Genomic DNA, 72089 nt, shown 5'->3' on the forward strand with positions numbered 1-72089 from the left:
TTACTGATTGTACTGTACAGTACAGTAGTAGTTTTATATTATTATATATAACAGTAATGCATGTAAGAGGTATGTAAATAAAAGCAAAGTCATTCAGTGGGAGTTTCCTTTGACTATTTCTTTGTTGTGAATATTATAATAATGTACATACTATATGCAGTCCCTCATTTAGCAACCAATTCATTTAGTGACCTAGTCAAAGGAATGAAACTTGATTGTTCAATGAGAATGTTTGTAGTAACTTTTTTTTTGGTTTTTATTTTTTTCAGTACTGGGGAAGGAATCAAGGCCCTCATGCATGCTAGCCATGTGTTTTACACTGGATTATATTCCCAGTCCTTTTTATTTTGAAACAGGGACTTCTAAAATTGTCCAAATTGGTTTCATATTTGTGAGCTTCCTGCCTTAGCCTCCTGAGTAGATGTTACAGGACATACTACCATATCCAATAGGATTACGAGTTTCTAAGATACTCAATTTATTCCCAGTAGACAATATGCCCTGTGCAATATAAAAAGGAAAGGGAAACTATTTTAGGATAAGAAAGTTCATATAACATGTATATATACATACATATATATATATGTATATATGTATATATATATATATATATACATATATACATATATATATATATAATTTAAAAAAAAAAATTTTAAAATAGGATCTCACTAAGCTACCCAGGGCACTGAAATTCCAATCCCCCTGCCTCATTCTTCTGAGCAGCTGGGATTAAAAACTTGTACCACCACTTCCAGCTCCATAGAGCACATTTTAACACAGGCAGTCTCAAGTGTTTTTAAAACAACAACAACAATAATAATGAAAAGCCCCCAAAAAATAGAAATGAAAAATTTGTTCATAGCTTATCATTTAGTATCTGAATTTAATAAACATAATAAAACATTTTTACTGAATTCAGGTGTGAAAATGTCCCATGGACATGAAGCTATGCACTGAACTCTGCATCTGGAGATAAATCATGTTGACCAAGAGTGAGGACTCAGATTCCATCTTGAGACTCCCCAGCTCCCAGAAAGACTTCAACTACAGAAAATTCATTTAAGAAGTACCTAAATACAGAGGTCAGATGTAGCAGTGTAAACATTTTTTCCTTTTCAACTATTTTCTAAACTTTGCCAAACTAGGCATTTGACACAAAACCCCTGCCAAACAGCCAGGCATGGTAGCCCACACTTGTAATCCCAGCATTCTGGCAGGCTGAGGCAGGAGGGCTGAAAATTCAAGCCCAGGCTGGACAATTCAGCAACTCAGCAAGACCTTATCTCAAAATGAGAAGTGAAAAATGAGGTGGGGGTGGGTCCTGCCATTGACTGGAAGCTGCTGCAACTTGTAAGAAAGGGTTTGGAAACGGGCTTCTGTTCTCGCCATTGACCAAAATAAATCCACACTTGACATATAATAATCAAGATCCCAGAAATCCAGCATGAAAACAGAATATTAAAGTGTGTTAAAGAAAAGAAACAGATCACCTATAAAGGAAATCTAACAGAATCATGGCTGGCTTTTCAACACAAATGCTCAAGTCAAGAAGAACTTGGAATGAAATATTTCAAGCCCTGAAAGAAAACAATTTCCAACACAGATTGATGTACCCTGAAAAAATATCTTTCAAAATTAATGGAAAAATAAGATACTTCTGTAACAAAGAACAACTGAGTAAATTCACGACTAGCTAATTAATCCTACAAAGAGTACTGAGAGATATTCTAGATAGACACAAACATGACCACAATTTCAAGAACATCATCAAAAAGAAACCATGGCAGGGTAAGCAATTAAACAGAGGGGAAAACCAGGGAACCAACAAAAGGAAAATAGCATGCAAAGATAAATCAGTACATATCAGTTATAGCCATCAACGTAAATAGCCTCAATTCACCAATGAAAAGAAACACATTGGCAGGATGGATTAAGAAACAAGATCCAATAATGTGCTAAATACAAGAAACATATTTAACTTAAAAAGAAACTAACACACTAAAAGTCAAAGTATGGCAAATAATATTCCATGCAACAGATTCTGAAAAAAAACAAGGGGTAGCGGTCCTCTTTGCAGACAATGTGAACTTCAAAACAAAAATGATCAAAAGAGATAAAGAAGGTCACTATATACTTGTTAGGGGAAAAATTCAAGAGGAAGAGATAACAGTCATAAATATATATGCATCAAATATGGGAGCACCCAACTATATAAAACATAATAGACATGAAAAAATCAAATAAGCAATAACACAATTGTACTGGGAGACTTTAATATCTGATTATTACAAAGAGATAGATTAACTAGACAAAAATCAACAAAGAAATAACAGAACTGAATCAAATATATGAACAAATGAACTTAGTAGATTGTTTACAGAGTATTCCAACCAATAATATCAGAATACACATTCTTTTCAGTTGCACAAAGATGTTCTCTCCATTTACTAGCCCACAGAACATCCTTAAGTAAATGTAAAGAAACAAATTATTTCATGCATATTAGCACACCACAGTGCAATGAAATTGAAATTAACGTCAAAAGAAACTGCAAAAACTCCACAAACACATGGGAATTAAATGACACCATCCTGAACAACCAATGGATCACAGATGAATTTAAAGATGAAATTAATACCTACAATCAAATAAAAATTTAAATACAACATACCAAAACCTGTGGGATGCAATGAAAGCAGTCCTACGAGAGCAACTTAAAGCAGTGAACTCTCACATCAGGAAAACAGAATGAGCACAAAATAAACAATGTAATGCTACACTCAAGTTTCTAGAAAAAGAAGAGCAAGTTAGGCCCAAAGCCCATAGAAGGGAAATTATAAAAAGCATAGCAAAAATTAATGTAGTTGAGACTAAGAATACAAAGAATTGTATAAACAATATAATGAATTGAAGAGTTGCTTCCTTGAAAGAATAAACAAAATTGATAACCCCTAACGAACCTTAGGAAAAAAAAAAAGAAACAAAGAAAAAACTCAAATTCTTGCATTGAAAAAAGAAATCACTACAGGTCCTGTGAAAACTCAAAAGATCATCAATACCTAGTTCAAAAATGTTTACTGGGACAGGATGGAAAATGCAGAAATGGATTCTTAAAAAAGTATGAAATATCAAAGCTGAATCAAGAAGATATAAATATTCAGAATAACCCAATATCAGTTAATGAAATTAAATGTGTCATTAAAAATTTACCAACAAAGAAAATTCCAGTCCTGATGGATTAACGACGGAATTCTACAAGATTGAATTCAGGTAAGACCTCACGATACTTCTCAAACTCTTTAAGGAAATTGAAAAGGAAGCAATTCTCCCTAACTCATTCCTAGAGGCAAGTATTACCCTGATACCAAAATCAGAAAAAGACTCAAGCAAAAAAGAGAACTACAGGCCAATCTCTCTAATGAACATAGATGCAAAAATCTTCAATAAAATACTGGCAAAAAGAATGCAGCAAATCATCAAAGGAATGCAGGGATGGGTCAGCATACACAAATCAATAAATGTAATACACCATGCTACGAGAGTCAAAGACAAAAATCACACGATCATCTCAATAGATGCAGAAAAAGCTTTTAATGAAGTCCAACACTCATTCATAATAAAAATCCTACAGAAAATCAGAATAGATGGTCTTTACCTCAATCTGATAAAAGCCATTGATGACAAACCAACAGCCAACATTATATTAAATGGACAAAAACTGAAAGCTTTTGATCTAAAATCAGGAACAAGACAAGGATGTCCACTATCATCACTCCTATTCACTAACTTCTGGAAATGTTAGCCAGAGCAATTAGACAAACAAGAAATAAAAGGAATAAGGATAAGAAAGGAAGAAGTTAAATTATTATTTGCAGATTGCATGATACTCTAGATACAAGATCTCAAAAATTCTACCCTAAGACTATGAAAGTTAATAAGCAAATTCAGCAACATAGCTGGATACAAAGTCAACACTCAAAAATCAATAGCATTCTTATACACAAACAACAGACTCACTGAGAGAGAAATTGGGGATCAACACTTTTCACAATAGTGTCCAAAAAATGAAATACTTAGGATTCAACCTAAGTATTAAGTATTAAGAAAGTAAAAATCGATACTGAAAATTAGTTCTTTGAAAAAGGAGATTGAAGAGGATCTCAGAAAATGGAAAGAGATCCTCTCTTCATGATAGGAAGAACAATATTGTGAAAATGGCCATACTCCCAAAACTGTTATACAGATTTAATGAATCCCAATCAAAATACCATTAGCATACCTTACAGATCTAGAGAAAACATTCCAAAAATTCATCTAGAAATGGAAGAGATAGCAAAGGCAATAGCAAAGGCAATCCTGGGCAACAAAGGCAAGACAGGAGGCATCAGAATCCTTGCCTTGAAATTATACTACAAAGCTACTCTAATAAAATCAGCATGGAACTGGCAAAAAACAAACTACCCCCCCCAAAAAAAAACAGACCCGAGGATAAATGGAACAGAATAGAAGATGCAGATAAAACTACAAACACATTCAACCACTTCCTCTTTGACAAAGGGGCCAAACATGTTCACTGGAAGAAAGAATCTTTAATAAATGGTGTTGGAAAAACTGGCTTTCCACATGTGGAAGACTTAAGATTTGACCCAGGAATATCATCATGTAGTAAATTAAAGTCAAAATGGACCAAAGTGCTAAATATAAAAACAGAAACACTAAACCTACTGGAAGACAAAGTAGGTAGAAATCTTGAATACAAAGGAATAGGCTTAAGAGTTTGTGAACAAAAACCAAACTGCACAGGGAAGTACTTCAAAGAATCAACATTTGTTAAAAAGTTTTTGTACCTCAGAAGAAATTAACAACAGTGAAAAAAACACCCACAGATTTGGAAAACAATTTTGCCAACTGTTCCTCAGACAAAGGACTTCTATCTAGAACGTACAAAGAATTGAAAAAACTAGGCCCACCAAATTCAAATAGTCATTCCAAAAATGGGCAGCTGAATATACAATTCTCAGATGTATCTGGCAATCTGAGCAACTGTTCTCAAGATAATAATATACAATGTAACAACCATTGTTAAATTCTTACCATCTTGTCTTGAAATTCTGTATTGCTATCATTTGGGAGTTTTTGTTGTTGTTGTTGGTTTCTTTTTTCTTTAAAATAAAAGAATAGGGGAGAGGCCTGGGGATGTGGGAGAGTGCAAAGGCTCAAGTGTCATAGTACACATAAACAAATCCTTGCCAGACAGCAGCAATTGGACAGGACATCTGTGTGCTGCACAGTAAGGACTCTAACCACCCCTTGTTGTAGCAAGTGGGTGTCTAAAGAGGCTATTTCCTCCTCCTCCAAATCAATCCAAGGGTTAGAATTAAAGTAAAAGCTGTTAATGCAAAATATTCCCAGAATCCCATTAATTTCCTCTCTGACAACTGCTAAATTTAATTTTCAAGTTTGATTTTATTTTTTAGAGAAAATCTCACTGTGTAACCAGGTTGGCCTCAAACTTCCAATCCTCTCGTCTCAGTCTCCCAAGTGCTGGGATTATAAGCATTTATCACCAGGCCTGGCTGAAGCAGATACTTTAATAGCAAGTTTGCTATTAACATGTTCCTGCTGGCTTGAACCACTGGTGGTATATGGATAACTGTCCCACCGAGCAGCTTGAACTACTGGTGGTTAGCAATATAATACTAGACAATGGAATGCCAATCGGAAGTGAGACATACAAATCACAGCTCTTTTGGGAGCATGTTAATACAATTAAGTAAAATGCCTGAGCAATGATATTTTCCTTCATTATTAAGAGAAATCACAGAGGCCATTTTTTTTTTTTGTCATTGGGGATTGAACTCACGACCTTCCACTTGCCAGACAGGCGCTTCAGCCACTGAGCTAAATCCCTGGCCTACAGAGGCCACAATTTTAAGATTCACTCCATAATAAATTAATAGTAACTCAGATGAAGATGCTGGGAAACTACAGGGCTATGCTGAGTGCAGTACTTCCTGGGCAGGGACAGCTCTCCCCATGGCAGCATGGCACCACAGGGTTGCCCAAGCCTCCAGGGGCTGGAAAACCTCATGCTTGAGTCACTCTTCTTCCAAAAGGTCAGCTAAAGCAGCAACAAATGATTTTAAAAATGTTCTAGTGGCCACTACTGACATAAACCCTTAAAAAGTACTATGGCCATGTATTTGCTTTAAAAATGTAACTGACAGGCTTCAGGTAAAAACTTGAAGGCTTTGTTTTTCATTTACATATAACCAATACATCTAATCTGCATACACAAGACTGAATTTTTATTCAACTTTCTTCATACAATGTCTCTTTTCCATGGTAGGAAAGTGTTAGATGCTTTTTATAGAAAGACTAAATTCTCCTCCTATTCACAGAGAGCCTGGGGGTGAAAGCTAGTTCCCCACTGAGCAGTGGATGCATTAAATCCTAGTGAATAACAGAAAGACCGTGTATGACCCAGTGTCGACAGCCTGGCTGCGGGCATGCCACACCAGTTACCCAGTGCCAGCTTCCTTGCCTGCACACACTATAGCAGGTGGGAGACAGCAGCACAAGTGTGCCTGCAGATCGGGGAAGACAGCCCTGGTCAGAAAGACATTAGCCACTGCTTATTGTTTCTACAATGTAATGTTCTCATATTGGGTTCACGTCTTTAAAAAAAACACTGATTTTTCTGATAATATTTAACTTTAAAAAGGTATTCTAGTTCTTTAACCCTCAGCAAACTGGTATTTTTTAGCAACTAACCAAAAAAATCAGAAGTATGTATCTTCGCCTAAAGCTCCAGAGGGTTAAAGGGTAGAAAATATTTGTAAGTTGTGTTATATAAGGCACCCTATTCCACTTTTTTCTTGAAGGAAACTTTTTCTTTGGTTTCTTGCAATTTTTCCGTGAGTCTGTCCTTGGTTTCCTCCATCTTCTCTGTGATGAGCTCCTTGGTCTCCTCCATCCTGTCCTGCAGATACTCCTTGACTGGTGGTGGAGTTGACATGTAGCCACGACCACGTAGATATTTCACCATGAAGGATGTTCCTCCCAAGGTCACCGTGTATCGGGCAGGCGTTGCAATCTTTAAAAGAAAGCAACCAGGCAGGTCAACATGTGATTATGACTAAAATTAAGTTGGGGTTTAGTACTAAGCAATAACCAGTCGGTGTAAATTCTTCATTGTCTCACAAGAGCAGCTTTCTTCTGTACATATTCTGTGAATGTCTGTACTCATACGACCTAGCCCAGATGCATCCTTGGTCACATGCGAGTGAGCTTTGGGATAGGATGACCTGATGCCCCACCAGCCCCAGGACCCTCCTTCTTCCACCTCACCTCTGCCAAACCCTGAACAGGCTTTGCAGGAGGCAGCAGGAGATGCGGTTGCTTGTCAGAACATGGGTTCCTCGAAGTACGCAGGACAGCCCACACATCTATAGATGGATACTAGTGTGCCAGCATGCCTCCACGCACAGCCTCACACCACCCCCCAGACCTGGTGCAAACACATGGGAGGAAGGTAGGATCCTCAATTTCCAGGGGCTGCATGTAACCAAAAAACCCCCGTCAAGTTTCAAGACCTGGTCTTGACAGGGCTGGGCATGACAAGGCCTGGGCATGACAGGGTTGAATTGTGGATCACAGAAAGGTAGGCACAGTCAGTTACATTACTATTAGGCAGTTGGATTAGCAAGTTTAAGCATGCTCTCTATAACTAGGAACTTGATAATTTATTAATTCAACACATTTTAACGCTTAACACTTTAGCCTTCTAGACAAAAGTACAACCAAAGAGAGAATATCCTAGCATTCCAGAGGATTCTAATAGGGATGGCAGAATAGAATAATGCTACTTTTGAGTAACACTATAAACTGCAATTCTAGAAGCTTTTATACAACAGAAGTAAAATCAAATAACATCTAGGGACAAAGCATTTTCTACTTGTTTTCCTTCTTAAATAGAAGCATCATAGACTCTTATGAGATTGTTGTCTGTTGTGAAGAATGGCATTAAAGTGGCTAAATTACACAGTTTATAATGAGTCTTTCCTTCTAAAATAAAGACTCATAGGTGTAGAAACTTTATAATGTCTGAATCTAGAAGACAGTCATGCTATGAATGTCTGAAAGCACAGCTAACTCCTGGGCTTAAGGGCCATCACAGAAAATAATTTGTGTTTTATTAAACTTACGACTTTACTAAGAAAAGATGAACTACTAGAAACAGTAAAATAAATGTTAAATGTCACTAAGAAGTTGGGTGGCATGAAGCTATGATTAAACAAAACAAAACATTAACAGGGGAAACATCACGAGTGTGACTGTCATCTTGGTCACATAAGCCAGGTGCTGGGGAGGATGAAGCCTGTGTACAAGGCACCTCCTCCTGAAGCCTCATTGTATTAACATTTGAAAACATTATGTGAAGGGTGAAATACAATATTTTAAGCTTAAAAATAAGCACTGTGAGCTCACAAAAGTTCTTTGTGGAATGAGCTGGTAGCACCCACCTTGAACATGGCATAGGCCGTCAGGGCATTTCCACTCTGGGAATTTTTCAGGATGTTCACAACACTGTCAGGTAACCCGATGAGTTCTAGAAAAGGAACAACATTCACTCCTCTAGGAAAGAAAGAAAGTTTCAAGTAAATAAGATTTTAAGGATAAATATCTTCAAGAGATTATTACTGTATTTTGTGCTAGTTATATTTTGTTTATAGTTAAGTTGATTCTGCATTACTGAACACTTTAATTTCACCCTAAGAATATCTTATTTGAAGTACAATAGTATGCCCAGAGGCATCAATGTTCAGTTGTATCTTACAATCTGCATGAGATATTAGTGTACTTAGATAGTAAGGCAGAGGTAGGAGAATCACAAGTTGAAGAACAGCCTAGAAAACTTAATGAGACGATGTGTCTTAAAATAAAATAACATAACATAAAATACATATTTATTTTATAACATAAAATATCGTAAAATGAAAATAATGTAACATGCTGGTGCAGTTGTGCAAGGTCATAGGTTTAATGCCTAGTACTAGTGTGTGTCCTGTGTGGAGGGAGCAGAAACACTAGAGCAAAATTAATAACCTTAAACTAAGAAAACAGGGTCAGAATAATTTACCCGACTTTTGTCCCCTCACTCAATACAACTTCCTCAGAATGCTCCAATTCACATTCAAGACTTCAGATTTTTCCTCCTGCCTTTAACATTCACAACAGGGTAGACCATTTCTGTAAAGCAGGGATACTTAAGTACAGTAAGTCCCCGACTTACAAATGAGTTCCATTCTAGGAGAGTGTTTATAAACTGGATTTGTTCATAAGTCCAACAAAGTGACATACTTGGTGACCTACCTTTGACACTAATATACAATGTACATTGTTTTTAAAATTAAAACTAGACCTGTATCTTTCATCATGCACTAAACTAAAATCTAAATGCATCAAAGATTATATGTTAGAACAGAAAGACCAAATCTCCTGGGTGATGGTATAGGTAGAACACTTGGAGGCACTGGTGTAGGCAAAGACTTTATAAACAAAACTCCAATCACATGGGAACTATCACAAAGAATCAACACCTGGTATCTCATATTAAAAAGCTTTTTGCACAGCAAAAGAAATAGCCAACAGAATGAAGAGACAACCAACAGTGTGGGGAAAAATTTTTACCAGCTGCTCCTCAGACAAAGGACTACTATCTAGAACATATAAAGAATTAAAAAAAAAAAGGACCAGACCCCCAAATTTAAAGACCTAATCCAAAAATGAACATCTGAAAAGAATAGACACTTCACAGATGAAGAATGACAAAGGGCAAGCAAATATATTAAAAAATGTTGAAAATCACTGGTCATTTGAGAAATGAAAATTAAAACAATGCCGAGATTTCATTTCACCACAGAAAGAACGGTTACTATCAAGAAATCAACCAGTAACAAATGCTGGCAGGGCTATGGAGAAAAAGGAACTCTTCTTGATGGGAATATAGTCTGGTACAACCACTGTGGAAATCAGTGTGGAGATTCGTCAAAAGACTAGGACTAGAGGTTCCATTTGATCTAGCTATTCCCTTTCTTAGTGTCTTCCCAGAAGAATTAAAAGTATCATACCACAGCAATATATGCACACCCATGCTTATAGTGGTCAAGTTTGTAATAGCTAAATCTTAAAAACAGCCCAAATGCTCTTTTACCACTGAATGGATAAAGACAATATACTTTTTAATATAATGAAGTACTACTCTACTATAAAGAAGGACAAACTTCAGACATTTCTAACAGATGGATGCACCTTGAGACCATATTCTTAAGTGAAATAAATAGGACATACATGTGTAAATACCATGCTGTTTCTCTGGTGTGAGAAACTGAAAGTGTAAATAAGGACTAAAATGTACAACAGATATTGTTAAATACAAAGAAAATGTTCAAATGGAAAGGGCAACTAGGGAGGGGTGAGGGAGAAAAGGAGGAAAAAGAAAAAATGAAAAAAGGAGGAAAAAATGGAAACAAAGCTTTTGTAAATAAGGAGAAGTGGGGTAATAGGGAGGGTAGGGGAATGGGAAGAAAAAGAAGCACGTTGTACAAGCACAAATTCCCTATGAGAATGTGATCTTTTCGTATACTTAAAATCTACCAATAAACTTAAATAATTAAAAAAAACTAAGGGCAATTCAAAAGACTTTTATAAATATCAAATATACTCTAAAGTGATTCTATGACATCCACCCTGAATCTTCCACAAAGAGAGGCACAGTTCCTAAAGATGAAACACAGCAAATGGTACAGTGAGCAGCGCAGCAGAACAGAGGGATGGACAGAAGCAATCGCCAGGTCAGACAGTGCTGGGAGCCTGTGCTTCCCAAGGACCATCCTGGGAAGTGAAAAACTTCTGTGTGGGTAAGTCACTGACAACTGCTCTGTCCATCAATGCCTTCACCTCAGGCATTCAGTATCATCACTGAATAGCAGTGCATTCTGGAAAGTATGGCGACAGTGGACACAGAGGAAGAGCTGACACAGGAGCTGAGTACAGCTTGGGCAGAGCACCAGTATCCCTGCTCCTAAGCAACATGGCATGTATTACTTGGGAGGAAGGTACCATATTTAAAAATGATGCATTTAAAATGTTATATTCCACAGCACTGGAGATCAAGCCACCAGGTACTTTGGAAGGCCTGACTTTGAAGTCATGAAGTAAGCAGTATCAAGGCATGTTTGAGACCTGCTCATATTTTGTTTTCCTGATAGAAGCCAGGCTCTGCCAAGAGGTACTTCATGAATTTCCCTCTCTAGTCGGTCATAAAGCAAAAGAGCTATTTGCTTACATTTATAAACACTCTAAGAAATATGTAAGTACAGAATTTGTGGTGCTGGCGAGTTTCTAAGATCAGTACTCATCTCCATGGTCCTTGTACCTGTGGAAGAGCTAACAAACAGGGTTTTCAGCCCAATCCCACCACCCCTCCCCTGCCCCGAGTTCTTCCTACTTCAGCTGGCCTAGACTGTCTCCTCACTCATTAGGTGGGAAAGACTATACCACCTGCTTCTTATGGTTACTGAGGGTTAAACAAGACGAGCCACAGGGAACCGTTTAGCACAATTCCCTTTCACAGCAAGCATTAGCTGTTCACGTTCTTAAAACATGAAAAATAGCTTCAGAGAGTAGTTGCTCTCTATCAAAGAAAGATATAAAAGCATTTTAAAAAAACTTAAGGGTTTCAATCAGCAGAACAACAAAGGAAATTAACACTGATAAACAAAGGTGGCCAAAGAAGCAAAAACTTACTTTATAGCTGCATAATAAAAAGTTCCAAACCAAACACCAGAAGTTATTAGATGCACAGGAATCAAAACCTTCCCATACTGTCTAAATGTCTTCTTAAATCGCTGATAAAGACCAATAGATTTGTCTTGCAAAGGATCAGGCTCCTCCTTTTTATCTGAAGGCGTTGCCTGAGTGGTGCTGGATGATAAGCCCCTGGTAGATGAAACATCCCACAACTGTTGTTCATGGCAAAGGACCCCGGGCCGAGGAGGCTGTGTTGCCAGTGGCTTTCTTTCCTCTGCCCGGCAATGGGGTACAGATGAGTGCAGCAACTGCTCCTGGGGGCTTTGTGCCCAGACCACTCTGGACTTGGCATGGTGTAAAAGTAATGGTCCCTTCACATGCTGATGGTGTCCAAAAAGCCCAGCTGTCTGTGACTCCAAGCACATCCTGGGTGCCAGCCAAGACACAGTCCGTAGTACATTCCACTGCATTTTGAAGGATTGGGATGGGCTGCAGCTTCTACAGACACTAGGTTTGGAAAAGAAAAAGTATGTTATAATAGGTTTTCATTGTAAACTGATCCACTTAAATATTAACCAACTACTGGCTCATAAAAAGACAATACTGCTACCTAATGTATAAGAAACTGTTAAGGTACAGTTTTTAAGCACTATAACTTTTAAATTTCATCAACATATATCCTTTAAATAGGACACAGTAAACTGTCCTGCAGTCATTATGAAAGCTGGTGTTTACAGGCTCACCTGGAAGCAGTATAGCACAAGACCTGGGCTGGGTGTTAAGGCCACATAATTCTGCCTGATTGCCTTTCAGACTCTACCCCAGGTCTACTGCACAATGAGGACTTTGTCTCAGGGCTGTCACAGGAATCAAATGAATCTGCTGATGTATCAGAGCTCCTGCAAATCAATCAACATCACACAAGTCCAGGTGTGATGCGCAGTTATAGCAATATGACCTAGTCTAGGATGCCTTGAGAATAAGTGACATAAAAGCTATAAGTTATACTTTACCAGAGCTTGAGATGAGACAGCCTGAGGTTTATCTTTTTTCCCTTTATATCATGAGTGAAGAAAAAAAAGCATATACCATTGTTTTATTATTTGATTCAACATCCCCATGGATTTAAGAATTATAAGATACATTAAAGAATAATTTTTCCCAAGGAATGCAGTAAAATGTAATTGTAAAAGACCATGGTCTTTGGAATTAGACACACTCAACTGAGCCAACAGCTTTGCAAAGGACTCAGCTTCTCTAGGCGGGCCTCCCCATGGCAGATTCCTAAACACACTTCATCCCTGGCCTCCAACCTGTGCCCTACCAGCCACCTTACTACAGTACTTCTAACGCATTGAGAATAGATGATTTTCTTTTCAAATTGAGTCAGATTTGAATTAGCACCCCAATAAAGAGATACTTTATTTTACCAAGACTCATTTTCTGGGGAACAGAGTTGACAAGAAAAGTGAAAACTATTGTAGACTGCTATGATAAGAGCTAAGGTCAGTAAAGAATCAGACCAGTTGTGGAAAATGGGATATGGGTTTTTTGGATGGCATAAGGAAACAGAGGTGCACTCTGGCAAGGTAGAGAAAGGTTTTATTTGGTTGGCCTGGCTCAGAGAGGCTCGTACCTCATAACCTCTGAGTCCTGAAGATGGTGTCACAAAGGTCTTTATTAAACTGGTGGCAGAAACACAAGTCCAAAACAAAGGCAGTTATTAAAAACGGCAGGTGTATAACTCTAGCCATTCAGCCAGTCTCAGGTAGAGAATCTAACTTAAAATGAAAGAGGCTTTGGCCCCACACTAGTGTATCAAAGCGTTGGCCTAGGCTGGTAGAGGGGGTCAAGAGTATGCTCAGCCAGGACAGAAACTAGTGGGGTCCTGGGAGACAGGATCATCCTTTAAAATACACCATCCTCTTCTTCATTATAGCCATGTAGGAAAGCTGTAGGGATCATGTAAAAAGAATGAATAAAATTTGAAAGAGCTGAGAAAGTCACAGAGGGAAAATGATTCAGCCTTTTATTAGTGTTACAAAACTGAGCCTTGCTAATATTACTGTGTACAAGGGAAACGTGGGCAAAGGCTGCCTGTTTTCCTATCTGTATTCCTGCATCTATGCATATTTTGAGCCTATGCCAATGGGGAGTACATCAGTTATTGCAGTTGGGATTATTTCCTAAAATTTGTGAAATGTAAAGTTTAGTTTGATTTTTTCACAATAAAATTCCTTTCCAGGGCTGGGGATTTAGCTCAGTGGCATAACTGCCTGCCTAGCAAGCGTGTGGACATGAGTTTGATCCCTGGTACCAATAAAAAAAAAAATTCCTTTCCAACATTTCGCTGAATTTTGGTCCCTGGCAGCATTTATTTTAAAAGTCTCCTCTAGCCACACTATCTCCATGGGGTCCTGGACCTGACTTTAGCACAAGTGTTTGCTGAACCTTCTCTTAAGCCTTTTTCTTTTACAGGATAGTATTCCAGTTGTGGAAGTTCCAGGAGTCTCTCAGGTACCTAGATTATCAGGTGTTTATATGTCTGAATAAAATAAAGAAAAAAGATTTTTAAAAAAGTATTTTTCTAAGCTTCCAGTTTACACTTTCTCCTTGATCCCCCAACTATCCTTTCCTAATTTTGAATAAATATTTTGGTCTTCTCCATTTTTTATTGCCTATTTTTAAAACACCTTTAAGGCTACCCTTCTTTTTTTTTTAAATTTTATTTAAGGAGAAAAAAGAAAAAAAAAACAGAAAAAGGGTAGAAGTTACACAGAATTTCAGAAAAAATAAACAGTAGGAAATCACTAGTTAATTGCATATTGTCATCTTAGAAATAGTTGTTGAAGTTACAAAATTAAAGCATATAGAGGGGACTTTCAAACAGTGAGACTGCAAACAGTTTTGTTCAATAATCCAACAAAACTCAGTAATATGGTTATCTATCTTATACACTTAAATAAATATGCAGTTATATCTTTTAGAAAACTTTCTTTTCCTTTCTTTTGTACAATGACAATTACACATTTTGGGGTTTATTACTCCCACAATTCTTATTACTTTTTTTTTGAAGAAAGTAAAACCAAATGTGACATACCAGGACAGAGTCAGTCAAATCAAAAGGATGGACATAATACATAATGTAAAAACAAAATACAAGGTGATCAACAATGGTTACCATAATGCCTCGTTATCTTAAAAAGAATTGCCTATATCATCAGTTATAATAAAATTGAACAAAACAGTAAAGAATAAGGCCAATAAAACCAAAACATTGGAGACATTAGAGGACTTCAAAAGAAGATAATAGTCAACCAGAATGGGCGTCACAATGGATCTTATTGTCTTCATAGTTGTTGCCTAGACTTTCAAACTTGGTACTACCTAGCATAACAGAATAGAGGAAAATCAGTCAAAGCAAGATGGTGAGAGCAATACAGAATTTCAAATCAAGTTAATAGGAAATCAAAGTGGGTTACTAAAATATATCCTGCTATTTTTTATTTATTTTTCCCTTAATTAAAAGGATAAAAATGAAAAAGTAGATAATGAAAAGGAGATTGAGATAAAAAAGAGGGCATAACAACAAAGCAGTGCAGGTCAAAACATAGCCATTTAAGCAAAATAGTGTTTCACCACAAGATAATCTCGACATAATAGTAGTTACCATAGTGTCTCTTCCATTAAAATCTTTGGATATAATCTCGTATACTGTAGCATCAAACATATCAAGACAATGTAAAACCATTCAAGAGAATGAGAGTATTACAGGGTATTTAGAATCAACTAACAGAAAATGAACAATGGTTTCTGTATAATCTCCTGGTCTATAAAAGTTTTTGTTTATATTATCACATAGGCTACCCTTTTAAGGTATGGAAACCAGAGAGTTTGGTCCAGTCATAGCTGTACCATCACCATGATGGAAGTTTAGGACATTTCCGTCATCAAAAGAAGAAACCCCTCGTTCATTAGTAGCACTCCTACCCTCCACTCCCAGCCCCAAAAACTATTCAACTATTCCATTTGTCTCCCTGTGTATTCTCGGCACCTCCTGATAGGCACAGCATAACTTGGTCTCTGAGGCTGTCTTCTTTCTTTGACAACCAATTAAGGGTCATCCCTCCTATCTCAATACCTCTGTTCTTTTAGAAACCTCCCGCCCAGTGGCCTCCAAATTAAGCATCAGAATCATGGGAAGAGAAGTCTAGGGAATGTGGAGTAGCTTAAAAATACAGATTCCTGGACATTATCCAGTGTAATTAGTCAATCTCTAGTGTCTGGAAGTCATTGTTCTAGTTGGCCAGAGTCAGAAGTGACAATGTCATGTATCGTAAGGACCTGCACCACACATGAAGTTCACAGTGTTATCTGAAGGTGTACATAAAATGCACACTGGAGTGAATGTAGTATCTACCCTTGGCAATGAAAAGGATTAAAACTCTTACCAAAGGAAATTTAACTTCAGTTAAAGACATTTCCTATAAATAGTCCTAAGCAATAAACCTTTGTTTTATTATTTTTTTGGGGGGGGATACAGATTTGTAGTATATCATGATTGCATTTATTGGGGGGCAGTCTTTACAACAAATCTTTTGAATTACGATCCATTCATTCTCTCAAAGACATGTATAAGCCTCTTTATCTCTTTATCTGAAGCTAAAGACCTTATTGTAGCTACAACTGGACAGATAATTTCACATTCAATAGGTTCTTCTTTAAGGTTTGTAAAGTGCTTGGATCATTATCCAAGAAAAAGAAATTCACCAGCCTGGCCCACCCCATTAGCCCTCCTATACTATAGGCCTTATCAAAAGATTGATGAAGAGATAAAATCAAGCTGCTTCCCCCTCTACAGTAGCTTGTAGTGGGGACTGGAGAGTGGTTCCTGCACCAAACAGTCCTGTGGATTCTTCACCTGGTGTTTCCCAGTTCTGATGTTACCTACCTGAAGACAAAGTCAAACTCCACCCCCAGCTTACAGAACTCAGGGAACATGTGCTAGCTTATAAGAAGAACATTACAGAGAATACAGAGGTCTGACTAGATGGGAGGAGGCACAGAGAAATAATGCAGATCTTTATATTTGCTGTATCACTTCTAGTTATTTTCATCTTCAGCTCATTCTGCTTTCTTGTGAAAAACAAGGCTCAATAGCTTCTGAGAGCTGGCATCTGCATATTCTGTCACTTCTTTTGGACTAAAGAAAAGGGGATAAATAGGAATTGCTATGTCCTCAGCAAAAAAAAAAAAAAAAATTTAAGAGTTCCATTTTATAGCATCAATTACAGCCCTCTCGAGGCTAGGGTGGGGGCTCATCGTGAGTAACTGCAACAGCATAAACTCAGGAGTTATCAAAAAGGCTTAATATTAATATCAAAATATGTCCTACACTTAAGAAATTCCAGGCATTTTAGGAGCTCATTAACAGGAACAAGGGGAAAAAACATATTTCCTGTTCTATCTGAAGAGTGAAGTTTTGGGAAACTAAGATATTGGGGTGTGTGGGTAGGAAGAACATTGTGAAAATGGCCATTCTCCCAAAACTCTTATACAGACTCAATGCAATCCCAATAAAAATACCATCAACATACCTTATAGATCTAGAGAAATCACTCCTAAATTTCATCTGGAACCAGAAGAGACCTAGAATCGCAAAGGCAATTCTAAGCAGCAAAGACAAAGCAGGAGGCATCACAATCCCTGACTTGAAGTTATACTACAAAGCAACAGTAGTAAAATCAACATGGTATTGGAATCAAAACAGAACCGAAGATCAATGGACTAGATTAGAAGATACAACCACAACTACGAACACACTCAACCACCTTATCTTTGATAAAGGAGCCAAGCAGGTTCACTGGAAGAACGACAGTCTCTTTAATAAATGGTGCTGGAAAAACTGGCTCTCCATTTGCCGAAAACTAAAGCTAGACCCATGTCTATCACCATGTACTAAGTTAAAATCTAAATGGGTCAAAGATCTGAATATTAAAACAGAAACACTAAATCTATTGGAAGACAAATTGGGTAGAAACCTTGGAGACATAGGAGTAGGTAGAGAATTCATGAACAGGACTCAAACCACACGGGAAATACTTCCCAGAATCAATAACTGGGACCACTTCTTATTAAAAAGTTTCTGTATGTCAAAAGAAATCTCCAGCATAGTGAAAAGAAAACCCACAAACTGGGAAAAGATTTTAGTGAACTCTCTCTCAGACAAGGGACTCTTGTCTAAAACATAAAGAATTAAAAGAACTCAGACCCCCAAAATTCAAAGATCCAATCCAAAAATGGGCATCTGAGATGAATACGCACTTCTCAGATGAAGAAATGCAAATGGCAAATAAATACATGAAAAAATGCTCATCATCATTGGTCATTAGAGAAATGCAAATTAAAACCACACTGAGATACCATCTCACTCCTGAAAGAATGGCCAGGATCAAGAAAACACAACAAATGCTGGAGAGGCTGTGGGGAAAAAGGAACTCTCCTACACTATTGGTGGGAGTATAGACTGGTTGCAGCCTTTGTGGAGGTCAGTCTGGAGATTTCTCAAAACGTTGGGATTGGAAGTCCCATTTATTCCAGCTATTCCACTTGTAGGCATATTCCCAGAAGAATTGAAAGCATCATACCACAGTGATAAATGTGCACCTATGTTTATAGCAGCACAATTTGTAATCGCAAGATCTTGGAAACAACCCAAGTGTCCATCAACTGAGGAATGGATAAAAAAGTTGTGGTATTTCTATATAATGGAGTATTATTCAGCTATAAAGAAGAATCACATTGAGATATTTATCAATAAATGGGTGCAGCTTGGGGCTGGGGATTTAGCTCAGCGGCATAAGCACCTGCCTTGCAAGCAGGCAGTCGTGAGTTCGATCCCTGGTACCGGTAAAAACGAAAAAGACAAAAAAAAAAAAAAAATGGGTGCAGCTTGAGACCATACTCATAAGTGAAATAAATCAATCTCGCATGTGTGAATACTGAATAGTTTCCCTAATGTAAGTAATGATTCAAATATATAAAAATATGTGGTAATCATGATTCCCCATTATGTGGCCTTGAAGCCTTATAAAGTTTTCACTTATTAATTGGAAAGGCTTTATTCTGGGCTTCTTGATATGGAAATATTTGAAGCTATAGTATATGAAGTTTTATTCAAATATTTCAAGGAAAAAGACAGACACTATGGTAACTACTATTAAGTCGGGTTATTTGATGGTGAAGCACTAGGTTGCTGAAACAGTCATGCTTTGACCTGTATTGTTATATTGTTATGTCCTGTTTTATCTCAATCTCCACCTTATTCATTAAAAAAATTATTTAGTTATTTCTTATGTTTTTTTTAATTAAGGGGAAAAATTAAAAAAATTAGCAGGATATATAATAGTAACTTTTTTTTGATTTCCTATTAAATTGTTTTGAAATCCTGTAACACTCCCACTATCTTGTTTTGACTTATTAGACTCTGTTCCATTCTGTATGATAGTATCAAGTTTGAGGGTATAGGCAACTACTTTGAAGGCAGTAAGATTCAGTAAGATGCCCATTCTGGTTTGACTATTGTCTCCTTTGGAAGTCCTGTAATGTTTACAATGCTTAAGTTTTATTGGTCTTGTTCTCTACTGTTTTGTTCAACTTTATAATATCTAATGAGATAGACAATTCTTTTTAAGGAAACAAGAGACATTGTTGATAACCATTGTTGATAACCTTGTGCTATGTCTATCCTTGGTTTTGACTGACAGCTTTGTTTTGCCATATTTGACTTTATTCTCTCCCCCCCAAAAAAGTAATAAGAACTAAGGAGTAATAAAACCCAAAATGTGTAAATTTTGTTGTAAAAAAGACAGGGGAAAAAAAGAGCTCTATAGTATACAACAGCAAGTGTGTTTAGGGGTGTTAAATAGCTGACCATATTAACGTTTTTGGTTGGATCATTGAACACAACTGTTTGCAGTCTCACTGTTTGAATGTCCACTTTGTATGCTTTGATACTGTGATTTGAGCAACTATCTCTGAGATGATAATATGTAATCTATTAACTGGTGATTTCTTACTTTTTTTTTTTTTGTAGTTCTGTATTACTTGTACCCTTACACTGCTTTGTTTTGTTTTGTTTTTTCTCTTTTTCTTTTTAAATAAAATTAAAAAAAAAAGATATTGGGGTGTGTGTGTGTGTGGCATGGGGAGTTCTTTTTTTTTGTGTTACTGATTTCTAGTCTGAGGACAGTTTACATAATTTCCATTCTTTTAAATTTGATAAGGCTTATTTTATGGCCCAGAATATGTTCTTTTTGAATACTCCAAGTAAACTTCTATAAATGACAATTAGATCAAGTTAATCAAGGTACTGTTTAGTTCAAATATCTCCTTATTGACTGACCAGAGTAGAAATTGCTGATAATTTGTCTTTTTTCTCTTTGGTCTAACAGTTTTCACATCATTGGTTTGGATTCTATTAGGTAAGTATGTATTTATAAGAATCTTTTTAAAAAAATCTTTTTGTTATTGTCAAAAGAAAAAATGAAAGTAAACCTTAGTTTTTAAAATGAGACTGGTACACTGAGTAAATGAAGCTGGTTTTAAGACAGAAAAGGGGCGAGAAAAGCAGGAACAGAACAAAGGCAGACTGGTTGATTAACAGTGACATACCGGTAAGGTAAGTTGGAGGGACTTTATCATGTGGGCTAAAACTGGATTGTTTAGGAATGTGGCTATGTAGAAAAGTGTTAAATTTACTGTTTTCTCCCTGAAGATTTGATAATTTTAATCTTTAAATAAATCAACAATAGACAGATTAACAGGGAAAAATCATAACAAATTTTCTAATGTGCCTAAATATGGGAGTCATAGATAAAAGTAAGAGAGTCAAAGGAAGGAAATATATGAAAATGTAACTTCCCAAAACCAAGCCAAGTTCTTTGGAAAAAAAATAAACAATTGATAGCACTCTATCCAGAATAAGAAAAAAATTGCAAACATTAAAAAGGAATAGCCTAACTATTGCTTCCACAGATAGTAAAACAAATACTATGTCTGATGCCGGGCACTAAGTAGCTGGGGAATAGGTGTGACTTGTTAATTACAAGATCCTGGAACACAGGGCTCAGAGCAGTTCCCAAAGCCCTGCAAGTAGATTTCTCACAAGAAGCCTGAAATTCTGGATAAGAAACACTCCACCATTTTGAAAATAAACCAATAAACCACAAATCATTTACTTGTTCTCTTGTTCTTATAAACTTAAGATTGTTTGAATTTTAATATACTACAAACAACACCCTCACATATAAAAACTTTCCACATCTTTAAGTCCTCAAAAAATTCCTTTAAGCATAAATCATGGGTTATTGAATATATTCTTAAGGTGCTTCATACAAAATTACTTAGTTCTAATTCTGATTGAATGGATATGAAAGTATGAAGACACAGGATATGTCGAGCATAATCTATGACTGTACACATTCACCTATATCCCCTCAGAAATTCAGTACCCTCTCCTGGATGACAAACTGGGCTGTCACTTCATGCTAGGGTCAGGCTCCTTATCATGGCTGATTTACCTTTAGGAAAAGGTCTTCATATTATATCTCCCATAATCTGAATGAAAATGTCAAACATCAAAATTGCAGAGAATCAATGGATAATGAAAGTATTTTATAAGGAACATGCCATATTTTTTCCTTAATGTGACATCTATAGCTATCAGGCAATACTGGATCCTTGTAGCAAACTCTTCTTATTTTAACAAATGACCCCAATTACTATGCAGCCTACTTAGAAGCTCAAGCTACTGAAAAAAACGTTAGCACTGTAAATGGTACAGAAGAGCTACTATAAACCACATTTATGTTAAAAACCAAATACCATATTTTACCCAGTTTATCTGGCTCAATAAGTTACAAAGGCAAGTTAGAAGAATGTTTTAACTTGTTCTAACTTTGTTCTAAGTTTTAAGGCTCTCTTCAAAATAAGTGTTCCTTATAAATAAAACCTTCCATATGTTCCAGCTATATCCCTTCTAAGGATCTTCCACAAACAGCTAAAAACATCACACTATAGTGACACATACATACCAATGTTTATAGCAGCACAATTTATAATACCTAACTGTGGGTCTGGGATATAGCTTAGTGGCACAGTGTCTGCCTGGCAAGTGCAAGGTCATGAGTTTGATTTCTGGTACAAAAAAAAAAAAAAAAAAAAAAAAAAAAAGCTAATTGCTGGAAAGCCTTGAATTACCACCAACATTTTAGTGTTGAGTTATGAATGCTGGCTGCTTGTGTGGCTATAACTAATGACTTTTGTGAAGCCAGAAAAGCGTAAGTAAGTGTGTTAGTCTGAGCCCAGATGCACATTTGTGGATGTGATTTTGGTCAGTGCACTGTATAATCACTAAGATTACTGCTATTAATGGCCCCTATAAAGCTACAAAAGAACCTAAGGAAGAAAGGGAAGGGAAAGAAACACAATCGAAAAGAAGGAAATTGTCGAGAAGTATGACAGGGGTGTTCCTATGACTGATCATGTATATGTAGAACAAGTCGAAATCCACCATCTTGACACTCTTACAGAGGAAAGATTTGTATAAAGAAGCTAGTGTAGAGGTTGAGCCTTCAGTTGTTCCTATCGTTGATGACACTGTCACCACAGCAGAGTTCACAGGCTTGCAGGTAAACAGTGGTGATGCTGAGGAACTAGTAAGGGAATACTCAGAGAAAATGTCTACAGAGGAACTTCAGCAACTTCTGGCTGAGCCACAGACAATGACATCTGAGGAGTTTTCTAAGAGGTGTGGGGGTATCAACAATCAGTGCAGGAAAGTTCTTCTGAAACAAAGGAGATCCTGAAAAAAATGTTCACTACAAACAGCTGTAGTGAAGATTCATCTATACAGAAAATGCCAATCATTACATTCGCTTGCTTAATGACAATGTCAAGTCATATACTACGGAACAGTGTTAAAGAAAAGACAGAAACAGACAACCTTAAATCAGTTTTTAGTTTTGAAAAGGGATGAGATCCAGTGAGCCAGACACAGGTCCTGGTGGGCTAGAGTCTCCCATGGAGAGAAAGGCTACCAGAAAGCCAGATTCCTGATGTTCTCATGGAAAGGAACTCTCTCCTTCCAAGCAATAACTGCCTTCCACTTAATCTTCCCCTCCTGCAATCCAAAGATGTCAACTTGAATGGTGAGTACAATATGAAGTTTTTTCTAGTAAACTAGGCACATTTTATAATTTTTGGTGAATACACTAGAAAAATTATTCACGTTTCTGTTAAATTACCTACATTATACAATTCTTTTTTACTATGAAATGCTTAGTTAAGAGGTGCTTTGGGAGCTTCAGAATGCATTATGGTATTTCTATTATTTCTTATGGGAAAAATAGTTTTTGTGGAGGACCTCCTGGATGACTCCTTGAAAGAAGAGCAATTATACTCATTTTGGCTAAACCTGACCCTATTTCCGTGTGTTGATAAGTACAGATCTGGCAAGGACACCCCTCTCTCTCGGGTTTAAGCAATATGAATCAGTCTAGCCAAGGTGCTGTCAATCTTTAGAGCAATGCAGCCGATCAGTGTTGCCCCCCTCTGTAGCTCCCAAGAAGCATGTGTAAATTGGGTGGGAGGAAAAGCCATGTTCCACACTGCTGGCTGGGATTGAGTCTTAAGAAAGAGGTCGTAACATCTCAGGGCATAAAAAATTACGTGAGAGCTAAAGCAGCAACCCCAAAACATTAGATATTGCCTAGTTATGCAGATTACTCTTTCTGCGGCGCTCTCTCTGCATATTGCAGGGGTGAGTCCAGGCCTCCTACCTAGCCCAGCTCACAATGCTCACGTACTTCCCACCAAAACTATAGTTACTCAATTCTGAGCCACTCCCTCTTGATGAATCAAACCTGGGTCTGGCCCTAGGTGGGGGCCTTTGTTCCAGTTAGCCATCATTCTAGCTGGACTTAAGACCCCTCGGCTTCCCACAACCACAAATATGACTTAGTGTCTCTATTCTTGCCATGCATTGTATTGGTGGTGGTGGGTTGGAATTAACTTGATAGGATTCCAATAATGAACTCGCTTCTCAGTCATACCTTATATGATAAACCTACCCTTAATTGTGCATTATTCCTAACCGTTTACATCCTTTCCTCTATAGTGCATGAAGGCAGCTCTTGGCAGCTGGACTTCATGTGCCTTAAGGTCACATTATGGTTCAAGCTTTGGCCAACAACCAAACAGCTAGGGGCCCTTCTAACTCCTCTCCCCAGCTCCATGTTATAACACTGAATTCAGAAGTTCTGGGACAAATCCAGCCTGTAAATCCAGCTTGATCCAACTTCATGTTCTTTCCATCATTATCCTATGCTCTTTTATCTATGTCCACATATATTCTCAAGATTTCTTTCTGTATAAATTTAAAAAAATCATGCAGTGTTTTAGGAATGTAGCATACCTCCTTATGGGTCACATTTTGCAGCTCATTCTTCATGATCTGCAGGACTTGACTCCACTATAGATCTAGAAACGAGGGGTGTTGGGGGTAGGTCCTGTGAGAACCAGCAGTATCCTGCAAGGAAACTACCTAAAGGAAGGCCACTCCATTTTTCTCATACAAAGTAGGATTAATCTTGCCTCACAGAAGGTAAAGGACTGCTTCAACTTGCAAAAAAGACTGAGCAGAGGTTAGGGCTTAACATCTCCAACTTCATCACGATCTTTCCGTTATGTCCTCATTCTAAATTTGGGGACCCCATCCTTCCCAATCAATGTCATACCAACAGCAAACACCCTGTGAAGGTGGAAATGCAACTTGCATTATATATAATTCAGCCATTTATACGATAAGACTCTGGTTTTTTTTTTTTTTTTTTTTTTTAGCAACTTCAGAGCTGAAGCTATAGGAGACAAGTGTTTTTTCTAGGATAAACACAGAAATTTTCAGGCCATTTATGTGACTCTTTGAACTGAGAATTTGAAGTCCTGAGCTCATCCTTTTCTTTTCTACTTTATCAGGCACAGTAAAAAATATGCCGACCTCATTGTGCTCACTAGTTGTTATGGATTAAGAACTGGTGGTCAACTTAATGCCAACTGGATTACATCAGCATGGCACTTAGTGAAGATGCTCTACCTGAGGAAAGTTGCCAGCATAAATAGGTGGAGTCAGAGAAAGGCATTAGGGTGTCAATGTGTTATTGCATTGAGGAATTGTGGGTTCTCCTATGAGTTGCTGTTTGAACTATTGGTTCTCCTGGAGAAGCTCTGGCCCTCACATCGAGCATTGCTTCCTGGTTCCAGAGGGGAAGACATGTGCCACTTGGTCTCCAGGATGAACTCATCACACTGGCTTTCTGGCATGTACTCAACTGTGTTTGTCATCAGAGGAGCTCAGGACCTCCGTGTATCTGAGGATGGCTGTGGTGCTTTTCGGGACAGCCCTGGTCTTCGTTGTAAGTGTGACTTCTCGGCTCCAGCGTACAACCCTTATCTCACCGGCACAGCTCCTTCACCCTGCTGGCATGGACTTTCTGGCTCCCACCTTTGGGCCTTCCCAGCACGGATCCATAAAGAGACTGGCGTGAGTCCTTCTTGTGGGCTCTGGACCTCCAGTTGGACTCGTGGGAAGCATTGTCATGAGCTCTGGGTTTTTATCTGGACTCATTTGGGACACTGCTGTGGGATTTAGGCCCTTGACTATTCTATGTCTTTGGTGTTGCAGATAGATTTCCTGCATTTTCTTGTGTTAACTCCCAGTGGCCATCATAAAACAATATTACAAATTCCATGTCCCAATTGTTCTCTGCACAACCCCTAGCTACAACACTAGTTTTGACAAAAAACATTCTAAATTATCAAATACATGATCACTCAGACCTTTACTTTCTATGAGCATTTCAGTTGGAGTATCCAGTGGGGATATTTTCCATATCTCTACGGCCATATCATGCCAAGAACTATCAATGTCCTCTTTATTACTAGAAATAGTCATTGGAGCCTTTAAATGTACTTGGATTAGAGAACTAATCTCAGATATCATAGGACCAATCAGAAAATTCATTCTTATGATTTTTTAGAACAACTCTCAGTGCAAAAGTGATGGTCCAGGAATGCAAAACCAGATACAGATGGCAATGCAGATATACAGATAGGGAGATATAGGCATAAACGTAAGTATAACTAAATCTAGGCAGACATACAGATTGTTATTGAGAGTAAATTCCTTAAGTCAATTGAGTGTTGTCAGGCATGGTGGCACATACCTGTAATCCCAGCACTCAGGGGGCTAAGGCAGGATTACTACAGGTTCAAGACTACCGTGGACTATCTACTGAGTTCAAGGCCAGCCTGGGCTACTTACTGAGTTCAAGGCCAGCATGAACTACATAGACAGTCAAACAAGTATAGATATTAGCTACATCTTCAAAGTACCATTACAGTAACACCTTGTCATGGTTTATGTCGGTGGCCCCTGGGCCTCATGAGTTTGAATTGTACATTTGTGATTGGTTCATTGTCTAGTGCTTGGATGGTGTCAGTGCCACACCCACATAGGGATGGAGCCAGGAGGTAACCGTAATGGCAGGAAGAAGGTTGGAGCAAACTGAGTATGGACTGAAACCTCCAAAAATTGTAAGAAATAAACCTTTCCTTTTCCAACTTGGTGCATCAGGTATTTTGTCTCAGCGATGAGTAAAAAGTAACTAAGACACACCTCAATTAATATTTGATTAAATAATTATGTAGCATAGTCTGGCCAACTTGACATATAAAATTAATTATGATACATTGTAAACTTGCAAATTTCTCAACCAAATATGATTTTTAACTCTAGGAAACACTTTTTAAAGAATTTTTTCCAGGGCTGGGGATCAAACCCAGGGATTTGCATATACTACCACTCTACTGCTGAGCTGTACTATTTCCAGCTCTGAACAGAGACAATTTTGGTATGGAAAAATCTTAAATGAATAAAAGGAAGACTCCTTCTTTCAGGCCTCTTTGAGGAACAAACATGACACAGACACCTCTTTACTGCCTCCACAGAACTTCATCATTCTTAGGCAGTTCCTACCATTTAAAACTTCATCATTCGGGGCCACGGATTTAGTTCAGTGGTATAAGTGCCTGCCTAGCAAGAGCGAGATTGTGAGTTCAATTGCTGATACCAAAACAACAACAAATCTCATCATTCTTAGGAAGTTTCTGCCATTTAAAGAACAAATTTATGTTTCAAAAATATGATCTTCAATTCTACAACTGAAATTATACTTTAAAACTTCACCTCTGAGAGAAATGCTGTTTATCAATGTCTTAAAATAAATTCCATCTGTCATTTTTTAAAAAAATCCATGATTTTAAAATCTTTCTTAGAGATTCATTCACGCAGTAAGTGCCAGGAGTATTCAAGCACCTAAGTTAAATCACTAAACAAAATGATGACCCTCTCTTGGCAGAGCTCATATTTTGGCAAGATAACATCCTTACATCCTTATCCAGTTATTTTTTCCTCTGACCATAATAATTAAGAAGTAACAAGCTAGGCATGGTGGCACCTGCCTGTGATACTAGCAAATGGGAGCTTGAGCAAGAGAACTGAGGATCAAAGCCTGCCTGATACTTTCGCATACAACAAGTTCAAGGCCAGCCTGCACTGCATAGCAAGACTCTCAAAAAGACAAGAACAAGGGGCTGGGGATTTAGCTCAGTGGCATAAGCACCTGCCTTGCAAGCAGGCAGTCGTGAGTTCGATCCCTGTTACCGATAAAAACGAAAAAGACAAAAAAAAAAAGACAAGAACAAAACAAAACAAAATAGTGTAGCATCAAAACATATCTTTGAGTATGTATGTCCCAGGCAACTTCTAGATCTGAAGACAGTCTTCTAACAGGGACTGTTTCATTATTAGCAGATTTTTGGTCTCTGCAGCTTGAGTCCAAATCCCCATCCCACTACTCATCAATTGCATGACCTTGGCCAAGTTATTTACTCTTCATCTGTAAAACAAATAAGCAAGCCAAACAAACAAACCTCACTGGATTACACAAGAACTAAATGAGCACAAATGTGCAAAGCACTTGGCTTTGCACATTGACAGTATTACATTGTTACTGTTATTATTTTAATTCAATTTCTAGAAAATCAGATTTTTTACAAGACTCCTAGTTAAATTCTACAAAAGCTATAAAATGTGATTTCTATATAACCCATATGCAACATTAATTCATCATAAAGTTTGTATAAACACAATTAACAGGCTTATAATCTGAGAAAAAGTTTTAAGGTCAAAATTAGATCCATTTTCTCTAAAATTATAGCAATTATTTCAAGAAACTTGAGCAACAGAACAAGCAAATACGGACAATGTTTGCCGCCCGGTTCTAGTGATTCTAGTGATTCCAGTAGTTCTAGTGATTCTGACCATGTGATTAGTACCTTTAGTCTAGCACCTACATATATCTTTGCAGTTGTCACTCACGAACTGAATTCTCAGCTTAGCTAATCACGTGTTATAAAAAGTACAAATTCAATTATCTGAAATTGATGGCTTTTCCTTATTTGTTAAAGGTAGTCTCTTGTACTGGTACAAAGTCATTACAAAGGGCCCACAACCTCAGTCTGATCGCAATTTAGAAGTGATCAGACTGTGAAGTTTATGCTTCAAATGTCACCTTCCCCAAAGACAAGTCTGTAACCGTGCCTTAAAAAAAAAAAAAAAAAAAACCGAGCATATAAAACACATTTTTCAAAGATTCTTTTAAAGGATCAATTTTGGTACAAAGTTAATTCCAAAATGAACTATAAATCTGTCATGGTTTTACACTGAAGGTGGGGAGGTGTTGAGGCACAACGATGATCACACACACGCATGCATCATAAACCTAAATTCACAGGTAGTTTGACCCAATGGAGGGGAGACAGCCCAGAACCAGGGAGCTTTAGAGTTTCGGTACAGCAAATGCCTCCGACTTTCCAGTGGAAATCTGTGGTGATGGACAAACAGAATGTGCACTGCTCCCTCCAGCCACTGCGTGACAAAGTTCAGCCACACAGACAACGCGAGGTGTTTGCCGCGAACAGGTGCAGGCTGCCCTTTTCCCAAAACCTGGCAGAGAGCACAGCCTTCTGGGAAGAAGGCATGGTAGGGCTTCCGAACACAGCGCAGTCCCCTCAGCCAGCTCCCAAGGAGGTTCCGGAGTTGACAGCTGTCCTAAGCAGGGGCCCAGTCCGCCCGCATAATGACCTCCGCAGACAGTGTGCGCCACAGCTGAAGGTGCCCTATGGCTTTCCCGCGCCCACGCAGGTCGCGGCCCCTCTACCTCTCCAATGTCCGGCTGCCGCGCAACACGAAGGGCAACCCTCCCGCAGCGACACCCTCTACCCACTCGCGGCCCAGCCACGCTCTCACCGTAGCGGCTCGCCAGCCGCGCCCACCAGCAACGTGCTCCCGCGCCCTGCTGCCCGCGCGAGGCACCACGGGACTCGTAGTTCCGGCGCGCGGGATGTGACGTCTACGTCGGGGTAGCAGCACGTGAGCGCGTCCCGGAAGTGACACAACAAGACGCGAGGGTGGCGGTCCGGCTTTTCCCCAACCAGTCGCGGCGGCCTAGTTGGTGAGTTGGGCTGTCTCGCTCAGAAGCCTCGGGTCGCGCGCCCACCAAGCTGAATGGACGCTGTTCGGAGGTGGCTAGGCCTAGGTCCGCGGAGGGTTTGAGCGGCTCCTCGAAGCCTGAGCAGAGCTCCAGGAGTCGGCCCGCGCGGGAGACGTGGGCCTGAGGGTCTCAGCGAGGGAACCAGAGACGCAGAGACCTGCTGGCGTCCAAGGCGGGCGTGGAAAACCTGCCTCAGTGTCCAAGTGGTCAATGACTGTGGGTCTGTTTGCATAGTAGCCAGCCTCAGACCTCGAGGATTTTCGGGAGACCGCTCTTCCATTTGGAGTATTTTAATTACTCGTTTTTTTTTTTTTTTTTTTTTTTTTTTTTTTTTTTTTTTGGGCGGTGCTGGAGGGCCAAGCCTGGGCCTTGCTGGTGGCAGGCAAGCGCTCTCGCAGTCAGCTGTTGCACATTCAGTTTTAAACATTCTCCCTCACTGCAGTCATCAGGACTACCATGTGATTTATTCTGATCGCTCAGTTTTTGTAGTGTTATATATCGTGGAATAGTAGCCTGTATAAATAAAATTCAGTTAAGTGCCAGAGATAATTACAGCTGAAGATAATATTGTTACATTGTTTTATTTGAAGTAAAATGTTTTTCTTTTTAGGAACTAAATGACAAAGGAAGAGAAACAGATATTTGATAACTCGGTGGCCAGTTTTCCTAATAATTGAGTTGTTCTGAGAGTTACTTTTCTAGTCCCCCCCCCCCCCTCAAGATTCATTTCTTCCTATTTGGACCTCTTATTTTGTTGCCTCCAGCGGTGGTTATTGAAGGCCACTATCTCTTCAAATATTGTCCGGTTTTGGTGGATTGTTTTTAACTCTTAGGCAGCTTACCTTTATACACAAAGGCTTTTAAACAAAACTCTTCATAGCTTTCAGTTCTGAATTTACTGAAGCTCGCAGATGTGTATGTGTGTCTGTATTTTGCTTTTCCTTCTCCACTTTAATAATACAGCATAACATTTTAATAGTCTATAGGATGTAAGCCTCTTGAAGGCATAATTCACTTTGAGCTCTTTTGTAGTATGAGCCCGGTCATTTTATTGAATGACTTACTAGGTAGACTCCGGTAATAATTCCTGTCCGATAGGTAGTTCAGTTATTTGTCTCCCATTTTACATACAGGCCCACGGACATATTAGAGAAAGGATTAAGAGTCATTCACAGGCTGAGTCTTAGAACTTGTTTAAAGCCATTTCTACTGCCTTCACTTTCTACCTAATTGGAACACCTATTATGAAGTAAAGATTTCAGAAGTTTTTGTTGTAGATTTTCTTTTTCCTTTCTTGATTCATTTAGCCCTTTAGAGCAAAAGAAATACATGTTTCCTTTATGATGAAGTATTTTAGTATTAATATTTTTGTCCTAGCAATTTTGTATCTGTATAAAAAATCAAAACACAAAAATTAGAGAAAATAGTAATGTTTTTGCTTAATTCTTTTTTAAATTTTTATTTTTATTTTTTGTGATGTCAAACTCCCAATCTCACGCTTACCAGGCAGGCACTTATGCCACTTAGCTAAATCTGCCCTTGTTTAATTCTTGAGTAAGCATCATTGTTTACTAATGGATTGTGTACATCTGTTGCGCATTCCAAAGAATGTTGGATTTGGGGATTAGGAATGCTCAACCTGTATGTGTGTATCCACTTCATTTATCAGTTTTAATGCCTCCTAGTGACTTTTGTGAATAAGATTATAGAAGTGGTGAGAAGTTATAATTAGCACTACTACATATTCAGAAATTCACATTATCCACATTAATAATGTACTCTTTACAGTGAAATTTTTTAAAACTCCCAGTTGATCACTGAAATTAAATACATAATTTCTAGTTAAATTTGGTTTTAAGTCTTTGGATTAGTGTTTATAAGTAATGTAAAAATTTTTGCTGTTCCAGGGTTTATGAAGTTTTACCACCAGTTCAAGTAATCAGAAATGGAAAATTCTACAAAATCAGAGGAATGTGAAAAGTTGTCTTTTGAAGAGGTGAAAGCATCAGTAGATTGTGAAACAAAGTCTTCACTCAATATTAATGAAACGTCAACAGCTTCTGGGACTGGGCTTTCAGAAAAGACTCCTGTCTGTGAGCAAGTGGACATAGCAAGAAAGAAGAAAAAGTTTGAGGATAGTCATGTAGAGGAAAGTTCCAGTTGTGGAGAAGATCCTCCGTCTAAGAAAAGAAATCTTGGTATTGAAATTGTCCCAGAGGAAAAAGGTTCAGGTGATGCTGATAGCTTTTCAAAGAAAAGAAAAATGGAAACTGATGGTGTTCCTTCTATTGGAGATAGCACTCAGAAAAAGAGAAAACTAGAACTTGATGATGTTCCTGAAAAGCAGAAAGTATGTTGAATGTATTTTACTTGTAATATACTATATCAGCTAGAAATGTAGAAGAGCTGTGGAATTACTAGGTTTTTATATTATTTAACTGGGTAGAATGTTTTGTTTTTAACACATATGGCTATAAGATACAGTAGGCTTTTACTCTTAGATTTTAATTCTTATTAAGGTAAAAACTTGTGCTAATGAGATAAATATTTTATTTCACAACTCTTCTTTGACCAGAAACATGAAAATCAGTTTTTATAATTTGTTTTTTCTTTATGTTAAAAAAAAAAAACAGGAATATGAGGTACAAATGCTTTACCCTTTTTTAAATTGTTCATCTCTTTTTTTTCTGAAGTACTTATGATCACTTGAGCAGATAAATTTCAAAATCATACCCAGCTTTGTGGGTTAATTGAATTAAACTATCATTGTTTCTACCTTACTAGTATAGTTAACATAGTTTTAGATAAGTGGACGTCAACGCCTGATATTTAGCAGGGAAATTATGAAACAAGGATAGCAAATCATGTACCACAATGGAAATGTTTCTGAGGCAAAATCTGGAGTTGGTGTAACAGACTAAGTAAAATTTTGCCATGAACTCTGAAGAAGAAAGTGGCAGGTAGGCCAGGCTTTTGTCATTGTTGTCCTCATAGCAAAGGGGAGCTTTGAAATATAGTTTTAAAAATTTAAAGTCTTACTCTTAAACCTGAACTGTGCAATGCAGAAAAGATAAGACACTTTGATTGAAAAGGGAAGTGGGGGGTGGGGGCTATGTACCATGGACTTTTTATAGAATACCTAGAGTTGTACAGAATGAAGATTGAAAATTGTTGGGTTAAATAAATAGCCTATAATAGAAGTCACTGACATAGAGCACAGACTACTAAAATCTAATTCCTTTATATGTATTGTTATTTTTTTGACAGTACTGGGAAGTAACTCAGTGACTGCTGAACTGCATCCTCAGCTTTGTGTGTTCATTCATTCACTTTTATTAGAGAGTCTTAAGTTGGCCTCAAATTTTTGACCCTTCTGCTTTAACTTCTGCTCCCAAGTAGCAAGGATTACAGGTGTGCGTCACCATACCTGGTTTGTTTTACTTAATCCTCATAGCAGGTTTTTTTTTTTTTTGTACTGGGAATCGAACTCAGGACCTTGGGTTTGCCAGGCAGGCGCTTGTGCCACTTGAGCTATTATCTCGGGCCCTGCAGTTCTATAATAATAAATGTGGTAACATATTTGTGTTTTCTTCCTTTATAAGAAGTCCCTTTACTGATTATCATTTATTAAATGGAACAAATCAGAACTCTGGGAGAGTAGTTTTATTAAGTAAGACAGACTAAAATTATACAGATGAAAGATTAATATATAAATTTTAAATCTGGACTGTTTTTAATGGGGAATATTAGGAAACAGATCTTTGGTTTGGTAATTATAGGATCTCTGGGAATGCTGTTTACTTCAGTAGTGTATTATGCTTTTGTAGGTCATATTCTCTGGGACTTTTTTTTTTTTTTTTTTCCTTGATCCTTAGTTCTCTTTTTATTTCCAGAAACTGGAAGAAGGACATAGTTCTGCAGTGGCTGCCCACTACAATGAACTTCAGGAAGTTGGTTTGGAGAAGCGTAGTCAAAGTCGTATTTTTTACCTAAGAAACTTCAATAATTGGATTAAAAGTGTGCTTATTGGTATGATTAGTTTTTATCTTCTATGGAGTTTTAAAATTTATTTGATCAGTTACTTTGTGTGTGTAGTGCTGAGGGTTACACCTAGGGCCTTGTCAATGGTAGACAAGCACTCTGCCACTGATCTATATCCTTAGACCTTAGCTTTCATTTATTCATTTTTTTCCTCCTCAATATTAACCATATATCAAGTTATTATATCTATTAATTCTTACTGATTTGGTGATTAAGTCTTGACTTTATAAAATGAACCAAAATTAGGCCTTTTACTGCTTGCTTTGGTTGACTTATAGGATGTTAATGAGTGTGTAATTGATACTAGTGAGACTTTCAAAGGTGGTATGCTTCTTTTGAGTTAGAATTAAGGTTATTTAGAGCTGTTAAGTAATTATTTCACTGTTTCTGCACAATAGCATTTTGTTGGATCCAACATTCAAGTTTGATTTAGTCAAGAAAATGGGCAGTGTCATGATTTTATCTCTAGGCTTTTAGTGATTTAGCATTAATGGTCCACTGAGCTTGCTCTTCTCACGTGGTTTCTTGAGAGAAATAGCGTTTACTTTGAGGATTGATGAAGACATTCAGCTTTTTGGAGTGGACATCCCCTTTGATGTTAAAAGGAAGTGAGTGGAGAAAATAGGACTTAGAATATAATTATTGCTTTGTATATCTAGTGCATTAAGTAAATATGCTTAATTATATGTACTAGAAAGAATAAAGTGCTAACTTTTAGTATTAGTTTTGATGACAATTTAGTGATTTTCAAAAAAAAATGATGCATTCTGAGAAGTATTAGAAGAACTAAATTCAAACACATTTTGTGTTTTCTTTCTCACTTTTGTTTTAGCATTCATGTTAAAACATGATTTGTGAGATTCTGCCAGTTGTTACCTGGAGATTTAGCTCAGTGGTGTAAGCACCTGTCTTGCAAGCAGGCTGTCGTGAGTTTGATCCCCAGTACCGATAAAAAAAGAAAAAAAAAAAAAGAAAATTAAAAAGTAAATGAGTAGCTGCCTTTTTTTTTTTTAAAGATTAATACTAGTATTATGCAGTTTTCAACCTCTACTCTTAAGGTTTTCTGTGCATCCTAGCCCTAATTTCTTTTCCACTTTTCTCTGTTTTCCTTACTATTCTCATTTGAAGCAGATCATTGGAGTTTTCATAATTATCATTTATTTCTGTTTTTAAGTTGAGGGTTTTTTTTTTTTTTTTTTTTTTCAGATTTTTTTTTTAATTTTGGATTTTCCTTCGACTTGATCGAAGAATTTTTTTTTTTTTTCTTTTTCGTTTTTATCGGTACCAGGGATTGAACTCACGACTGCCTGCTTGCAAGGCAGGCGATTATGCCGCTGAGCTAAATCCCCAGCCCCAAGTTGAGGGTTTTTTAGTCCATTTCACATGTTATTTTTGTAATTAGGAAAATTGGTTTTCAAGATGACATTTGGCAGAATTCTCTCCGTCATTTGATACTGTCTTCTTCAGTGTTCCATAACTCAGTGAATGCTTTGTTACCTGCCTTTCTGGTCCCAGTGCTGTCAGTGTGTTCTATGCCATGCTCCTCCGTTTGTCTTTTCCTCTCTCTCCTCAGCAAATTCCTTGTCTTTCATTTTCTTTCATCTTGGTGCTCACAGCTTAGTAGTAACTGAGAATATTTCATCTAAGTGTGATGACATTTTTTTTTGAAAATAATGCTTCATGATGATTTTTTCCTTGTTTAGTCATACTTTATAGAAATATTTTATTAGTATTTTTCACAGTTTTAGTTTTTATGCTATTAAAATTTTTGACAAAAAGTTAAATGTGGAACTTCTGTTGGAGTTACTTCAGATCTTAACCGACATTGAAGGCAGAATTTGTACAAAGTATTTTAACCATCAAAATTTATACACATGAACGAATAACTGTTAAACTTAGAGTGATATAGTCAAGGAGTGTAGATCTAGGATTCTTTACTCTATAAATACATAGTTTTAGACTTGCTAAATTATCTTTGTCTTAGAATGTTAAGTCTTTAACTGATATTTGAACTATTTGGCTGCTGCTATCTGGAGACCTGTGATTTTATCTGTTGAATATTGATGTGATTTGGTAGATTAGAATGTTTTAAGAATTTTGATGATGGTGAAAATAAAAGATAGCTGTGGACTTGTGTATGTGTTTGGGAGTAAGCCTAACCAAGCACTGTTAACATTCCAAAACTGCTTCAGTTTACTTAGATATATAAGAAATTAAATGTCTAGCTATGTAAAGAGTAAGTTAACAAAAACAATTGTTTTTCACTTTTTTTATCAGAAGCATTAGTCTATATTTTAATTAGAATTTGAAACATCTTCAATTCTTAATTCTGGAAGTAACCTTCAAAAAGCTGTCTTAACTTTATAATACACCATATACTCTTCTATCTTTTAACACATTCACAATGGAACTATAATTCATATATCTTGCTGCCAGGCTGATTGAACCACTGGTGGTACATTTATGACTGTACCATCAAATGGTTTATACCACTGGTTGTAGAAGTTGTGCGGTCATACCTATACTATCAGTGACTTAAGTCTGTGGAAACATGTTAATGATACATGATGAACTTATTTATATAGTATTTTGAAACAGCAAGTTTCAAAATATATAAACATAATAATTTATGTTATATGTGGAGGTTAGAAAGTTGTTAAAGGTAGCCATTTGTGCTTTACTAAAGATGAACAATAGTTAATTGATTGTGATTGATTTTTCTCTTTTAGGGGAATTTTTAGAAAAGGTACGACAGAAAAAAACCCGTGATATCACTGTTTTGGACCTGGGATGTGGTAAAGGTGGAGATTTGCTGAAGTGGAGAAAAGGAAGAATTAGCAAGCTAGTTTGTACTGGTAAGATAAATACCGGTATTGGAAAGAATAATTTGTGACCAATTATGTGAATAGGAAATAAGGGTTTCTTTACCATCACAATGCTGGAATATCTTATAGCAAGTCTTCTGGGGGCTGAGCATGACACACTTCTCCCATTTTCAGATATCGCCGACATTTCTGTCAAGCAGTGTCAGCAGCGGTATGAGGACATGAAAAATCGTCGTGATAATGAGTATCTTTTTCATGCAGAATTTATAACTGCTGACTCTTCAAAGGTACAGGAATTTTTTAAAAAAATCAACTATTTGTTAAAATGTGCTTTGAAACATTAAAAAGCTTCGGACATGCATTTTCAGTTTCAACTGGAAATTCTTTTATCATAGGTCTCCGTCAGCAACCCAGTGCATACTTCTGGGAATTTGCTTTTAATAATTTGAGTGGTTCAAATCACTTTGTTGCTTTTTGGTTTGAATAAGATTTATTTTCTAGCATAGTCGTCCTTCAGAATTTGCAGGGATTGACTCCAGATCCCCACGGATACCAAACTCCAAAGGAGCTCAAGTCCCTCATATAAATGATATAATACAATGTTTATAGGTAACAGGTACACACTCTCCAGTGTGCAGTGTGCATACTTACTTACAGTACTGCTATAGTGTTGGTGCCATGTTGACTGTATTCTTTGTGGAGTAATGACAAGGAAAATGTCTGTGCTGACATTGTCTCTTTTTCCTTATATTTTCAACATGCAATTGTTTGAACTCATTGATGCAGTGCCTGAGGCTACTAATGACTGACTGTGTTTTGAAATAGAACAACTTAATAATGTTTTGTTTACCATGTAGATAATAATATTAATAAAATTAATAAAATTTCCAACATTGAAATCCTTTTGCTTTTTCCACCTTCAGTCTGTTTCTGAACTGTGTGGGTGAGGATGCACACGAGCACACATGTGTCTGAGGATCAGACCTGGGCCTTTGTACATGTTAGGCAGGCATTAGCTTGTTGAGCGACAATCCATTTTTGAATTTAACTGGAATTGAAGGACTACTTGAATGCGATGGTGAACTTGATGAGCATTGTCTGATCTGCTAGCTTACTTAAAATTGTAGATACTTTTAGTCAATTGTACACATTTTGCTTGCTGTTTTGAAAATGAAAAAGAAATGTAAAATATTGTTAGAAAGTTGAAAACATAGCCAGGTGTAGTGGCACAGGCCTATAATCTCAGCACTTAGGAGGCTGAGACAGGAGAATTGCTGTGAGTTTGAGGCCAGCCTGAGTTACAAAGTGAATTCAAGGCTAGCTTGAACTGCATAGTGAAATCTTGTCTTAAAAAAACAAAAAACAAAAAACAAAAAAAAAAAAAAAGAAAAGAAAGATATGAAAACCTTTAAACATTTTTATTTCTTTAAGAGTCCAGTGTCAAATGGATCAATGTTAAATGTTATATCTGATGGTTGTTTGTTAGACATTGATTTCAAAATCCCTGGATCTGTAAGGTACCATGCAAATAGGAATCAAATATTTTTTGAGCTAGAGTAAAAATTATTTCATTGCACTGCTCATACATAGCAAAGGAAAGGAGAGCTGAAGACTGTCATGTTAAGGACTGGTTGATGGCATGGCTTATCTACTTTTAAGAATTATAAATTCTAGGAATTCATGTACCAAAAAGCTTTTCATCTGTGTTATAATTGCTTCAGAATATTAATCCATTTTAATTTGTTTCAGGAACTTTTAGTTGATAAATTTTGTGACCCAGAAATGTGTTTTGACATCTGCAGTTGTCAGTTTGTCTGTCATTACTCCTTTGAGTCTGCTGAGCAGGCTGACATGATGCTCAGAAATGCTTGTGAGAGACTCAGCCCTGGAGGCTACTTTATCGGTACCACTCCCAATAGTTTTGAACTGATGTAAGTACTTTTAAATGTATGTGGTTTACCAAATATACAGTACTGAGTAACAAATGTTTGTCACAAAAGTTCATAAAACACACTAGTCTTTCTTGAGCACTTAATGTACTGTATTTGAGTATATGCTCAAAGATCTAAGATCACTTTTTAAAATCTTACATGTAATTTGGAGATTGAAGTTATGCTGAACCAGAGGTAATTATAGTAGACAAATTACCAATCATTATTGAGGACCAGAGACTTTAACCAGTCTAACTTTTTGGTAAGATCATTAGTGATATTTTAGTATATTTCTGCTGAAAAGTAGCTTGAATACAATTAAAAAACTAATAAAAGTGTATTTCATAAATTGTATCATGTACATTTTCAACATGCATAATCTCATCAAGTTGAGTACTTTAATCACTTTAATCTTTCTTATTTTGGTCGGGGGCTACCCTTATAGAAGACGTCTTGAAGCTTCAGAAACAGAATCATTTGGAAACGAAATATATACTGTGAAATTTCATAAGAAAGGAGATTACCCTTTATTCGGCTGCAAATATGACTTCAACTTGGAAGGTGTTGTGGATGTCCCTGAATTCTTGGTCTATTTTCCATTGCTAACTCAGTAAGAATGTCATTAATCTGTTACTGTTTTTTCTTTTTCGTTTTGTAAGAAAAGGGAAAAGGCGAATCATTATTTCTACTCATTCATATTTTAAATGGCACTGTAAGAAATCTAAATGTGTAAGAAAATATTGTAGCCTCAGGACCACCATTGGTGCCATGAGTCTCTGAGAATCTTGCTTAGTTTTCTTTCATTTCTGGAAATTATTTCATCCTATAGATAAGAAACAAGCCAGTTGCCTTTCCTTTGTGGGAGGAAATACTAAACCTTACATACAGCAAAAGCTTTTGTTTAAGTGACTGTTACAACTTTGGTAGTGTGAAGTGAGTCTTTATAAATCAAAGGTCCTCCTTTTATGATAGAGGTAGGTGTCAAAAGTTTCCTTTTCAGTTGTAACTTTGAATGGTCTGTCAAGCAGTGTTGATTTTTAAAAAAGTATGGTTCAGGACTGTATTCCCCCCTACTTCTGAATTCCTAGGACTCCTGGAAAAGTAGACACAGGAAGAGTTGTGGTACTGGGCTTTATATTTATCCCATAATGCTGCAAGGCCTTATAATATTTCCTCGCCTTGGGGTTTCCCTACTTACTTGGAAGAAAACTAGAGTCAGCTTTAATGGAGGCCTCATCAGAGCTGATCATGCATAACTTGCTACTTTTTAAAAACAAAAATCTTACTTTGAATATTGAATGAGAAGAACCAAAACTTTATTATGGTTTAGTTTTGATTGGTGATGGTTTGAATTAGGACTCTGCTTATAAAATTATGGATGTAGAATTTTTAGTTTCATACTAATTGTAAAAATTTCAAATGGTAATATAAGAAAGGTAGGTAACATTGTGACTGGACATAAGAAAAGTAATGCATAATGTTATAAGTGTATGCTATTATAAATTAAATATATTTTAATTTTATTAAAATTCACAAGTTAGAAAAATGTTACTACTTTTCAGCTGTATAAAAGCAGAAATTAAATGTTTTTCATATATTTCATGTTAGCATTTTTGTTTTTGATTTATGTAGTTGGTTTTAGAAAATCCAAAGAAATTAGATATTTTTAAAATGCTAAGCAGGTGGGGCTAGGGATTTAGCTCAGTGGCATAAGCGCCTCCCTTGCAAGCAGGTGGTCGCAAGTTCAATCCCTGATACCCGTAAAAAAAAAAAAAAAATGCTAAGAAGGCTTAGGAATCTTTTTACATCATCTCATGATAAATTTATAAAGATACAAGTCGACATTAATGTCTGATTTAAAAAAATATGTTTTGAGGAAAATTATTCATGAAAGTGAATATTTGGTGAGAGAATCAGAAAGTGTATAAAGGCTCTTTTGCCTTTTCATTAAGACTGAACAAAAATTTAATTAGGTATTATTGTAGAATCTATCCTGATAGTTCAGCTTGGGTTTCTTGTAATTGCAATATTTTTACATTATCAAACTTAGTTTTAAATCTGAAGGCTGTTTTGGAGCTATCCGGAGTAGAGGGACTGAGCTTTGCTCTTACTGTCCTTCATGGAGGACTGGGTAAGGTGGCAGCCCTGCCTTTCTTTTGTTCTTTGTTCTTTGCACACCAGCCACACAACTCACATGTGCCTTATACACAAGCCCTCCCTTGCCTTGTGAAGATCGTTCTCTTCCTCTGCCACACCCTTTCCCTGCTTCCTGAAATCATTTCCTGGCTTTCTAATTGTGGTCAGCAGACCATAATTATTCATTTGGCAAATGCAGTGGGGAAAGTCAACCTTAAGGTAATGGGAGAGCTACTGCAGTGAGAGTTTTAAGGAAGAAAGGTGGTGGAGAAATGTGATATATCAGTCAGGATGTACAAAAGATGGACAGTGGTAATGGGTGGTGTGTGAAGCCCCATAGTGGGAAGGCTTGTGGGTGCGTATTAGGGAACCAGGAACCAGGCAGCACAAGCGGCAGCAGAATCCCTTGCAAATGCTACATTCAGAGTTTTTGAATCATGTCCTAGGTTTGTTGGAGCCCGATGAAGGGTATTCAGGGTGGGTTGTCACATTGACTGCATCTGCATTTTTGGAAGCTTAATCCCACTGCAATTGGGATATTTTTTGAGGGACGTAAATACTGGAAGGCAGGGGACAAACGAAGAGGTTCCTGGAGGCACAGCTAGCCAGATGGTGGTGGTCATTGGAATAGAGTGGTAACAGAGTTGGAAGTGAATCTCTTTTAGAGAACTTGGTGTGATGTGGGCTTGTGAGCATGAGACAGGTAGGTTTACTGCAGTAATGAACAGTGGCAGAAAGAGTCTTGTGAGGTTCAGTCTTAGACATGAGAAGGTAAAGAATGTCTGGAACACACACAAAGGAGAGGTCTGATAAGTAGTGGAGTAAATGGAAGCGACAAGAGAGCAGACCTCCCAGGCAAGGTTGATAAAGACTACTCCAGACCCACCTCTTCAAACCCTGAGATTTAGAAGTTAATAAAACAAAAGCCTGCAGAGAAGGAGCCCAAGATGTAATAAAAATTAAGAGACTATAAAAGATAAAAGTGAACCTTCTAAGAAGGAAGTTGGCAGCTGTTTTGTTGCAGCTGTGGGGGCTACAGTAGAATAGCATGGAATCAGTCTGAAAATACTCCCTCAACCTTACTCCATCTTACATTCCCCCAGGTTGGCTCTCATTATACTTTCCATCTGTGTGGTACATGGAGCGAGCTATTCATAGCAATGCTTAATCACACAGGTGTAAAATACCCAACCCATGTGTTTGTTACTGATCAGAATCGGGTAAAGAATTATACGCCTCAGGTTAGCATCACATTTCAGAGTGTTTGTTTGATTTAGAGTGTTCTCATCAGTACTTTAAGCATACCCTGCCCCTGAGATTTAGAATGCATGTGTCTTTATAAATGTAGTTACTCTTAATTTTGCATTTCTTTGTGGTCAGTTTATGAAGGAAATGGTGGCTTTCTTAGTTAAGTCCAGAAGATGTCACTGTTTTTACAGCAAAGTAAGCTATTGAGGCATTACAGCTGTTTTGGTAGTCATTTCACTGTGTAATTTTTTTGGACAGAATGGTGAAGAAGTATAATATGAAACTAATCTACAGAAAAACATTTATGGAATTCTTTGAAGAAAAGATTAAGAACAATGAAAATAAAATGTTGTTAAAACGAATGCAGGCCCTAGAGGTAAGTACTTAGAAAACTTATAAAAATTCCAAGTCACAGTGAACTTATTTAACTGTTATTGAGGTCCTTCCAAGGCTGTTTACTTATAAGTATATTACATAGTATGGTAACTACTGTGTACTCTTCGGCTCCTAAAAAGAGCCAGACAGAAATTTCCATGGCTTGTGCTTGGTAAATACCTGTTGGATGAGTGATGCAGTAATCCAGTTCTGTTTTCTGAGTTGAGTTGCTTTAGAATAGATTTTCCCTGTCACTGACTATAGGGCTGGGAAGATGCAGCTCTATTGTTTCTGGCCTTGCACCATCCCATGCCTCAATTGTGACAGCCATGGGTACATGTCTGCTGCTGAATCAGTCACCCCTAGTTAAGAACACCCCTAGTTAAGAACAACTTACCTACCAAGTACATCTGTAGGTTAGAACCTTTCTGACCAGTGTCCACACCAAGGTCAACCACGTGTAACTATTCCTTGATGATGGCCCAGACTTTAGTCCTCTGGAGTATAGTACTGAGACCTGCTCTCCCCTTGGAGCCCTGCACAGCAAGGGCTTGCAGCACACAATGTAGATTACTTTTCTCCTTTACCATGCATACTTACTCAGACAGATCTAAAGTATCCCAGCTCATGTGTTTGTTACTGATCAGAGTTGGATACCCCTCAGGTTAGCATCAAATTTCAGAGTGTTGGATTTGGAATATTCGCATCAGTACTTTAAGTGTACCCTGTCTTATTGTCCTGAATATTCTGTGAAGTAGGCAGAGTATTAATTTTTATGACTTCTACATGGGCACTGAGGCCCAAATAAGATTGTATTTCAGGGCCACAAAGACACAGTTCTGGATCAACAAATCCATTGACAGTACATACCAGTCTGTGTACATTTTAGTATACATTTTGAAATGTATACATACTTTTTGAAAACAGTCAGTTTTATAGCTGTACATAGTCATGTATTGGTTGATCTTTCAAAATAAATGATCAGTGGAGGAGAAGCAAGAAATGTTCACTGGCAGGCAGCTAAACAGGTTTTTAGTAGAATAGTTTTGACAGCCATTCAAAATAAAATCTCAAAGCTTTGTAATATGGTGGAACTACAACTGTGAGATTAAATTATTAGAAAACTTAGCTATTACTGGTTTTTTTATCCCTTAAGAGGTAAGGTAATAAAAAGTAAAAGTTGCTAATGCTAACTATGTGAAAGTTCCAAATCATTCAGTACTTTTAAAATATCAAATAAATACCTTGATTGCTAATGCATGAATATGGTATGGGTATTTACGAAGAAAGGGACAGTAGACAAGTAGGCATTTGTGGGTCTGTCCCTTAAAAGTTCTTTAAGGAAACCAAAGTTTCAGAGTGGTTCCTTGCTACCTGGTTTGCCACAATAAGGTGACGGTATTATAAAGAATGTATACCCTTTGTAGGCAAGATGGTGGTATGGCGAATATTTTATGTGACTTCTGTTTCAAGTTACATGTATTAGGGAAAATATTTCATAAGACAAAGAGAAAATACCTAAATGGGATTAATATACCACCAAATTTGAAACAATAGATTTTTAAATTATTTTCCCTGAACTCACATCTTTTATTGTCTTAAATGAGTTTCTCTGTTGATTTTTTGATTATTTCTGATTGCCACTTATATGGCTACTGAGTTCCTGTCATGTTAATACTTAGCTCTTAACTAATACCTTTTTTAAGCCTTGTAGTATAACAGAATCAGCTCTTGACCTTCAGCAAAGAGGATACCAGCTATATGCTGCCGAATGACCACCTTTGGTTGTGAATTAAATCACAGTTTACTTTTGTTGTATGTGTTCCAAGATGGTGATAAAAGCTAACTGCAATAGCTACTTTAAAAGATAATTCTTACACTTGCCTTTTTTTTTTTTTCATATTTCAAAAATGTGTGTAGCTTGTAGTCTTCAAGTAATTTTTAGGGATTCTTTTTTTATTTCAGTGATTTATGGTGTTAAGTTCTAAATTGTAAATTTCAACTTAACACAGTCCCTTTAATGGGAATTTTGTTTTCTTTCCAAGCCGTACCCTGCAAACGAGAACTCTAAACTTACCTCTGAGAAGGCAGGTGACTACGAACATGCAGCAGCATACATGAAGAACAGTCAAGTGAGGTTACCACTAGTGAGTTCTCATTTTCACAAGTACTTCATTGGGAGTGGGGAAAAGCATGTTATATGGAGATTTAGGAAATTACTGCACTTGTTTATAATACTTGTGCTCTCTGAATTTCAAATCAAATATACAATAGTCTGTTTCCCCTAAGTTGATGACTTGATACCAATATGTATAGAAGTAGTTTGTTTCCCAGAGCCAAGAGAAGAGTGCTGTGCCTGGAGAGGTGGGGATAGAGGAAGGCCAGAGGCTTTGTGGCAAGCGTCCCTGCTCTCCTGAGCACTGCTGACTTAGTATTCCAAGAAACAATTCAGAGTTTTGTGCACTTAAATGGGAAAGGGACTTCTTTTTCACTAACTTCTTCGTGAATCACCTTTTGAAAAATCATGATGTAAACATGCCTGATGTCTGCTGTAGCTCAGCCTTGTCATCAGTAGATATTGTGGGTATTCTCATGGCACATGGCTGCTGACGTCCTAGAACAGTGCTCACATTTGTTACTTCAGATTGTTTAGTTTCTAGAACTGCCACTGGGTCTTGTCATGTTGATAGCACCTGCATATGTTACTGTGTTGACATGTTTAATATAATTTCCTTTGTATCATGTATTGACCTTGTGGCTTGTTCAGAAAAACATGAGAATGTTATTCCCTCCTCTAGTGCTATTTGTTGAGTCAATATAGGCTTTTATTCATTTTCCAAGCTAAAAATTTAACTTGGATGCCTTTTTCAGTCTTCATCCTCCCTTCTGTCTCTCGCTCATTCTCACTGTCTTTATATGCACACTCCCTCTCAAGAGGGCATACTAGTGAAAAGGTGGCATTCAGTTAGCCTCAGATCATAATTCTGTTGAGTAAATTGTGTATATGTTCGAAGAAGCTAAGGAGTTTTGGCCACTTCAATTCACAAGCATATAGTTATTTCCATATTGAATCTTAACATTTTCTTTCTTTTCCTAATTTCAGGGAACTCTAAGTAAATCAGAATGGGAAGCTACAAGTGAGTATATCTGTCTGTCTGTCTGTGTACCACCAATGCAGGTTAACTGACAGCTCTAGAGGGTTACAGAGTTTCTGTGGCATGTTTCAGTTTGTGCGTTTTTGGGTACTGTGTGCCAGTGCCTGCCCTGTGAGTCTAATCCCCTTTTTTGCTCAGTGTGGTAATGAGGAAACCATGTAACTGTGGCTCAGGAGCATGTATAACATGTTTATTGCCTGCATGTCCTGAATGCTCTTCATCTGGTGTCTGCCTTGGAATTCCACTGGACTCAGTGGCTTGTATGAAACCTGCTGTTTCCTAATCCTGGTTGTGCTGATGCTGATGTGAACGTACAGTGCTGGATGTAAGGCAACAGCGAGAGGTGCAAACAAACAAGATGCGGAGATGCCTTGGAGAGCCTGAGACCTGGTGGGGCCCAGCGGAGACTCCCTCAGCAGGGCCACAGTCCCCATTGGGTGCCTAAGGCTCCTCTGTCTGCATGTTTCCATCCATTCCCCATCCCTTCCACAGTGAAGTGTTTATGGCTTATGTTGACATGAAACAAACTTCAGAGGATAAAAGAAAAAACAAATCTTTGCCTTGCACAGTTCAGTGGAAGAAATAGGCACTAGTAAAGTGTACTCCAGGCAAACCTCATAAGTGCTATAGTTATTGTAATGGGAAAAATGTGTAGAGAGTGTGATGGAGAGAATGAGGTCTCAGCATAACACCTTAGCTGATAGCAGCTAAGTGACTGATAGCGGCCACTTGCTGGTGTTGCTGGAGCTGGCCTCTTCGACTCACAATGGCCTCGCAGTACTTCCTGAACACACAGTTTATGGTCATCATATGTCCCTCCCATAGGTGAGGGAGCAGCAAGAGGACCTTGTGAGCAGCCCAGGGCAACTGTTCTATATGACCTCATGAAAGTCCTTGCTATGAGCGGGACTTTTAGGAGTTAGAGTTACTAATTGTGCATCCCAAATCAGACTCCAGCTTATGTTAGAGTAAGGTGAGAGACTTTATGTTAGGCAAAGGATGCTGAGGGCTGGTTTGCAAGTGGCTTTGGATGTCTCTGGCATGAGCAGGGTGGCACTGCCAGAAGGTATTGGGTTGGAGCTGAGGTGAGGAGTCTGCAGTTTTAGAGCTTATGAGCTCTCTGCTTGCTCTTGTGTATTGGCCTGTGCTGACAGCCACAGTTACTGCAAGAGTGACACTAGTCAATAAGGAGTAGCCAAGAAATTTCTCATGAGGCTAGGACAGCACTGCTGTCTGGGTTCATTGGAAGAGTGAAAGCTCTGGAACCTGTCTCAGGCCTTCATCTATCTGTCCCGCCTTCAAAGACAGCTCAACTTATATGGCCTTTGTTTTGATTGCTACTGAATATCCTACTCTGTGCCCCAAACAGCTGGTAATGTTTTCAGGGTTAGTCACCTTTTGAGGAAGTTTTTTGCCATGCAGTCTGTGGGTATCTTAATAGATGTGGCAGGGTAGACTTTGCATGATGTGCACAGGAAATCATGTTTCTGATCTGTATGTGAATGTGTAGGGAATATTGTTAGGACTGGGTACTTGCAAAAATGTCACTGCAGGGCCAGGTGGTTGGGTTCTCTGAGCATCTTTTGCTGTGTGCCTTACAACTCTCTTTCCTTGCTAGGTTCTGCAGCACAGCAGCGAGGTAACTGGGTAGATTTTGCTGTGTCTTGTTATGTTTTTGTATTTCCTCTCACTAGTTTTACATTGTGTATACCCTATATAAGTTAAAAACATTATTAGTTTTAAAAGTTTTTTAATAGAAAAATTATTGCTGCTTATTATGTAATTATTCTACCTACCTTGTGCCAGGTAAAAAGATTTGAGTCATGTCAGGCTTTTTAGTTTTCTTTGTTTTTATACTTTTAGGTTGTCTTATGTTAAGGCATTTTTAGAGTTTGTTAGGGCTGCTGAGTTGGCTTTTCCATGACCTGTATTTTCTCTTTTTATAATAGGTTGATACTGTTTTGAAGTAAACATAAATGATTCCAAAGCTGCCTACTATGACTTAAATAATAGAACTCTTAAAATTAATAAAGTGCTTTTTCCTCAAAAGCTGCTTGAAAGCCTAAGTGTATTCTCTAAGCTATGAACAGGACTGAGTTTGTTGTATTGTTACTCTGAGGATATGAGAAGCTAACCTGACTTTCCTGTTTCTTCCTCAGGTATTTATTTGGTCTTTGCCTTTGAGAAGCAGCAGTAAGTTCACAGGCACCGGGGAAGCTCTGTCCCGTGCAGATTTGAATGTCCATCTCAGACAGACTCAATAGCACTCTCTGTGTGCATTATAATCATAAATTTTAAATGTGCAGGCTGCTGCTGGAAACTCCAGTGTATCTTAACATTTGCTGTCTGTGACAGATCAACTTTGCGTGTGTATATAAAGATGGTTGGAACTTTCAACTTTAAAATTTATTTTTAAGTAATGTCCTAAGAATTCGTTTGCCTCTACTGTGTCTGCTGATAAAAGTTACCATATGACATACAAAAGCGGCTGAATTCTACACAGTGCTCTGGTTTGTCGAATGTGTGTTTACAGTGGTCCACTTCCTGTAGCTGTCACTGTGGTGATAGAGCACACTGGCTTGCTCATGTGTGGGCTCATCTCCACAGTTTTGTCACATAGTAATTTTAAGACTAAATGGGTCATGTTGTGTACATTTGAATGTAAATGTTCAGTATGTATTATTATAGTTGTATGTTTAAACCTTGATATTAGATTGTCATAAAATTACTTAGCTAGAATTTTTTCTGTTGTATTTCTAGATAGCTATTTGCTAATATGCTGCAGTTCTGGAACTGTTTAGAACATTGAGGTGGCAACTTAGAGTTATTTTGGGATTTTTCTGACTTTCTGTTAAAAACCTTTGGCCATAGCAATCATTGCACCCAACCATTAGGATTGTTACTAGGCACACTATGCCTGTCCTCTTCATTGAATAGGGATGACGTGGTGTAGCTTTTCTTCAGATTTAATGACACTCCCCCTCCCATAAACTTGCTAGATTTTTTCAAATTTCTATAGGTAACTGCATTAGAAATATGGGCTTTGGATTTCTCCTGGCTGATGTTAATCCAGGTTACTGATGCTGAATACCCACTGTAGTCCAGAAATAAGTGCTTCCTGTTTCTCAGTTATATCAGTGCTTTTACACAGTAGGAGCCATTGTCTGATCACCATTTTGGATTTTTATTTGCCATTTCAGAATCATTAGCAGATTGGCATTTGTAAACACCTGTATTTCAAGCTACTCAGGAGGCTGAGGCAGGAAAATCAGATCAGGCTGGGCAACTTAGTGTTCCAAAATAAAAACAGAAGGGGCTGGAGTTGTAGTTCAATGGTGGAATGTGTGCATAGTGTGAGGCCCTAGGTTCAATCCCAACTACTTTAAAAAAAAAGTCAGTTATATAACTGACAAATTTTTTTCAGAACTGATTACATGAACTGTTGTCCTTACATTATGTCAGGATTTAGGAAACTTTCTGGTGTTTAATACTAAGAAACTAAGAACAGAGCAAAGCAAAATAACTATATTCTTTTTAAAATCACTTATTTAAAGCATGGCTTACAAAAATGTTCCTTTCTATAATTACCTATAATACTTGTTTTTAAAACAGTCTTGCTTTATATCTGTTGTTCATAGTGTTAGATTAGCAAAGTCAAGTAGCAGACTTGCAGGTGGCTGCCTGTGGCCAGGCAGGGCAGCTGGTAGTGCTGGGAGAGGAGCTCTTGCTGAGGTGCAGGCTTACCTCATCGGGGCCGATGTCAGTGCATGTCTGGAGAGTTTGGCAGGTGTGCAGAACATTTTCATCCCGTCCTGTGCTGCCGTTATTTGGCCTCAGTTAATAGGCAATACATGTAATTTTAGTCTTGTGTAGTCCTTTCCTCTGCATGGGTCATTTCAAGGAGAAAAGAATCTCACCGGCTTAAATAATTGGTGGTAAAACAAAGCAGAGAAGAGAAAAGGTGGGGTTACTGATGCTTTTGATGTGGAAAAGGGAAAAGCTAGCTGGTAGCAGGAGGGCTCTGGGCACAGCCACGTGTTACAGATGCTAGCACTAGTGCATGCACCAACAGTGTTCCTGGAATTGTTGGTCCCTTGCTTTATCTGTTCTCCTTGCTGCCCCACTGCTCTGAGTTTGAAGTGATGGGGAAGGTCAAAGTGGCAGGGTTGTCCTCCTGTACTCTGCAGGCTTTTCCTGTTTGGGTCTCAGTGGGGAGACAGTTGTCCACTGGTTCAATATCTGCCACCTGATATGCAGCTTATCCTTTGTGGTGGAGTTAAAGATGAAGATCTGAGCAGCTGTTTATAGAATGGCACAGCCTCGTCTGGGAGCAAGGTTGCATTGTGTGTGGCCATAAGCACTGACTTTGAGTTCTTTGGCCCTGGGATCTGCCTCAGGGAAAGGAATAGTGGCCAGTGTTCAGGGTGAGACACTGGCAGTAGCAGTTGCCACACTGGTGGCACCCTCTGCTAGTGAGAGTGGGCAGGCCTACAAATCACCCAAACCATCTGCATTTGGAGGATGCACAAGCAAGTGGTCTAATGTGACTCCCAGGGACACTTGACCTTGGACAGGAAAGGTGTTGAAGATGACTCCCACTAAGGAGAGTGAGCCTGGGTAGACTGGAAGGTTGGTCATGGGTACAGTGATTCCTGACCCACCTCCCTGTCCCACACTTGGAAGTCAAAGAAACAGGATTGCTATCTGATTTTACCTGTTCGTTCAGGATCAGAGGAGAGGGTTACAAACTTTGATGAGGTTGAGGCAGGGTACAGTGTGATCAGCAGTCTTGTGGGCCACAAGAGCTTCAGATCCCAGCCACATTAGCTATTTTGGGAAGGTGCCTGGACCCTGTCTTGATTCATTGTGTAAGTTGTTCTGCATGCATGTGGGCTGTCTCTGGTGAAGGTCTGGCTTGTTAGGCCTGCAGGTGGGGTGGAAATGGCCATTGTGGACATTCTAGCTGCTGAGCATTATTTTCACTGCATAAACCAGATCTCTGTTGTCTACCTCAGACTCTGTATATTTGAGTTAGCTGGAACCAGTCATTGGAAAGGTCCTTAAATCTAAAGTAGAGGCCAAACCCAGGCACTTGGTTCCTGATAGAAGTTGTACCAAAATGCTTGTGTTTTGTGACTTGGCTGTGGGAAATTTGGTTGAACCCCAAGTCCTCTCCCTAGAACTACTTGACTATGTTCCTCAGGAACAATATTCCTTGCATGAAGCCAGGTTAACAGCTCATGTTTGTGAAGCTCCTAACTGTGTCATTTGCTAGATATTTTACCTGTGACAGCTCATTTCAATCCCTTTAACAGCTCTGAGGTAAGTACCATCATTCCCATTGCAATGACAAGAAAGTGAGGGAGAGAGGATGCTGACCAGGTAGCTTGCAACCTGGCTGCATGTCACTGGTAAGTCTTCACCTGTTGTCTGAGCTGTTCTTTGGGGGGGCTCCAGTATTTTGACTTAAAACGTTGGTGCATTTTTCCATGTTCCTTGACAGGAGTTTTGATTCCTACATGAAAGGCTTTGGAGGGAGGGTAGAGAGCTCTCCAGCACTTAATGCACTGGCAGGAGGCAGAGAACCTTGAACTCTGCAATAGGAAGAAGACCTGCTTCTCACAGCCAAGCCTAAAGATTGCTCTTCTAGTGCTTTTCGCTTTTGCTGTGAAATTTCACCAGGAGGCTTCCTTGGCCTCTGCTGAGGACCAAACAGACACAAATGTAGCATTTGTACAGTCACATTAGTGATTTTCACAAGTTGATCACATGCATGCAGTTATGTCTTCAACCCTATCAGGCTCCCTTCTGGTGACATCTTCCCTTGCTGTAACTAATCACTGTCTGGTTCTTGGAGCATTATGTGAATGGAATTAAACATGCATTTGTTGTATCTGGTTTCTTTGGCTCAACCATATGTTCATGAGATTTTTATTGCATTTGCACATAGTTCATTCTTATGGTTGTGTAATATTCCAATGTAAAAATAAACTACATGTTATCTGATAGAAGTGTGGTTCATTTCCAACTTGAGAGCTGCCCCAAATTATTAGTGGCACCTTGGTTCACAAATTCAGTTCTCTCCATAATTGTGGTAGCAAATCAAACAGGATGAGAACTGAATCAAATTTCCCCATGAAATCAACACTGAACCTAACCATTGAATTGGTTCTTCTCTGTTTGTGACCAGAATCATAGAAAATCAAGTTCCTGAGTGAAGGTAACACTGATTCTTTGTGAACATAGGTATGAAGAAGTTCCCCAAAGAGAAGATGGGGACCACAAGTTGGTCACCTCTATGGAGTAGGTTCATTGACTCTATAGAAAAAAGAACTTGAGGCATAAGACATTTATCAAGCAGAGCTGATGAAGTACACAGAGAAAACAAGGTGGTTGGTGCTTAAAAGAGAAATGCACTGGGGTTGGGGATATACACAGGTTGTGACTTAAAGATACGGTAATGTTTAAACTTGAAATTGTTACAGTAAAAGACATTGTCATTAAAAGCTCTCATAAATCCACTTTCTTTTGAATGTACTTACCCTGTTATTCCTAGCACCATCTTCTCTTGGTATCTACATTTGTACAGTTACTCTGCATTAAGAATCCTGAACTGATTCAAAAACATTTACCTTTAATAATCATTTTGATATTGGGCAGGAGGCAGAAGTCATAGTGCCAGATCTGATGAATAAAGTATTATAAATAAACTGCTAAATAAGCCAATTTAGCAAAAAAGCAGGAAGCAAAATCTGTTCGAAATCAGTTGCACTTCTGTACACTAAGAATGGACAATCGGAAACTTAAGACAGTTTCATTTACAGAAGTAAAATGCAGGAGGTAAAAAGACTACTTGTACAATGAAAACTACAAAACATAAGACCTATCAGTCCTCGGACAAAATGTGAAGTGAGACATAAATGAATGGGAGGTGTGCCCATCGTGACTTACACTTCAGATTGTTAAAAGTATATGTCAGTAGTACCCATGGTGATACACAGATTCAGCCCATTCACTGTGAAAATCTCAATGATGCACTTTGTGGAAATAAAAACATGTGGGGTATTGGTCTTCAGCAAGGCTGGAGGGCTTACACTTCCTGATTTTAAAACTGAACTACAAAGCTGCACTAATCAGCTTGGTATTGATTGGCATAAGGTCAGATACACTGACCAATGGAAGAAAGTAAATTGTCCAGAAACAAAGTCTTACATATATGTAGTCAAATGATTTTTGATAATATCTTTCTTTTCTCTCTGTCAACACCCACGAGTTGAAGGAGAGAGTTAGCTTACAGTTATAGAGGTTTCAGTCCATGATCAGCTGGCACCAAGGCAGAGTGGCAGAGGGACAACGGTTCATGGCTGTGACAGCAAAAACAATGAGAGATGAGAATTTCTGTCCCTTATATGCAGATTACCTTAATCCCAGCATTGTACCATGAATCAATCACAAATGCTAGATTCAGCCTCCTCCGAAAAGCCTCCCCTCCCTGTGACTGCATGATGCTTTGGAAGGACATCCAGCCACAATAACAGACAAAGATGTCAGTACAGTGTAATGATACAATCTGTTAACAAATGATGCTGGGAAAATGACACCTACATGCAAAAGAATGAACTTAGGTCCTTACCTAACACAATATAGAAAAATTAAGATGGCTCTAAGACCTAAAGATGAGACAATACTGTAATACTAGAACAAAATACAGAAAAAGGCTTCACGACATCAGATTTGACAGTGATTTTTGGATATGACATCAGTGGCACAGGCAATAAAAGAAAACAAGTTGAACTTCAACATTTAAAACTTCTCTGTGTCAAAAACCTATCACCAGTAAAACAGTCTTTAGAATGAATGTATTTGCAACTCATTACTGTTAGGGAATAAATATCCAGGATACATAGAGAAATTCTAGCACTGAAGAACTACCAAAATAGAGAAAGGAATATGGAGTGGAGGGAAGAAGGAACAAGCAAAGAAAAGAACTAGAGTGGGGGGAAATTTGAACATTTAGTTTGGTGGCATGTGCCTCAAGTGTCAAATTTGAGATCAACCTGTAAAATGTAGGAAGAGCTCGTTTGTAAGTCAGGAACTTACTGTGTCAAACTATTCTACTGTGTATATGCTCAAAGAATTAGAAACAAAGTCTCAAATATTTTTTCTCTTTATAGAAATACTAGTCAGAATAGCAAATGTTGAAGCAACCTAAGTATCCATCAGTGAATGAAAGGGTAAGTTAATTGTGATATGTGTGTAAAGGGTAGTGTTATTCAGCCTATAAGGAAAGAAATTTATGACAATTTCTTAGATTGGATGAACCTTGAGGGTATTCTGCTGAGTAAACTAAACCAGTCACAAAAGGACAAATGGTGTATGGTTCCACTTACATGTGGTACTTAGTCAAAGTCATGGACACAGAAAATGGAATGCTGGTTGCCAGGGGATGGGGGAGGAGGATAATGAATGCTATTGTTTAATGTCAGTTTTGCAGGATGTAAAGAGTTCTGCACATGAATGGTGGTAATAATTGCACAATACAATGAATGTTTTTTATGCTACCAGACTCGGCTTTAAAATGGCTGAGATGGTAAATCTTATGTGTATGTGTTAGCCAGGGGTCTCCAAAGAAAAGGAACCAATAGGATATTTTGGTGTGACCCTGAGTACCAGGTGTGACCCTGAGTACCAGGCAGAGAGGGAGAGTGAACTCCTGTAGCTCTAAAGACTGGAAATGCTGCTGAGCTGGGGAAGATTGTCCTCTGATCTAGGAGGAAGGGCTCATTTACGTTTCCTCTGCCATCTTGTTCTATCTGAGCCCTTCTGACGCTGACCTTGGATGGTGACCACCCACCATACTTGAATGAGGATGGATCGTGCCCTGCTCAGTCCACTGACTCACATGCCAAGGGCCTCCAGAAACACTCCAGTCAGATATATTCCTGAATTTAACCATCACAGTGTATTTCAACATAGTAAAAGTATTTGAAAAGGTGTAAGATATTTTACTATGATAAAAATTTTTGAAAAATGTAACATACCATACATGACTCATAAAGCCTAAAAATTTACTCTGGGCTAGACGGTGAGGAGCTATTGGGTCTGAAGAGATTATCGTGGAAGTAAAAGACATGGTCTGGTTAACAGGAAGTTTATCATTTGTACAAGAAAGAGGACAAGTACATTCAAAAACAGAAGCACAGCAGTTTTGAGTAGATAAAAGATATTTTTAGAGTTGTACGTTGTTGTGTTAGTGTGGAACCTAGAAGTTGATTTAATTTTTTTGTGGAAGTTCTTTGCATACGGCTGTTAGAATGTAGATCTGAGAGCGCATGTTCCTTTCTTTGCCTCACTATTACCCTAAGTCTTCTATGAAAATTACTGAATCCACACAAACCTAGTGTTTGTCTCTTTTTTTGAAATTTAGGGAAATAAAAGCATGTAAGGACTTACAACAGATTTTTCTACCACAACTTTTTGCAATTTCATTAATTATTCTTGGCTGCACTGGATTTTCTGTAATATTTATCATCATAGTATTAATGTTGATAGTAGACTACATTATTGGAGAAACATTAAATTTCAATTAGGAGTTGTCAGTTTTCTTCAATTGGTTATTTAAGTGTAGACAGTAAGTCTCTATACTTAATGAGCACAGTAGTTAGTAACAGACTTAGAAACCCTCCTATTTGGGATTTGGGGAACTTAGGTTCATTAGGGAATTGCTTTGAATTGTGGCGCATAGGGTATAATTCAGAGCTCTTAGCACTCTGTAGATGCATATTGAATGAAAGTGAATGTGAGCTTGCCCTGAACTTGAGACTACCCAGAAAAGTGAAGTTCAACCTGGGACAGTCATGTGGTATTCTCTTTCTGTATTTTCTTTCCATTCTTAACTCCTCCTACCTGTCTTGCCTCCAACAAAAACTACTCTTAGAACCTCCCTATCAAGGAGGTGCAGAAAAATAAGTCTCTATGTTTTGATGGAAAACATATACAGTCTTCCTGGTCATCAAATTTGACCTCTGTTTATTGTCTTTGAGCTATGTAGTAACTGTAAATTGTACTAACTCATGGCTATGCAAACTATGACTTGTTAGTTGACTCCCTTTCTCTGCCCACTATTATAGACAGTCTATTTTAGGGACTTGCTTATAGATTTGACTGGATTCTGCCACTACCATTGCCCAAACTGTTAATCCTTATGAAATCCTCAGTTCTTCCCATTTCCTTGAGTCTGGCTACAACCCTCTGAATGACTAATTTCCCCTCTCCTGCCTATCTATGACTACAGCCTAACTACTCATACCCAACTGAGTGGCCTTTCAGCTAGTGAGTGCAGGGTGAGGGAGAGTTCTGTAAGCAGAGCCCAGATCACAGACAACAATCTTAAGAAACTCACCAATCAGGCCCCACTGGCTGACCTCTTCCTGGACAGGTGCTGTCTGTAGTCTGCAGAAGTCTGATAAAGTGCTGGGGCCAGTGACACCTTATGTAAATAAGAGGTGACCAACTGTGGACATCACCAAGAACTTTATATGCCAGCTTAAAAGCCTGAATCAAATCTTTGTGGTATGGTGTACAATGGATGGGTGCCAGGAATGAGTCTGACTTCAGGGAACCTTGCAATCCCTATGCATTTGTTCTTCTAAATTTCTCAGGCACCTTGACAGCCAAGGACTCCACTGTAGACAGAAAAGAAGGGATCTTCTGCAAGCTGCAGTCCTCTGGTTCCTCAGTTCAAGGCTTCTGGAATCCCCAGGACACTTTCAAAACTCACCTCCTGTTCCTTTAATACAGCTTTTCATAAGATGTTTCTCTTTTCATTTTGGCATCCCTCTTTAATATACATGATCTCCTCTATCCTGAAACAATTGGTTTTTACCACTGCTCTCAATAAATGGCTCTTGTGGCTTTATATGAGCAAGGTTAGCACCCTTCCTGACTATGGTGTCTTACCTAGAGAAACTTGTGCCCCTGAGTGACTCAGCAATGAACAGATGTTACAGTGTTCAACTTCACTTGAGTATGCTCCTGGGAAAAACAAATCAGCAACTTCATTCTATTTAAGTACTGAAAAGTAGCTAATTCCAGAAGAGCTTGTGCCTCCTCCCCCTAATTTTGAGAAGGGTGCAATAAAGTCAATTTATCCTTCCTCATGAATGCATCATTATTTGCTTCTGTAAAGCTTCCTTAGTTCTCTACCTTACTTCTTGAGCACTTCCTCTTAAGTTAAATAAGCATGAGAACATTGCCCTGAGGCTTTCTTCCTGTTTTTGAGTTTCCAAGTGAGGAACTGCAGCCTAATTTAGTACCTGTATGCACTAAACACCTATGAGAGGACAGCGTGGAGCAGGGGCACAACCAACTCCAACCAATCACAGGCTGCCACCTGATGAATTTATGTTACCACGTGGCTGTGACCAGTCCCTTGGTTCTGGTCCTTGTGTCCTATCCTGTGGAGAGGAACTCTTTGATTGATTCATTGATTGTTCTCCACTCAGATCAACCCTGCTAAATTTAATCTGTTAAAGTTGTTCTTTTAACACACTGCTAAGCATCTTCCCTGTTGAAATGACCTGAATAAAGTCAAACTCTTCATTGTCCAGTGCACTGTTTCTCTTACCATGGCAAACTGAAAACAGGTCACTAGCCATCATCCTAGTTGCTGAATTTCCATTGAGGTATTGAAGTGTTTTTCCAATGAAGGAGGGAACTTGCATCAATACCAGAGACTGGGACTATTTTCTTATTTTTGTGCACATACAAAAAAGCAAATGTGGTAACAAGAGAAGAGCATGTGACTGTCAAGGGAGTTGACTGTCACTAGAAAATACGTGGCAGCCTCATGGGTAAAAGGTGGATTTCTCCTTAGTGGGTTAGAGATGAGAAGAAGAGAGAACGAAAGGGGAGAACAAAAGTTGTATTAATGGAAATTCTCCAGTGTTTGTGGAAGGAGCTACAGGTCTAAGACAGGAGTTGAGAGATGAGACAGAGATGGCCAATAGCGAGAGGAGGAGCTGGGCGGATCCGGAGTGTCTGCAGAAGCCCCTTCCTTTGTCTGAAGGACTGAATATTTCTGCAAGCAGGGAGGGATCGCAGGTTCCTGAGGCACCTCAGCCTGTGGTGAGTGCCCAGCACAGTCTGCCCAAATCTCAGACTGTTCCGGACCCCCCAGGCTTCTGGGTGCAGTGAAGTGGAGCAGTGGGTTAGAGGCCACTACAGCTGCCTCCCCATCTCTCCTGGCTACACTTGGAAGTCTGCTGAGCTCCTGATGGATGGGCGGGCCTACACTAACCCCCGAGCCCAGCCACACCTAGCCATCTGCCTGCAGAGGAGGAGCTGGGCGGATCTGGAGTGCCTGCAGAAGTCCCTTCCTTTGTCTGGAGGACTGTGGATATCTCTGCAAGCAGGGAGGGATCACAGGCTCCTGAGGAACTGCGGCCTGTGGTGAGCACCCTAACCCGGCTGCGATTGAAGAGCTGTGGATCTTCCAAGGGGCAGGTGGGCGCACAGTGTCCCTGAGGCCCAGCTTGTCTGGAACTGCAGAGTTCTGAGCAGGCAGAGGAGGGCCACTGGTTCTGTAGGCCCAATGGCTTGGGGTAGCGTGGTGTCAGAGTCTCAGTAGCTCCAAACATAGAAGGGGATTTTCAACAGATCCGGAGGAAGCTTTCAAATAACACTTGAAACACAGAAATATAGAAAATGACAAAATGAAAGACCAAATTATAACCTCAAACCTCCAGCCCATCTCAGGAAACCCTAGGAGCGATGTATATAGAAGAAAATATATCCCATCCACCTCATATATCGGACATAATAGCTACTGAAGTTGACAAGCAACTCCAGGAAGCTTTAAAGAAATTCAAACTTGAAATAATCTCCCAGATAAAAGAAGAAATGATAAAAGAAATGAAAGAGATTCTAAATATATCTAGAGAAAACACAGATAAGAAATTGGAGGAACTAAACAAAAAGATAGAGTCCCTAGACGAGCAATATAAGAAACAAACAGAATACATAATGCAGATGCACAGAGATATACAGGAAATAAAAAACTCCACTGAAAGTTGTAAAAACCGCCTTAATGAAAGTGAAGATAGAATTTCAGACCTTGAAGACAGGATTGCAGCTAGTGAACAGGAAAGGAAAGATCTTTTGAAAATAACAAGGAATCAGGAAACAACAATTCAACAACTGCAAGACGATGCAAAGAAGAATAACATAAGAATGATAGGGATTAATGAAAGAGAGGGAGACAACATAAAGGATGTCAAGAGGATATTTAGAGAAGTAATAGCTGAAAATTTCCCAAGCATGAGATCAGAAACTGACATCAGGATCAGTGAAGCATATAGAACTCCAAACAGTCATAACCAAAATAAAACTACACCCAGATATATAATAATCTCCATCCAAGAAATCCAACATAAGAATAGATTATTAAAAGCTGTCAGAGAGAAAAGACAGATCACTTATAAAGGAAAACCTATCAGAATCACAGCAGACTTCTCAGCACAAACGATAAAGTCAAGAAGAGCATGGAGTGAAATATTACAGATCCTAAAGCAAAATGATTTCCAACCAAGACTGATATATCCTGCAAAACTATCATTCAAAATACATGGTGCAATACGATACTTCCATGACAAAGAACAGCTGAAGAACTTCATGAACACCACACCGACCCTGTAAAAAATATTGAAAGACAGTTTAGATACACGAAGGAAAAAACCACTAAGCAAAGCAAATAATTAAACAGAACAGAAAGATAAAGATGCAACAGCAGAGAGATAACATTCCTACAATTAACCAGCATTTAACAGTAATAACCATTAATGTAAATGGTCTCAATGCACCAATCAAAAGAAACAGACTAGCAGAATGGATCAAGAAACAAAATCCAACCATATGCTGTTTACAGGAAACCCATCTAACCCAGAAGGATACTCACAGACTGAAAGTCAAAGGATGGAAAACAATTCTTCATGCAGCAGGAATCCAAAAAAAGGCAGGAGTAGCCATTCTGTTTGCAGACAACGTGAACTTTAAACCAACAATGACCATAAAGGACAAAGAAGGCCACTACATACTCGTAAGGGGAAAACTCCAAGAGGAAGAGATAATTATCTTAAATATATACGCACCAAACTCCAGAGCACCCAGTTATATAAAACATTTATTAACAGAAATGAAAACTCAAATTATCAGTAACACAATTGTAACAGGAGACCTTAATACGCCACTGACACCCAGGGACAGATCAACCAGACAGAAAATGAGCAAAGAAATAACAGAACTGAATCACACCTGTGAACAAATGGGTTTGATAGACATATACAGAATGTTCCACCCAACAACATCAGAGTACACATTCTTCTCAGCAGTACATGGATCATTTTCTAAAATAGACCATATATTAGCTCACAGAACATATTTAAACAAGTGCAAAAGAGCTGAAATCATCCCTTGCATGTTATTGGATCATAGCGCTCTGAAATTAGAAATTAATGATGAAAGATACTGCAAAAATCCCACAAACACATGGAAACTGAATAACACACTCTTGAGTAATCGGTGGGTCACAGAAGAAATTAAAGAAGAAATCAAACAATACCTAAAAGAAAATGAAAATACAGATAGAACTTACCGGAATCTGTGGGATGCAATGAAAGCCGTCCTGAGAGGAAAATTTATTGCACTGAGTTCCCACACCAGGAAAACAGAACGAATACAAATAAATAACTTGATGCTACACCTCAAACAGCTAGAAAAAGAAGAGCAAGTCAAGCCCAAAGCCAAAAGAAGAGAGGAAATTATAAAAATCAGAGCAGAAATCAATGCAATAGAGACTAAGAAAACAATCCAAAGAATCAACAAATCAAAGAGTTGGTTCTTTGAAAGAATAAATAAAATCGATAAGCCCTTAGCCAACCTTATTTACAAAAAGGGAAGAAAAAGCTCAAATTCATGCAATAAGAAATGAAAAAGGAGAAATCACTACAGACCCAATAGAAATACAGAAGACCATCAACACCTATTTCGAAAACCTCTACTCTCAAAAGTTTGATAACACAGAAGAAATAGACAGATTCTTAGAAGCATATGAAGTGCCAAAGCTAGATCAAGAGGATGTAAAACTGTTCAATAACCCAATCTCTGTTACTGAAATTGAAAATGTAATTAAGTCCTTACCCACCAAGAAGAGCCCAGGCCCAGATGGATTCACTGCAGAATTCTACAAGAAATACAAAGAAGACCTAATGCCGACACTCCTCAAACTATTCAATGAAATTGAAAGGGAAGCAATCCTTCCTAAGTCATTCCTGGAAGCAAATATTACTCTAGTACCAAAACCTGAGAAAGACCCAACTATATAAGTGAACTATAGACCGATCTCCCTAATGAACACAGATGCAAAAATCCTCAATAAAATATTGGCAAATAGTATGCAGCCAATCATCAAGAAGATTATACACCATGACCAAGTGGGATTCATCCCAGGAATGCAAGGATGGTTCAACATACGCAAATCAATAAATGTAATCCACCATATCAATAAAGCCAAAAATAAGAATCACATGATCATTTCTATAGATGCAGAAAAAGCCTTCGATAAGGTCCAACATTCATTCATGATAAGAACTTTACAGAAAATTGGAATAGATGGTCTTTACCTTAATATAATAAAGGCCATTTATGACAAACCATCAGCCAGCATCATACTAAATGGCCAAAAATTGGAAGCCTTTACTTTAAAATCGGGCACAAGACAAGGATGTCCTTTATCACCACTCCTATTTAATATAGTACTGGAAGTACTAGCCAGAGCAATTAGGCAAGAAAGAGAAATAAAAGGGGTAAAGATAGGAAAAGAAGAAGTTAAGTTGTCATTGTTTGCAGATGACATGATACTCTACATAGAAGACCCCCTAAGCTCCATTGAAAGACTCTTAGATACAATAAATAAATTCAGTAATGTGGCTGGATACAAAATCAATACTCAGAAATCAATAGCATTGCTATACTCAAACAACAAAATCACAGAGAGGGAAATAAGAGAAACTGGACTATTCACATTAGCAAGCAAAAAAATGAAATATTTAGGAATTACTCTTACGAAAGAAGTGAAAGACTTATACAGTGAAAACTATAATACACTGAAAAAGGAAATTGAAGATGATCTCAGAAAATGGAAAGACATCCCTTGCTCATGGATAGGAAGAACACACATTGTGAAGATGGCTATTCTTCCAAAACTCTTATACAGATTCAATGCAATCCCAATAGAAATACCATCAACATACCTTATAGATCTAGAGAGATCACTCCTAAATTTCATCTGGAACCAGAAGAGACCTAGAATCGCAAAGGCAATTGTAAGCAGCAAAGGCAAAGCAGGAGGCATCACAATCCCTGACTTGAAATTATACTACAAAGCAACAGTAGTAAAATCAACATGGTATTGGAATCAAAACAGAGGCGAAGATCAATGGAATAGATTAGAAGATACAACCACAACTACGAACACACTCAACCACCTTATCTTTGATAAAGGAGCCAAGCAGGTTCACTGGAAGAACGACAGTCTCTTTAATAAATGGTGCTGGAAAAACTGGCTCTCCATTTGCCGAAAACTAAAGCTAGACCCATGTCTATCACCATGTACTAAGTTAAAATCTAAATGGGTCAAAGATCTGAATATTAAAACAGAAACACTAAATCTATTGGAAGACAAATTGGGTAGAAACCTTGGAGACATAGGAGTAGGTAGAGAATTCATGAACAGGACTCAAACCGCACGGGAAATACTTCCCAGAACCAATAACTGGGACCACTTCTTATTAAAAAGTTTCTGCATGTCAAAAGAAATCTCCAGCATAGTGAAAAGAAAACCCACAAACTGGGAAAAGATTTTAGTGAACTCTCTCTCAGACAAGGGACTCTTGTCTAAAACATATAAAGAATTAAAAAAACTCAGACCTCCAAAATTCAAAGATCCAATCCAAAAATGGGCATCTGAGATGAATACACAATTCTCAGATGAAGAAATGCAAATGGCAAATAAATACATGAAAAAATGCTCATCATCATTGGTCATTAGAGAAATGCAAATTAAAACCACACTGAGATACCATCTCACTCCTGAAAGAATGGCCAGGATCAAGAAAACCAACAACAACAAATGCTGGAGAGGCTGTGGGGAAAAAGGAACTCTCCTGCACTGTTGGTGGGAGTGTAGACTGGAACAGCCTTTGTGGAAGTCTGTCTTGAGGTTTCTCAAAACGTTGGGATTGGAAATCCCATTTATTCCAGCTATTCCACTTCTAGGCATATTCCCAGAAGAACTCAAAGCATCATACCACAGTGATTTATGTGCACCTATGTTTATAGCAGCACAATTTGTAATTGCCAGATCTTGGAAACAACCCAAGTGTCCATCAACTGAGGAGTGGATAAAAAAGTTGTGGTATTTCTATACAATGGAGTATTATTCAGCTATAAAGAAGGATCACATTGAGATATTTATCAATAAATGGGCGCAGCTTGAGACCATACTCATAAGTGAAATAAATCAATCTCGCATGTGTGAATACCGAATAGTTTCCCTAATGTAAGTAATGATTCAAATATATAAAAATATGTGGCAATCATGATTCCCCATTATGTGGCCTTGAAGCCTTATAAAATTTTCACTTATTAGTTAGAAAGGCTTTATTCTGGGCTTCTTGATATGGAAATATTTGAAGCTATAGTATATGAAGTTTTATCCAAATATTTCAAGGAAAAAGACAGACACTATGGTAACTACTATTCTTTAAAAAAATTATTTAGTTATTTCTTATGTTTATTTTAATTAAGGGAAAAATTTAAAAAAATAGGATATATAATAGTAACTCTTTTCGATTTCCTATTAACTTGTTTTGAAGTCCTGTAATACTCCCAGGATCTTGTTTTGACTGATTAGACTCTGTTCCATTCTGTGTGATAGTATCAAGTCTGAGGGTATAGGCAACTACTTTGAAGGCAATAAGGCTCACTAAGATGCCCATTCTGGTTTGACTATTGTCTCCTTTGGAGGTCCTGTAATGTTTACAATGCCTAAGTTTTATTGGTCTTATTCTCTACTGTTTTGTCCAACTTTATAATATCTAATGAGATAGACAAATCTTTTTAAGGAAACAAGAGACAACGTTGATAACCATTGTTAATAACCTTGTACTCTGTTCTACATCATGTGCTATGTCTATCCTTGGTTTTGACTGACAGCTTTGTTGTGCCATATTTGACTTTATTCTCTCCCCCCCCAAAAAAGTAATAAGAACTAAGGAGTAATAAAATCCAAAATGTGTATATTTTGTTGTAAAAAAGAGAGGAAGGGAAAAAAAAAGAGCTCTAACGTATATAACAGCAAGTGTGTATAGGGGTGTTAAATAACTGACTATATTAATGTTTTTAGATCATTGAACACAACTGTTTGCAGTCTCTTTGTTTGAATGTCTCCTTTGTATTCTTTGATACTGTGATTTGAGCAACTATTTCCAAGATGATAATATGTAATCTATTAACAGGTGATTTCTTACTGTTATGTTTTTTTTTTGTAGTTCTGTATTATATGTAACCTTACACTGCTTTGTTTTGTTTTGTGTTTTTCTCTTTTTCCTCTTAAATAAAAAAAAGAAAAAAGAGATGGCCAATAGCAAAGCAGAGCTGGGTCCAAATGAAGAATTTTCCCAAAACCTTATATAGAAACTTTTGTCAATCTTTGGCTCTTTTTCTACCTTAGCCCTGGAAAGAGGGGAGAAAGAATGAACTCCCTTGCTTCTTAAGACTCCTGTGCTTCTTAAGGGCCCCAAAGTTGTAGGGTTTAAGGAATCTTTCTTCCAGACTTATAGTTTGCCCCTTTCTTGTAGATTCTTCTTCTCTCAGAGGTCTTCTGTACTGGAAACTTGGTGACACATTTCTGGTTAGATGCAACTGTTCATTCTTCATTCCACTGCTTCATTCCTTCACTGTGTTAAGGCTTCAAACACAGGGTAACAAACCTGATTGCAACATTTAAGATTCCTTCATTCTAGCTATTGTGGTAACGAACAATTTTTGGGGTGAATGAAACTCCCAACCTACCATATCTGGTACGAGTTCATGTTCTCTAAAATCAAAGAATGAATTTTAGGAACAATGGAGGTTAAAAAAAGAATATATTTATTGAGAAAAAGAAAGCTTCTGTCTGAGAGAGAGACTTATAAAAAGTCTGAACAGGTTGCCAAAGACTTTATCTTTTTTAGGGACTTTAATAGAATAAAATCGTGAGGTTAGATGGGTGGAGAAAAATGGAATTTGCAAAGTGGGTATAAGGCGGGACAGGACTGTGATCAACCAATAAGATTAGTTGCTCAGGTAAAATTGATTAAATTAGGAGCAAATGGGGGAGACAGTTGCACAGTAAGCTGGCATGCTTAACAGCAGAGACTCTTCCTGTTAGGGGGGTTGGATGCTGACTCCTGACTTCCTCAGGGTAATAGAGAACTATTTGGACTGTGGATCCTTAGGATGTGTTTATATTTGCCTTGCCTTTTTGTCTTGAGATCTGACCCACAGCAGGAGGTGATTGTCTCTGTCAAAGGCTGCAAGGTATCTGAACTGCTCTGGCTCCTTTGAGGGCCCTGCCCTGTCTGACTGCCTATAATATTTCTAACTAGCTCAGCTGCCTGTAACATGGGAACCTTACAAGTTCTGCTTATAAGTACTTTTCAATGTATGGACTCTAGTTTTGTTTAATAAATGCTGTTAGTTTTTCCATCATCATAGCAAATACCTGAGATAATCAGCTTTGAAGGAGAAAAGATTTATTTTGGCACACAGTTTTGAAGGTCCTGGTCCATGTTTGGGTGGACCTATTCTTTTAAGCTTGAGCAGAGTTGCTGATGCTAGTTTCAAGGAGTACGTGGTAAAGCCAGGCTGTTCACCTCATGGCCAGAAAAGACAGGATGAAGAAAAAACTGGATAGCATTGCCTTCTGTAAGGACACACGCCCGTGACCTGGTGCCCTTCATGGGTTGAGGACCAAGCTGTTAACATACGGGTTTCTGGGTGACACTCCAAACTATGGCAAATGCTTTCAATAAATCACTGAACTGTTTAAAAATTTTTGTACATCAACCTCATCCTTGACATTGTCTCAAGGATGACATAGTTGGTGCTCTTCTATAATAAAACTTCAAAAATACTTCTTTATTTTTAATGTCCCTGACAAATAAAGGGGGATGCTTTCCTTTTTGGCATTTACTTTAGATAGAAATCACCTCATCTATTAGAAATATGGACTCACTAAATTAGGAGTTTGGAGAAAATTGAATTTTTCTTCAGTCATTAAATTCTTAGATGAAAAAAAAAATGAATTCTTAGATTGTTGTAAGAAATCTCCAGGAGTTGTTGAGGGACTTTCACTGCTTGGGTGTTTTTCAGGTATACATATGTTCAGATATGTCTGTATGTTCTTTGTCACTAGTTTTATACAATTTGATTATGATGTTTTCTTCATATTATACTTAAAGTTCATTGAGTTTCTTGAATGTGTGCATTTGTCATCTCATCAAATGTAGAATTTTGTCCATTATTTCTTTGAAAAGTGTTTTAGTTTCCCCTAGTGTCTTCCCTCTTTTTGGGGCCCCAGTTGTATGTATGCACATGGCTTAACATATGCCTATAGCTATCCAGTGTTCTAATTGGTTTGTAGTAGTCTCTCTGTGTTCTATTTTAGTTAGTTCTAAAGTTCACTTTTGAACTTTTAAATTTCATGAATCTCTTTTGCAGTGTTTAATCTGCTATTAATTTCATCCAGTATATTTCTCACTTGAATTATTTTAGATTTCTATAAGGTTCATTGCCCCAGGTTATCCATATAGCTAATTAATGTGCTTGCTTCTATCTCCAGCTTCATAACAGATAACTTGCAGTTATAACACATTTTAATATTTTTGGCCACTAATTCTAATATGTATGTCATTTCTGGGTCAGTTTGTATTAAATTTTCCTCCTCTAAATGTCTGATAGTTCTTCATTTGAATGACATGAATTATAAATTTTGCCTTGTTGGATGCTAGATAATTTTGTATTCTTTTTCGTTTTTATCGGTACCAGGGATCGAACTCATGACTGCCTGCTTGCAAGGCAGGCGCTTATGCCACTGAGCTAAATCCCCAGCCCCGATAATTTTGTATTCTTATATATATTTTACATATTTTGAGGTTTGTGTTTGGACTTAAATTCCCTGAAAAACTGTGATCTTTGAGGTGTTGTTCTAAAAGCTCTTTCCAGGCTCTGAGTCCCTTCACATGTATGTACTCTCAGGATTAGATCTGAGGGGCATCTGCTGCAGACCACCAGCATGCTCTGCTGTGCAGCAGTCTTTCCTCTGGTCTGCTGCTTGAAGAACTCCAGCCACTCTGACTCCTGGTTTTGCTTGATGCTGATGAACTGATTAGCCTATGTGTCTGACTTCTAGACTCCCAACTCTGCTCTTCAGCTCAGGGAGATGGTCACAGTGTGGGAGTTTTTTTCAGACAGGTCCTGGGTCACCACAGAACTCACTGTATTTTTTCCCAGTTCCCAATATCACTGTTCTCCATTGCTGTGTGTCCTGTATCTCGAAAAATCATTGTTTCACATGTTGTATAAATTCTCACTAGAGAAACAGATTTCAGGTAAGATATATATGGATAGATTTACAAGGTAGGCTCACAATGGTGACACAGCCAGGTGTAGAAGAATGCAAAAGGCAATCTGCATGCTGGAGACCCTAAGCATCCAGTCAAAAGTTGAAGGCTTGGAGCTCATCGTAGTTCTGTGTGAGTCCATATCAGGAAGCTGAAGAGTCTGAGCTGCAAGAAGACAAACGTCCAAGGCAAAGGTGAAGACTGGAGTCCTGTTAAAAAACAGAAGTGAGCCTTCCTTCTTCTTTGCCATTTTATTCCATCAGGGTTGCAAACCTTTTGGTTAGTGCCACCCATGCCCACAGTGGATCTTTCTGCTTCAGTAAATCCATTCAGCGATGTCCAGAACTATGTTAAACCCGTCAGGTGGGCGTTTCTTACTCAAATTGACACAACAGTTAGCTATCAGACATATTTTGTCCAGGTTTTGTTATTTCAAGCAGAAGGAATGCTGCAGTTAAAACATGGTTTGTCCCTACCCAGACTCATTTGAAACTGACTGCCAGTCTAGTGTGTATGCGGGGGGGGGGGTTAAGCCCTTTAAGAGGTATCAGTTCACACTTAGGGACCAATGCCTTTCCTGTGCTAATACTTACCATCATGGGGCTAGTTAAGCTTTTAGGAGAGTAGCTGTTAGCAAGCCTGCTGAATGTTGTTTGCTTTTTTACTTTTTATTTTTGGATTTTGTTTTGTTTTGGTTTGGTTTTTAGACAATGTCTCACTATGCAGTTCAGGCTTGCCTTAAAGTCATTATATAGCCCAACCTGGCCTCAAACTCATGTCAATCCTCCGGCCTCAGCATCCTGAGTGCTGGGATTAAAGGAGTGCACCCCACAACTGGCTTGACTGTGTTTTGTCCTTCTGACATACATCTACTGACCCTTCCATGTTCCACCATGAGTTGTAACTGCACCAGACACTTAACAGATGCAGTTGCCTTGTCTGTAACTTCCAAGCTTCCAGAACTGTGAACTAAAATACTTCTTATTTTATAAGTGTTCTATTCCAGCAACAGAAAATGCACTAAGATGGGCATCTTGGCTCCCCTTACTCCATTTCAGCTGGAGGAAAAGCTATGCCTGGGTGGCTCTTGAAAGCACTTAGTAACCTGCAGTGCTTGAAGCACAGAAGCCTGCAGTGGCTGGCCAATTAAAAACAAGACAGTGCTGGGGGTATAGCTCTGTGGCATTAGTGCCCTCCTGGCAAGCACAAGGTCCTGAGTTTGATTCTCAGTACCAAACAAAACGAAACGAACAAATAAAATAGACTTCCAGGCTACTCCTAGGCCAGAGTGGCATCGTTCTCAGGATCAAGTCACTCATAATGGCAATTTCTTAATTCCATTTTTATATTATTATTGAATAATATTTTAATAATTCCATGAGACTGTGTAAAAATAAAAAAGCATGAATTAAAAAGCTCTTTGAAAACTAAGAAAAACATGACCTTTTAAATTCTGTGGTTTTATTATTTGCAACATAAAATTATCTCCATCTACCTGCCAAAATTTCAATATTCCAGAGCATGACAAGCACTGGGGACCAATTATACCTGTGTGATTCACACAAAGTCAGTACTTTCTTTTGCTTCGTTCACATTTTGTTTAATTAACTGGAATTAGAAAACTTTTTATGGAGCTTATATGATGTGGGGTAAAGGGTAATATGAGCCTCAAAACATACTAGTTCAAGAGAAGAAATTATTGGTATGGAAAACAAAGATATGTGGTCTAGGAAAACATTATAAAACATAAAGCAAAAAGACCACCTCTTCCTAGTTGAGTGATCTTAGTCAAATTTATTTCTTTGATGTTTAATTTCTTACTTGTATAGAGCATATAACTACAACTTAATAGATCTGGTATTAAGTGGTATATCTCTGTCTTTGCTGTCTTTGTGTCCATCTATCCTATATATCTTCATCAGCACCTCTATTAATCAATAGTTCATCTTTAATGTTCTAGTGTCCCTTTGATAGGTGGTAATTAATATTAAAAGGTTTTCACATCTTTTTTAATTTTATAACATTTTCTGTCAAATTCATGAAATATTCACCCTTTCAAAGCTTTACAGGGCAGTGGTTTATAGAATATTCACAGAAGGGTGCAGTCATAAAATGGTATCTAACTTTAGAAATTTCTGTCACTCCACAAAGCAACCTTTACTGTAAGCAGTAACTCTTCCCTGCCTCTTCCCGAAGACCTACCAGGAATCTGCTTCCTGTCTCCATGAGCGTCCCTTTTCTGGAACCTCATGCAGTAAGAATTATATATTATGTGGCCTTTGATGACTAGAAGAGACCCCCGCCTACCTTGTCCCCTTTTCTTTCCTTCTCCTTTTCCTTTGCCTTGAAGATCAAACTCAGGGGTACTCCATCACTGAGATGCACCTTGAACCCCTTTTATTTGAAGCAAGGTCTTCAAATAGTGGCCCAGTCTTACCTTAAACTTGTGATCCTCTTGCCTCAGCCTCCCAAGTAAGTGGTTGGGATTTTGATCAGATTTAAAATTAATCTCCTTGCGGGCTGGGGATTTAGCTCAGCGGCACAAGCACCTGCCTTGCAAGCAGGCAGTCATGAGTTTGATCCCCGGTACCGATAAAAAAGGAAAAAAAAAACCAAAAAAAAAAAATTAATCTCCAGTAAGTGTGGAGAGGACTGCCATATTAATAGCACTGTGAGGGTCAGTGTGTGCACATGAGTGTCTTTCCATTTGTTTATGTCTTTAACTTCTTTCAACAGCATTTCATAATTGTCAATGTACATTTTGTATTTTTTGTTAAATTTATTCCTAATTATTTTATTCTATTTGATACTATTATAATTGGAGTTATTATCTTAATTTTCAATTACTCATTGCCAGTTCTAGATAGAATTGATTTTTGTATATTACCTTGTATTTTGTTTATTAGCTTGTATTTTCTGGACTTCTTTGTTTTTAATGGCTTTATAATTTACTCAACATTGTAAGAATCACCTGTAATGTAGCAATAGTAAGTTCATTTTTATTGTTATATGGGATTCTGAGTATTAAAAGAATGCTTCTATGAAAAAAACCTACTGTATTAGGGTTTCTATGTACAAAGTCATGTTTTCTGTAAATGGAGATAGTGTTATTTTTTCCTTTCCTATATAGTTGTTTTTAGTTTCTTTACCTTGTTGAATTGCCCTGGTTGGAACCTCCAGTACAGTTCTGAATAGCAATGTTGAATGACCATATGCTTGTCTTGTTCCCCTCTTTGGAGAGAGCCTCCAGTCATCCTCATCAAGTATAATGTTAGCTGTGAAATTTTCATAGTTGTCCATAATGATGTTGATGATGTTTCCTTCTATGTTTAGATTTTTTTTTGGCAGTGTGGGGATTGAAACTAGGGCCTTGAGCATGCTAGACAAATTCTGTAACCACTGAACTGAATTCTCAGACCCTCTATTTCTTGTTTGCTGAGTTGTCTTTTCTTCTTCTTCTTTTCATTTTTCTGGCACTGGGAATTGAACTCAGGACCTTGCAATTGCCAGGCAGGCACTTACACCACTGAGCTATATTCTTAGCCCCTCTGAGTTTTTTTTTTTCAATTGTAAAAAAGAGTGTTGTTTATAAAATGGTTTTTCTGAATCTATTGAGATGATCATTTGATTGCTTCTTTGTTTCCAGTAGCACAATATTTCGTATTATATTGACTGACTTTTATATGTTGAACTTTACTTGCATTGCTGGAATGAATATCACTTGATGAAGGTATAGAATTCTTTTAATGTACTACTGGGCTTGGCTTGCTATTATTTTGGGAGGATTTTTGTGCCCATATTTACAGTTTTTCTTGTGTTATCTTTTTCTATCCATCCTCATTCAATGAGCCCAGAAATGTTCCTCTTCTCTTGGAAGAAGTTGTGAAGGATTGGTGTTAATTATTCTTTAACCACTTGATGAAATTCATCAATTAAACCACTTAAGTTTGGGTAGGAAGTCTTTCCTTATCACTTAAATCTAATTACTTATTTTAGGTCTGTTTAGATTTATTATTGCTATTTATTCTTGAGCCAACTGCAGTAGCTTGTGTCTTTGCAGGAATCTGCCCATTTTGTCAAAATTATGTAATATTTTGGTGGATGTTGTTTATTTCCTTTCACTTCATTTTCATTTCTGTGAGGTCAGTATGGTTGCCTTTCTCTTTCAGATGGAATTTAATAGTTTGAGATGTCTATGTTTTTCTTTTGTTCAATCCAGTTTAAAATCATTTCAAAGAGCAAGTTTTTGATTTCATTCGTCTTCTCTATGATTATTCTATTTCATTTGTTTTCACTTTAGCTTTTTAAAATTCCTTTATTATTCCTATAGTCTCTTTGTTTTGGATTTTGTTTGCTCTTCTTTTTCTAATTACTTAGTGCATAAAGTTAAGTTATTGATTTGAGATCTTTTTTAATGTAGGCATATACAGATATAACTATTTTAAGCCCTGCTCTTGCTGCACAGCATAAGCTTATGTATGTAGTTGTTTCAATGAATTTGACTATTTTAGATACGTCATATAAGCAGAACCATACAGTATTTTCCTTTTTGACTGGGTTGTGGTACTTAGCTTAATATGCTCAAGGATGTATAATGGCATTTCCTTCCTTTTTAAGTTTGGATAATATTCTATTCATATATATGTATATCACATTTTCTTTAGCCACTCATCCATTTATGAATATTCAGATTTTTCCCACCTCTTGACTATTATGAATAATTCTGCAGTGACCTTGGGAAATGCTATGAGCTCTTCAAGATTCCATTTTCAGTTATTTTGGCTATATACCAGAAATGAGATTTCTCGTTTACACAATAATTCTATTTTTGACTTTCTGAGGAACATATATACTCCTTTCCCAAGTGGCTACACCATTTTATATTCCTACTAGCAATGTAGAAAGTTCAGATTTCTCCATCTCTTTACCAATACTTATTTTCTGTTTTCTTTTGTTTTATTTGGCCCTCCTAACCGCTGTAAAAAGATATTTCACTGTGGTTTGCATTCCCTGACGCTTGCCAGTGTTGAGCAAGAGTAACTGACTGGTGGGTGGAAGCCAAGTGTGGACAAGCTCAGGAAGACCTCCCCATACCCTCTGTGTCCCTCACAGAACCCTGTCTAGTTCTTGGGACATTGGTGAAGGTCACAGCCACAGGGCACAAGCTCAC

General features: G+C 37.9%; 2 protein-coding genes across 3 annotated transcripts; one reads left to right on the top strand and one right to left on the bottom strand.

The window, feature by feature from the left end:
- Nucleotides 1-2259: 2259 nt before the first annotated feature.
- Fam210a (family with sequence similarity 210 member A) lies at nt 2260-29338 on the bottom strand. The gene is made up of 4 exons (XM_003464417.5): nt 29246-29338; nt 11815-12324; nt 8529-8640; nt 2260-7099 (listed from the first exon to the last, which is right to left on the bottom strand). Exons 2-4 carry the CDS (start codon nt 12285-12287, stop codon nt 6866-6868), a joined length of 819 nt encoding a protein of 272 aa, XP_003464465.1. The 5' UTR covers nt 12288-12324; nt 29246-29338; the 3' UTR covers nt 2260-6865.
- Rnmt (RNA guanine-7 methyltransferase) lies at nt 29267-51211 on the top strand. 2 transcript variants are annotated; one of them, XM_003464457.5, is made up of 11 exons: nt 29267-29450; nt 31397-31839; nt 33383-33518; nt 36260-36385; nt 36530-36642; nt 38105-38286; nt 38732-38896; nt 41929-42046; nt 44091-44192; nt 45149-45182; nt 47360-51211. In XM_003464457.5, the coding sequence occupies exons 2-11, from the start codon at nt 31435-31437 to the stop codon at nt 47395-47397; spliced, it is 1419 nt and encodes a 472-aa protein (XP_003464505.1). In that variant the 5' UTR covers nt 29267-29450; nt 31397-31434; the 3' UTR covers nt 47398-51211. The 2 variants fall into 2 exon arrangements, with proteins under 2 accessions (XP_003464505.1, XP_063088086.1); XM_063232016.1 differs by lacking the exon at nt 44091-44192.
- The last annotated feature ends 20878 nt before the right edge of the window (nt 51212-72089 follow it).

The sequence above is a fragment of the Cavia porcellus genome, unplaced genomic scaffold (assembly GCF_034190915.1).
Source record: "Cavia porcellus strain 051 isolate PalLab524CR breed Dunkin Hartley unplaced genomic scaffold, mCavPor4.1 scaffold_20, whole genome shotgun sequence".
Classification (NCBI taxonomy): domain Eukaryota; kingdom Metazoa; phylum Chordata; class Mammalia; order Rodentia; family Caviidae; genus Cavia; species Cavia porcellus.

Coding starts and splice junctions, on each gene's coding strand:
- Rnmt (XM_003464457.5), top strand. CDS start 31,435: ATGGAAAATTCTACAAAATCAGAGGAATGTGAAAAGTTGTCTTTTGAA. Junction 33,519..36,259: donor GATTAAAAGTGTGCTTATTG/GTATGATTAGTT, acceptor TTTCTCTTTTAG/GGGAATTTTTAGAAAAGGTA. Junction 44,193..45,148: donor GTCAAGTGAGGTTACCACTA/GTGAGTTCTCAT, acceptor TCCTAATTTCAG/GGAACTCTAAGTAAATCAGA.
- Fam210a (XM_003464417.5), bottom strand. CDS start 12,287: ATGCAGTGGAATGTACTACGGACTGTGTCTTGGCTGGCACCCAGGATG. Junction 8,641..11,814: donor TTTTATTATGCAGCTATAAA/GTAAGTTTTTGC, acceptor TTTCTTTCCTAG/AGGAGTGAATGTTGTTCCTT. Junction 7,100..8,528: donor CGGCCTATGCCATGTTCAAG/GTGGGTGCTACC, acceptor TTTCTTTTAAAG/ATTGCAACGCCTGCCCGATA.